This window comes from Gobio gobio, assembly GCF_949357685.1.
Source record: "Gobio gobio genome assembly, chromosome: 19".
Taxonomy (NCBI): domain Eukaryota; kingdom Metazoa; phylum Chordata; class Actinopteri; order Cypriniformes; family Gobionidae; genus Gobio; species Gobio gobio.
In genome coordinates this window covers 42,828,728-42,883,331 of record NC_137112.1, presented here as the reverse complement: position 1 = coordinate 42,883,331, position 54,604 = coordinate 42,828,728, and the positions used below count along the sequence as shown (strand labels likewise).

The 54,604-nt window shown below is 38.5% G+C and overlaps 2 protein-coding genes and 1 long non-coding RNA gene across 6 annotated transcripts; all 3 read right to left on the bottom strand.

Moving 5' to 3' along the window:
* Positions 1–1,570: 1,570 nt before the first annotated feature.
* Positions 1,571–10,288, bottom strand: LOC307142821. The gene is made up of 3 exons (XR_013818516.1): positions 10,191–10,288; positions 6,106–6,130; positions 1,571–1,694 (listed from the first exon to the last, which is right to left on the bottom strand). It is a non-coding gene; the product is annotated as an uncharacterized lncRNA (long non-coding RNA).
* Positions 10,289–17,995: 7,707 nt separating this feature from the next.
* Positions 17,996–27,293, bottom strand: LOC307142898 (uncharacterized protein). Of its 4 annotated transcripts, none has more exons than XM_079844072.1 (13): positions 27,206–27,290; positions 22,394–22,519; positions 21,972–22,268; positions 21,827–21,880; positions 21,720–21,755; positions 21,573–21,641; positions 20,685–20,735; positions 20,513–20,566; positions 20,337–20,420; positions 19,550–19,571; positions 19,428–19,468; positions 19,207–19,253; positions 17,996–19,126 (listed from the first exon to the last, which is right to left on the bottom strand). In XM_079844072.1, the coding sequence occupies exons 1-13, from the start codon at positions 27,258–27,260 to the stop codon at positions 19,025–19,027; spliced, it is 1,038 nt and encodes a 345-aa protein (XP_079700198.1). In that variant the 5' UTR covers positions 27,261–27,290; the 3' UTR covers positions 17,996–19,024. The 4 variants fall into 4 exon arrangements, 2 of the variants coding, with proteins under 2 accessions (XP_079700198.1, XP_079700199.1); XM_079844073.1 differs by having other exon boundaries at positions 21,573–21,629; XR_013818520.1 differs by lacking the exon at positions 19,550–19,571 and having other exon boundaries at positions 21,573–21,629; positions 27,206–27,293.
* An 18,197-nt stretch (positions 27,294–45,490) lies between these two features.
* ldlrad2 (low density lipoprotein receptor class A domain containing 2) lies at positions 45,491–53,142 on the bottom strand (the record flags this gene model as incomplete). Its single annotated transcript, XM_079844263.1, has 5 exons — positions 45,491–45,759; positions 49,897–50,037; positions 50,122–50,268; positions 50,685–51,185; positions 53,055–53,142. 5 exons carry the CDS (start codon positions 53,140–53,142, stop codon positions 45,491–45,493), a joined length of 1,146 nt encoding a protein of 381 aa, XP_079700389.1.
* Positions 53,143–54,604: the final 1,462 nt, after the last annotated feature.

Here is a 54,604-nt window from a genome sequence, read left to right as displayed (position 1 = left end):
GTTTGACCATTAGAGACTATCACACAATAAACAAATAAAAGTAACGTGTAAAGTCATTTGTTTTTGAGAAAATGTATGAAGTTTTACTGTTGTATATGGAAGAGTTAATTCAAGATATGCATTTAAAAGACTCACTTTTGATTGTTATTGTCACTGGATCAGAGTGAGGAGATGGTGTTTGAACTTGTGACTTCATCACAGTGTAGAAGCAGGTTATTCTCACAGATGAACTCTGACCTTCTGACCATTTAATGATCTGAGATCCAGGGAGTGAGAGCTGACATGATGTGCTCTGTTTTGAGTTAGTTTCTCTTCCATATATGTAAAAGAAACACATCTCCATCTTCAGATGTTCAGTATTCTCACAGCTCAGCTGAACTGTGTCTGTTTCCAGAATAACTGAAGCTGATGCTGTTAACTTGGCCTGAGGAAGATCTGATGAAGAAAAAAAGAAAAAGAAAGAGTAATGATCAAAAATAAATGGGACATTTCGATTGCTTGGATTCTGTTTTTAGAAATATCTGGGTAGAGAAACCTCATTGGTCCAAACAGTCTCTATATTCAGGATTCACACATTTTTGACTAATGAATTTCCATGATCTTCCCAGTCACTCATGATTGTTAGATTATTGAATAATTAAAGAAATATTTGGATTTATAAATTACTTTTAACATTTGATCTTGCAAGTACATTTCACTCAACACGAGCTCTCACACAGACGAATATCCAGCTGATTAAATATTTGTTAGAATGTATATTCAATACATACATTTTTAATTATTTGCAAGACTTTTTGCAAGCCTGAATAATGCCATTTAAAAAATAATTTATAAACATATAAAATATAAAAAATGTATTTACAGTTTTGCCACTGATGTTAACCACATGGACATGTTTTAATACAGTAATAATATTACAAATACAGTAATAATGTTAAATAATATTAAATAGTAATAATATTAAAAAATTTTGTTTACTATTTTATTTACTATTATAATATAAATATTGCTCATATAATGTGTGAAGTGTCCTCACCTCTGATGGTGTGTGTGTCACTGCGTGGTGATCTGATCTCAGGTTCAGTGTTGAGTGAATAATCACAGCTCAGCCGTCTGCTGTTCACTGACTGTGTGAAGAGTTCACTATGACTTACATAAAACACACAGTAATGTCCTCTAGACGGAATCCTCTGAAAAAGACCATCCTCAGTGTAGAAACTACAGATGAAATCAGCTCTGACTGAAAGTGGTATTTCACAGGCTATGTTGATCTGGACATCATTGTCACTAACACTGATGATGGGTTTCTGAAGTGAACCTGTTTAAGTCAAATAATTCATAATTAATACAAACTCCAATAACATTTTACAAACCAGAACAGCAGTGAAATATCTCACCTAAAACCGTCACTGTGGCAGCAGGAGATTGAGATGATGGTTTATTAATCCCGTGCTCATGTATTGAGTAGAAGCAGGAAATGTCGACAGATGCAGGTGATTTTACAGCTGCCCATCTGAGCACTTCAGCACCAGTGAGATCCAGCTCACATGATGGAATGACTTTTATATTCTTCTGTTCTCTGTTTATGTAGAAATGACACAGTTTCACTGTAACATCTGCTGGCGTCTCACAGATCATCTTCACTGAGCTGGACTCTCTTAGGACATCTGGAGACACTTTTACAGCAGGAGCTTCTGCAACAACCAAAACAGATCAATCATTACATCTCATTGAAAATGTTTAATAATATTGACAATGTACAATAAGTCATAAATTCATACCATATTTTTGGCTAAAAGCTGCTGATCATTGCTGATGTATACAGTAATAAACTTCATAACTTCATAAACGTATTTCAAATAACAATAAAAACAATACATTTACCAATGGCTAAATGGGAAAGTGACTTGGCTCTTGACTTCTGGAAGGAAATCTGTAGTAACATATTTTCTATGACTAGCAATACAAATCTTCAACTCATGCAGTACAAGATCATTCACAGGACTCACATCACTCAAAAGAAAAGTTCAAAATGGGTCTAAGCGACACAGATATTTTCTCTCCATGCACATTGGGTACTGATGACTATTTGCAGGCCACATGGATCTGCCAACCTGTTTATTATTATTCAATTAAATTAAATTCAAATTTATTTGTATAGCGCTTTTCACGATACATATTGTTTCAAAGCAGCTTCACAGAAAATGCATCTACATTACAATTTGAATTGATGTGTACATGTTATGCATTTCAGAAATGCACATACACAAAGCACACAGATTAGCTAACTATCTATTATTAATCAATATAATAACTAGGGCACAGAAATAAGAAATCAGTGACCGATAAACTTTGAAGTGAACCCATTTCTGACTTGTCTCAAAATACATCAGAAACCTGTCTCCAGACCCGCACACTCTCCCAACAGCACCTTGTAGCAACTCATAATGTAATAACTGCACATAATATGCACATAATGTAATAATTGCACATAATGTAAGAACTGCACATAATATAATAAATGCACATAATGTAATTGTTACATATCTGTGTATCTGTCTGACTTTAGGTTTTGTGTATGGACTTCCTGTTTTCGTTTGTCACATGTTCCTTTGTTCATTTTCCCGCCACTCATCTGTCTCCATGGTCACCCTCGTTAGTTTAGTTCTGTTCAGCTGTGTTTAGTCATCATCTCCTGTATCACCTGTCCTTCATTTATCCAGTCATCTGTGTTTGTATTTAAGTTCCTCTTTGTTCATTCATTCTTTGTCTGGTCATGTTTATGTACGTTTATGTAAGGTGTGTTGTTATGCTATATGTCAGTCTCCTGAGTATCCAGAGTATTAAACGTTGTTTGAGTATTCTACTTACCTTTCTTTGCCTTCCTACCTGAGCACACCGTAACAGATGACCAGACCAAGACAGCAAGGAGGATTTCTCTCGGAAATGGGTATTTTCCTGGTCCCACTCTCTCCAGTGTCCCCAGAGGAAGGCGGTTCAGCGGAGGATCGCCTTTGGGGGATTCGACAGAACGGTCGCCCACTGGAGAGGTATGTAGAGGAATTCTCGGAGCTAGCTTATCTGGTGAACTGGCCAGATGCACCGCTTAATGCGGTTTTTCTGATGGGCCTGGACGAGGACACTATTCGGTTCCTGGAACCTGCCTGTTCCTTTTCCCTAGTCGAGACAATCAACCTGCTATTGTCCCTAAATTGTTCCGAGTTTGAGATAATAGAAGAGGTTCCTATGAATATGTGTCTTCCTCGTCCAGTCCCCTCAGAAAAGCTCGCTGCCTGGTCAGTTCACCCTCAGCCAGTTTCCTCTGCATAACCCTCCAGTGGGTCTGCCGGGAGGGTCCTGCCTGTCCCCAAGCCCAGAAGGAAGAGGAGAGCTGCCGCTAAGCGCCCGTCTCGGGTCGTGATGGCCGCTACCACGGCAGATTCACTGGAGCGGTGGTTGATAGACTTTGGGAGCGATCCTACCGCTCCGTGTTTCCTGGACTCCGCTCCAGCCCTCCTGGACTCCGCTCTGGACTCCGCTCCAGCCCTCCTGGACTCCGCTCCAGCCCTCCTGGACTCCGCTCCAGCCCTCCTGGACTCCGCTCCAGCCCTCCTGGACTCCGCTCCAGCCCTCCTGGACTCCGCTCCAGCCCTCCTGGACTCCGCTCCAGCACTCCTGGACTCCGCTCCAGCACCCCTGGACTTCCTGGACTCCACTCCAGCACTCCTGGACTCCGCTCCAGCACTCCTGGACTTCCTGGACTCCACTCCAGCACCCCTGGACTTCCTGGACTCCGTTCCAGCCTTCGACGAGGCCGCTCCAGCCTTCGACGAGGCCGCTCCAGCCTTCGACGAGGCCGCTCCAGCCTTCGACGAGACCGCTCCAGCCTTCGACGAGGCCGCTCCACCTCGCAGGACTGTTCCAGCCCACAAGCCAGTCCCATTCCACAAGCCCTCCAGTCCAGCCCTGAATTTCCCAAAGAAAGTTTTGGGGGGGGGGGGCTATGTACCTGTGGGTGGGAGACATGTGGGTGGGGCTCTGGTTCAGCCCAGGCGCCCAAAGACTCCTGCTTCGCCCACGGCTCCTGACCCGCCATGGCCACCCACGGCTCCTGACCCGCCATGGCCGCCCACGGCTCCACCCTGGAGGCACCCCAGCCAGTCAGACCCCAGTGCTCCCGTCCTCAGGACTCCAGGGTACCCACCCTCCCTCCCTATTTTTGTCTTCTACGGCGTGAGGACGCGCCTATCGGGAGGGGGGCGTTATGTTACATATCTGTCTGACTTTAGGTTTTGTGTATGGACTTCCTGTTTTCGTTTGTCACATGTTCCTTTGTTCATTTTCCCGCCACTCATCTGTCTCCATGATCACCCTCGTTAGTTTAGTTCTGTTCAGCTGTGTTTAGTCATCTCCTGTATCACCTGTCCTTCATTTATCCAGTCATCTGTGTTTGTATTTAAGTTCCTCTTTGTTCATTCTTTGTCTGGTCACGTTTATGTAAGGTGTGTTATGCTATATGTCAGTCTCCTGAGTATCCCGAGTATTAAACGTTGTTTGAGTATTCTACTTACCTGTCTTTGCCTTCCTGCCTGACCACACCCGTAACAGTAATAACTGCACATAATATAATAACTGCACATAATATAATAATTGCACATAATATAATAACTGCACATAATATAATAATATAATAACTGCACATAATGTAATAACTGCACATAATATAATAATTTTCTCAAAACTTAATACAATAATGAGTAATGTAATAACAATTTTTACATTATGAGAAATGTATTACATTATAAACTCACCAAAAACGTCACATTTTCATTATTGTAATAGCTTTTAGAACTTATTAGCATTCCCTTAGAGTCAATTTTTAAAAGTCAAGCCAGCCTTAACTCGCCTACAAAATCCACCAGATCACAGATACTAGTAGAAGTAGTTTAAAGGTCTAAAAGTTATTTATCTTTCTTTCTTTTCTGTTTTACAAAAAGAAAAAAATCTCAAAACTCAACAGTTTTAGCAGGGGTGTGTTGTGCTGTATTTTTCAACTCACACACACACACACATTGTTGAATATGCGTTTCACGGGGAATCTCTATAGGTGTAATAATTTGAACCGAATCTTCTATCCTCCTACCCGACCCCTAAATCTACCCATCACACACAACTTGTTTGTTGTTTTAAGCCATTTGGTTTACAAGGACACAGGAAGTGTCCTCATAAGACATGTTTATGTTGGAATCATCATACACATTTGTGTCCTCTTAAACCATATCTGCACACACCCTATGGTACACACACACACACACACTCTCTCTCTCTCTCTCTCTCTCTCTCTCTCTCTCTCTCTCTCTCTCTCTCTCTCTCTCACACACACACACACACACACACACACCTCATTGGTATATTGATACTGTGTTTTTTTTACAACATTTTAACACAGTGTTGGTAATTAACACTGTTGGCACGAACAAGGAGTTAGTTCATGTGACGTCACGTGACATGAAAACGTTGGTTTGAAGTAAAAATGCTATTCAAGTAAAATTGTATCTAGGGGGTTTGTTATTTGCTTCAAGGCAAACTGAACAAAACAAGTTTACATCAGAAACCATGATTTTTTTCTTAATCCAATATAAAAATGCCTTTAAATCAACGACACGGTAGTTTAATTGTTTCAGTGTGGGTGAGCGGGGCATATCCACATATTTTTGTTCTTCTTCTTCTCTCCTCAACAACCTCACCTCTTCCCTTTTTTCCTCATAGAAGTGTATGCGTATGTATGTGCACGTGTATGTGTTTGTATGTTTTTTTCTCTCCTTTTCTTCTTATTACATTTCAGATGATTACTATTATATATGTTGTTTATATAATGAATATAAAAGTATGAGTTTTGTCTTATGTACTGCTTTAAAAACCAATGAAATAAATAAATACTCTATAAAAACAAATATATCATGTAGGTTGTAGTTCACATGATTGTATGTTCATATTAAAACTTCACACATATCACACATGCTGAAATATTTTAGCCAATAAAACTTTGTTCGCTATAAATGTGGACATATTTTAAAAAGACATTAAACAGCAGAGATCACTTACTGTAAGATTGAACCACCAGAAGAAGCTGAAACACAATGAAGAAGAACACCTCCATTACAGTGAGAGTGAGAAAAGGGATTGAACGAGTGTCACAATGGGTGAATTAGGAAGTAACACACTAGACCACAGGAAACCATTTAATATACCGAGTAGTTTTATGTAGATGAAAGTGTACAGACTACACTTAAAACCATGTGCAACAGGTGCTGGTCATATAATTAGAATATTATCAAAAAGTTGATTTATTTCACTAATTCCATTTAAAAAGTGAAACTTGTATATTATTTTCATTCATTACACACAGACTGATATATTTCAAATGTTTATTTCTTTTAATTTTGATGATTATAACTGACAACTAAGGAAAATCCCAAATTCCGTTTCTCAGAAAATTAGAATATTACTTAAGACCAATACAAAGAAAGGATTTTTAGAAATCTTGGCCAACTGAAAAGTATGAAGATGAACAGTATGAGCATGTCCAACACTCAATACTTAGTTGGGGCTACTTTTGCCTGAATTACTGCAGCAATGCGGCGTGGCATGATGTCGATCAGTCTGTGGCACTGCTCAGGTGTTATGAGAGCCCAGGTTGCTCTGATAGTGGCCTTCAGCTCTTCTGCGTTGTTGGGTCTGGCATATCGCATCTTCCTCTTCACAATACCCCATAGATTTTCTATGGGGTTAAGGTCAGGTGAGTTTGCTGGCCAATTAAGAACAGCGATACCATGGTCCTTAAACCAGGTGCTGGTTGCTTTGGCACTGTGGAAAATGAAAGTCCTGTTGGAAAATGAAATCTGCATCTCCATAAAGTTGGTCAGCAGCAGGAAGCATGAAGTGCTCTAAAACTTCCTGGTATACGACTGCGTTGACCTTGAACCTCAGAAAACACAGTGGACCAACACCAGCAGATGACATGGCACCCCAAACCATCACTGACTGTGGAAACTTTACACTGGACCTCAAGCAACGTCGATTGTGTGCCTCTCCTCTCTTCCTCCAGACTCGGGGACCCTGATTTCCAAAGGAAATGCAAAATTTACTTTCATCAGAGAGCATAACTTTGGACCACTCAGCAGCAGTCCAGTCCTTTTTTCTTTAGCCCAGGCGAGACGCTTCTGACGCTGTCTGTTGTTCAAGAGTGGCTTGACACATGGAATGTGACCGCTGAAACCCATGTCTTGCATACGTCTGTGCGTAGTGGTTCTTGAAGCACTGACTCCAGCTGCAGTCCACTTTTTGCTCATCTACCCCACATTTTTTAATGGGTTTTGTTTCACAATCCTCTTCAGGGTGCGGTTATCCCTATTGCTTGTACACTTTTTTTCTACCACATCTTTTCCTTCCCTTCGCCTCTCTATTAATGTGCTTGGACAGAGAGCTCTGTGAACAGCCAGCCTCTTTTGCAATGACCTTTTGTGTCTTGCCCTCCTTGTGCAAGGTGTCAATGGTCGTCTTTTGGACAACTGTCAAGTCAGCAGAAAATCTATGGGGTATTGTGAAGAGCTGAAGGCCACTATCAGAGCAACCTGGGCTCTCATAACACATGAGCAGTGCCACAGACTGATCGACTCCAAGCCACGCCGCATTGCTGCAGTAATTCAGGCAAAAGGAACCCCAACTAAGTATTGAGTGTTGGACATGCTCATACTGTTCATCTTCATACTTTTCAGTTGGCCAAGATTTCTAAAAATCCTTTCTTTCTATTGGTCTTAAGTAATATTCTAATTTTCTGAGATACGGAATTTGGGATTTTCCTTAGTTGTCAGTTATAATCATCAAAATTAAAAGAAATAAACATTTGAAATATATCAGTATGTGTGTAATGAATGAATATAATATACAAGTTTCACTTTTTTAATAGAATTAGTGAAATAAATCAACTTTTTGATGATATTCTAATTATATGACCAGCACCTGTAACATGTATCATGCATGCAGAATTTCTCATTATAGTTTTAAGTTTTATAATGTTCATTGAATCTACTGACAATCATATTACCATAAACCATAAACATGGAGTTAAAGGTTTAAGTAGAGCTATAAAGCTATCCATTCTCTGACTAATAAATCCTCTTTTTATTGTATTATAGATATAATAGAATTTAGTAAAACCCTGAATAGAAACATGTTGTGCACAGATCTGCATTTATTGTCATTATTGTAATGTACAGCAGTGATGATCTGTAGGAAACAGAAGTTAAAATGTTTGAGCATCTTATTAATAGACAAACAATATCTGACATCACTTTACATCTTGATGAATTGAATGAGTAAGAAAAAAATATCAAATTAAAAGTGATCAGATCGTCCTGAAATGACGATGAGTTTAAAGGCATAGTTCACTCTAAGATGAATATTAAGTCCTCATTTACTCACACTGGTGTTCTTCTAATGTATACCCTTCTTTCTTTTTCGGACCAGAAAAGGAGAATTTTTACAAAAAGGATGTAAAAGTATCTCAAAATGATCCCATGTGACTCGGCATACGACATTACAACAACACCAGGGTGAGTAAATGATAGCTTAATTTTTATTTTAAGGTGAACTATCCCTTTAAAGGCACAATATGTAAATTTTTTGGATTAAAATATACACACACTAGAACAATGTTAGGTAACACTTTTATTTTACAGTGTCCTACATATTGTGACAAGCAGGGCGGGCGATAGCCGTGAGAGTGGCGTGAGGCCGGTGGCGTGATTGTAGATGAGTGTCACATGCGCGTCACACCAGTCTCGAATCCTCTCACGGCTCTCGCCTGCCCTTCTTGTCACACATATGTTACATTTACTTAGCATAGTAATAACAGTAAATTATGCATGACTAATCAACCAAATCCTACCCTAACCTAGTAACTACATGTAGTTACTCAATATTACTCAGTACTTAAAGGGATAGTTCACCCAAAAATGAAAATTAGCCCATGATTTACTCACCCTTAAGTCATCCTAGGTGTACACTATATGACATTCTTCTTTCAGACTAATAAAATCTTAGTTATATTAAAAAGTTTCTGGCTAATCCAAGCATTATAATGGCAGTAATAGTTGCTCTGTTTTTGAAGTCCATAAAAAAATGCATCTGTCCGTCCAATAACGTGCTCCACGCAGTTGTTAATAAAGGCCTTCTGAAGTGAACCGATGCGTTTGTGTAAGACAAATATCCATATTTAAAACTTTATCAAGTAAAGTTCCAGCCGATCGCCTTCCGTGGAAAAGTGTTGAAAGTGCCTTCTCACAATTCAAGATGCGTACGTGATGTCTGACGAGCGTAACTGGTAACGGAAGCCTTTGATCGGCAGAGGCGCTTTCCATAAATGGAACACGGAAGGCGGTCGGCCGAAACTTTACTTTATAAAGTTTTAAATATGGTTATTTTTCTTACACAAACACATCGATTCACTTCAGAAGGCCTTTATTAACACCTGCGTGAAGCAGTTATTCGACGGACAGATGCATTTTTTATGGACTTCAAAAACAGAGCAACTATTACTGCCATTATAATGCTTGGAAGAGCCAGGACTTCTTTTATATAACTCAGATTTTATTCGTCTGAAAGAAGAAAGTCATATACACCTAGGATGACTTGAGGGTGAGTAAATCATGGGCTAATTTTCATTTTTGGGTGAACTATCCCTTTAAATAGTTAATTACACTGTAACGATGACACCTTAAAATAAAGTGTAACCCAATGTTATATATTTTGTTGACTTGTGTACTTACATTATCCCTAATGTTTCCAATAATGTTTAAATCCAGAGAAATCAGCAAGTGTAACGGCCCGTGTCATTGAGTCACCTGTCAATTATGTTATATCCCCATTACCCTTGATTTCAGGTTTTATTTCTATTTATTATATAGAAAACCGCATTAATTTATTATGTGTGTCACAGTCAACAGCTCACTCACCGCATCTGCACTACACTTCCCATAATCCTCTCTGCTCACCACCTGCACACACTCCACCATCACCTGCACCTGCCAGCAATCACCCTCATCACACCTTGTATTTAAGCAGTCACCTTCCACCTCACTATTGTCTTGTCCTGTCTATGGACCTCACACACTCCTGCTTCTACTCACCTGAGCAACCTACATGCATTCCTGATCCGACTTCAGTCTTCTGCCATCCATCTGTGTCCATCCTATTCCTCGTGTCACCCATCTGTCCTTCAACTCCAGCCATCTATCCAACATCTGATCCTGCATTCAAGAAGGACAGCGTTAAAATCAGATAAGCCTGCAATCCAACTAACATATGCATATCCTCTCACCTGTTTGTCTCTCCACTCTGCCCCCGGTTTTCTCTACAATAAACTATTTACATTGACTTACAGTCACAATTCACCAGTGTGAGTGCCCATGATCACCACCAGAGGGCACTCCAACCTGGACTGTCATTCCATCAAAGACTACATTACCCATAATCCTTTGCCCGGACTCATCATCACTCATTGTTTGCACCTGTCTTATATTACCTCATTACCCCAGCCTATATACTGTAGACCATGGGTGCGTTCCATTCGACCGTAAGTGGACTGCGAAGTGGACTTCAGAGGGTATTCCGCCATCTCAAGTGAGATTCCAGTCCAAAGGGAGCGAACATGTTCAGTTCGAAGGGTACTGCGCACGGCGTAGGGAAGAAGGGAACATCGATAGGCTACATCACTTCACAGGAAGTGGAGAGTGAAAAACACCCAACTGTCATTGCGCGTCGGCGTCGCATCACCTGTCTGAACCTACTGTCTATGGTCTGAACGGAACAGAGCCGTCGAAAGAGTTTTAAACAGCTCTGCGATGGAGGAGTTTATAGCATTTGAATATTCATAGTTATTATACAAACTAGAGTATTTATGAATGGTTATGGCAATTTGCACATTATATTTTATGAATATGTAAACAAATTAAAAGTGTTGGGAAGCAGCTGAGGGCTGTTGTTTTTTTTAATATTTTACTTTATTTACCTCAGGAATGTTTACTGTGTAGCTGCGCTTGGGAAAGAGAGTGCACGAGATGAGACAACTACAAAGACCATTGATTAAGAATAGCCTACATTTATACATAGGCCTAGTTAACCAAATAAAAATTTATTTTCATATTGAATGACAGGTGCAGCTTCAGAATTGTTCATAGTCAATACAACTTATATGTAAACTAATAAAACTAATGTTTTGATTACATGTTTTAGATACATACTGTTTGTTTTGTAAATGTATATAGGCCTACGTATTATATGGTTTTAAATTTGAAAGTAAAGTAAATTACAATATTAATTTATGTTATATCATAATCTGCGCGACCCCGTCTTTGCCTTTCTTTGATGACGTTGCAGGGCTTTCCAAATGAGTGATTATTGTCAGCGAAGTCCACTTCAATTGATATACCGTGCTCAGGGAGTAGGGAGCAGTGAACAGTGCGTAGTAGTGGTGTAACAGTACACAAAACTGACGGTTCGGTACGTACCTCGGTTTTGAAGTCACGGTTCGGTACGGCTTCGGTACAGCAGTTTTAAAAAATTGCTTTTTTTTAATTTATTATTAAACAGGGGTTTACTGAAAAAATTGTGTCTGTCCTTAAATTAAATAAATTATAACTAAACGTTTCTTAAAGATAATGCTGTAAACTATATAGGGAGCCCTTACTTGCACATTATTACTTTAATATTAAAGGTTAACAACAGAGCCCAAACTATGAGCCATTCAGCTGATATTCATGTTTAGTTATAGGATAATCAACACTCAAATAACACATTGTGTGCAAACATGTAAACTTCACATAAGGCAGTTTTTGCATTAACTCCTAAATCTAATTATAAAATTATGTTTTTTCTCCAATTCGTTGTTGAAATATAATCTTAGTGACTGTCATTTTCATGACAGATTTATCTAAACATAGCATTAAATAATCAAGACTCTACTATTCTACTAGCAGGTTAAGTAGAATTAATATATATATATATATATATATATATTAGTGCTGTCAGTTAAACGCGTTATTAACGGCGTTAACGCAAACCTATTTTAACGGCGTCAATTTTTTTATCGCGAGATTAACGTTCTTTTTGGTCTAACAAACTTTGTAGTTTTTTCACATGCTGTTGCAACAACTAGTAACGTTAGAAAAACTACAACACCACTCCGGATGTAGCTAGACCGGAAACAAAACATCAGGCACGCTGCGGCTGCCCGCCCTCGTTTGGGCCATTAAAAGAGTAGACGTGGATGGCAAGCGTGAGACGCCGAAATGAGAAACGTATTAAGCCATGGTTTAACTCAGGGGTCTTCAACTAAAAGTGCTTGTCTTGAGCGCTGCTTTCTGCTCTGATGGTGCGTAGCCTACACACCAGACGCGAATGAAGCGTTTTGCGCGAGTGATTTAAGTCAATGCAAAGACGCAAATATATGGCGTTCCGATGGGTTCTTTAATATGACTTTGCAACATGCACTCGTCTCAACGAACGTCTCACTCAACGTCTTAACTTTTTTTTTTATTCTGCTATTTATTCCATTCAATTTAAGACGCAGACGAGGCGTAGACGTGACGTAGACGTCACGCAGACGTCACGCAAATCACGTGTGGCAGTGAAGTGTCCACTCAGACGTTACACGTCATTCACGTGTAGCAGTGAAGTTATAATTTAATTTTTTCGCTAACACGTAGTATAACACGCTACTCAACACGGCTCAGTGCAGTGTGTCAGCGAATGCACAATTTACTTTCTCTTCACTCATTCCTCTCAATGAACGTGACGTCTGCGTCTGTGATTTTATTTGAGTGTGTAAATGCGTGCGTGAATTATATATTAAATGATATTATATAAATATAATATATATATATATATATATATATATATATATATATATATATATATATATCAGTCATGTTATCAGTCTAAGTTGTATAAACTATAAAGTTGTATTAATATAAAGTTAAGTCCTTTTTTACAGTCATTTTATGGTTTAGGATGTTTCCATAAACACTGATATCACCCTGTGCAGGTCTTAGATGCCTTAAAATAGATTTTTAGTGTAGGTGATTAATAAATAATTGTGCATATTTTTAATGCCTAAAAATGAACGTTTCCATATCTTTTCATTTAATTGTTTATTCATGTATAGTAATGATTTATAAAAAGAAAACTAAAACCAGTGTGAAATAAATGTTAAAAGCAGGAATAAGAAATTAATTTTACAATTGTACTTTTCCTGCAGGTACTAAACATCTGCAATGTTTAGTCTGGTGTCCACAAATAACAACGGACCTTTCGCAAAAACAGTAGTATGAAACAGAGTTTACAATTTATTTTTATTTTTTTTACATTTTAAGAAACCCAATCAATAAATAGACCCACTGTTTTGTGACTTTACTGTGTAGCCTATAGTCTCAGTTCAAGCAGTATACGTGCACTGATCGATCATCTCTTCTAGCACATCAATATGTTGTTTAAGTGTGATAAAAACCAAGGCAGAATTGAAAGAGTATCCCTGGCTCTAAAATGTTAATTCTCTGCTAAATTATATGCTAAATAATAATAATGAACTGCTCTTCATTATTAGTTCTTCATAAGTATCTGTGGATATGTTGACAAGAAACAACAGTAAACAAAACTTTTAGATATGATAATTTGTGTAAATTAAAATTTGGTATTTGGAATAAAAAATCTATAGCTACACAAGCAAGGTAAAAGCACTTAATTGCTAATAAAACATAATTGAAGATCAGTGGGGAAAAAATAATAAAGAATGAATTGTGTGGAATGTACTGGAAACCCCTTTAAGGCAAACGCAGACGTCACGTTCGGCAGACGCAGGCGAAACGCTCGGCAGACGCAGACGTCACGTTCGGCAGACGCAGACGAGACGTTCATTGAGAGGAGTGCATGTTGCAAAGTCATATTAAAGAACCCTTCGGAACGCCATACAAATAGACATTCTGCGGCGCGGATTAAGCGGTGTGCATGTCGCGTCATTCGCGTCCGGTGTGAGCGCACCATCAGTCTCTTCTTCACTGCATGCTTGACCGCGCGTCTGGGTCTGAACGTAGTAACAGTGAGCATTGCAACGTTAACTGTTTCATTATGTCAAAAGGCTTCGCGGTCCGGATGGACGCATCTCGCGGTCCGGATTCGGACCGGAGTCCACTAGTTGGCGACCCCTGGTTTAACTGCACTATAGGCGGAGTCCTAGTTTACCTTGCATGTGCACTTTGTAATTTTATTTTGTATCACCCTGTTTTGATCCCTTAGAAAGGGCTGTTGAAGGGGCTGTTTGTGCAACAAAGTATTTGTTTCACCCTTTTATTGATGGGCAGTGTTACATTGTGTGAGATTATTTGCTCCAAGTGAGAATGTTGGTGTGAAATCGAACACTAAAGTATGCCAATGTTGTTTTCAATAAAACAAACATTTGAACAAAGCAAGCCGATCCACTTTTCTATGTTGATAAGAGCATTAAAATAAGAAAAAATAATGGGACAAAAAGAAATCAAGGGACATTTATAATAAATAAAAATGTGCGATTAATTGTGATTAATTGTGAGTTAAAGCTACACTATGTAACTTTTCCGTCCACTAGAGGTCGCCTGTTCAAAACAAAGGCGTAGTTTGATGACGGCACGTTTGAGCGCAGAATCTCGGGACATGTGGTCTTCACCTCACAGCCGGTGGGAAACAGTCAGGATAGGACTCGGGCAGAAATCATGTTCATGGATGCGATTATTAACATTACTGTAGTGAAGCAGAGCAGGACCGAGTGTTGTGGAGCTGAGCAAGGCCGCAGGAGCGATTGAAGAGCGGGACTGTTATTATGGCATAGTCGCTGGCGGGACTTTTATTATGACACGGTTGCCGGCGGCACTTCCTCTTCTCCAGTCACGAGTTTGAGGTAACGCAACTCTGTTTATCGTATTAGATATATCTGAGTGTGTTGAAAAGGAAGTTATGACGTTCGCTCGGCGGCTGCTATGACACTTGTTCACAATGCAGTGAGAGTAAAGCGTTTCACTGAATAAAACCGGAGACCGAGGGTGACGCAGATATGACGCAATCGACAGGCGACTCCCTCACACGCATAGCTCACACGTCCCGGTTCCTTGGTTAAAATAGCAATTTTCTCACGATTTACAAATAGTTGAAAACATTTGGGATATTCTAAGTACTCAACTGAACAAAATATATAACACTGGCCTGGTGGTTTCTTGATATTTTACTGCAAAAATCCTACATAGTTCACCTTTAACTATGACATTAATGCGATTAATCGCGATTAAATATTTTAATCGTTTGACAGCACTAATATATATATATACATACATACATACATACATACATACATACATACATACATACATATATATATATAATTATATATATGTGTATAGGCTAATATAGTGCATATTTTTAGTGAAATAGTTGATTTCTCTTGTGAATTAACAGCTGTGGACACTGAATGACTTCCGAGGTAAATGATGCTGCGTGACATTGTTTACAAGCTGTTTGACGTCTTTCCGCGGTTGAAACACTGATTGAGCGATTGTTGAGCGAAGTGTTATCCTCAACATACCTTAAGATATTAATTCATGTTTATTCTTCTGGAAGAGATGATCGCGTTCACTCGCACGGGCCGCGGCCGCTTGTATACAGTGATCAGTCGTCACATTAAAGAGTGTCAAAACGGCATTTATCGTTTGAATTTCGTGATAAAATGGACTGAATACTTAATATGTTCGAGTGGGAACTAGGATTGAAGCGTGTTCCACGCTTAAAACAAGCCGACTGTGAAAGATTGCATTCGGAACCGTTCGGTACACACGAGCACCGAACCGAAAGCCCTGTACCGAAATGGTTCGGTATGAATACGTGTACCGTTAGTGCGAAGGGACCCTGTCGAATGGAATGCACCCCATGTTCACTCTGTCATTCACTGCTGTAAGACCGCATGAATTCGCTCCAAGGATCGGTAGCGAACCGCGGTGAAGGCCACACGCGTTCAGTGTTTCAGCTGGAAGAATGGATTTGATTATAATATTCTTTATCTGACTCCATTTATCATAGTTGTCGCATTTAGAAGAGAATCCCAACCGGTTGTTTCATCATCTATATTTGATAGTTAATCATACATTTGATCGTTCCGTTTTAACCCTTTGTTACAATTATACCGTTCCACATTGGAGATAGTTAATAATTACAGATTAATTCAGAAAGGATCAAAATGTAACAATTTATTAACAATCAAGTAAATGTAAAATGTCAATTACATCATAGACATAAATCTCTTCTAAAAGGAAACACAAGTTCTAGTTATGGTTACACTTAAAATAGTTTCAAATAAATGTAAACATAAACCCTTAATTATGCTCAGTAGGCTTCTGCCTAGAATGTTACCTGTGAGAGAGAGAGAGAGAGAGAGAGAGAGAGAGAGAGAGAGAGAGAGAGAGAGAGAGAGAGAGAGAGAGAGAGAGAGAGAGAGAGAGAGAGAGAGAGAGAGAGCAAGCTCTAGAGAAAGCTCTAGAGAAAGCCAGAGAATCCAAAGAGCCCCTCTCAAGAGAAAGCAGAGAATTAAAAGAGAGCAAGCTATAGTTGAAATCCTCTTTTATCCTCATCCCTGATGTCACCAAATTCAAATCTGACTCTTTTAAAACTGACCAATCAGACCAAACCGTAAGACATTTGAAAATAACCAATCAGACCAAACCGTAAGACGTTTGAAAGTAACCAATCAGACAAAACTTCCCCCATTGTATCAAAGGTGCGAAAACCTTTTGGCCAGCCATTCTTTTGTTCTTCTAACTCCAACTGGCCCCTCTGATTGCGTTAAGGGGGAGGGGGTTGAGTCAATTTCAATATCTTGATCACGATGATGGCTGATAACAGCAAAGCAGATGATTTTGTTCTATTTCAAATATCTTTGATTATTTTCCACCTTACACTGCAAAGTCTTGTTTGTTTTAAACTACATTTCTGAGCGTTTTCCTTGGTTTCATGTCTCTTGGTCTTGGATTTCTTGCCTGTTCCGTGGATTACCCGTTTGCCTGTCTCTCCTGTCTTGTTTGCCTGATTGGACTGATTTCCTGTTATGACCTCTTGTCTGTTTGTTGACTACGAGTGTGGATTACCCATTAATAAAGCTGCGTTTGGATCCTCAACCTGTTAAGTCTCTGAGCAGTACGTTACACTTACCTCGTCTGTTCTCGTCTGTCTGACAATGTGTTTTATTAGACAGGGGAGCAACTATTTGAATGCCTTCATCGGGTTAGTCTTATTGTTTGAATCAAGTTTTCTAGATTTACCGTGAGTAAAGGCTCTCGGGCCTGCCCTGCTTCATACCACAATAACATTAACTAGATGAGTAAACTTCATAAACAAACTTTGAAGTTGGCTTGAGAACAATGACAACAACCGTCCCTTTTTAACTTCTGTATGAACATTATAAAACATTAAAATGTCTTGCACTAAATTTAGCAAAAAGATGCAGTACATCATTGTTGTAGGAGATGGTGACTGACCTGGGTTCTGGGAAACGTCTCCTACAGACGCTTTCATAAGACTTAACATAATAAAAATAGAAATTGTATTTCCTGTTTCAAACGATTGAAGCACTTAAATAACACTCACGCCTACAAGTAAACTACAGTCTCACCTCTTCCTCCTTAGTTTCTCAGTAAAATGCAGTGTATTAATGAGTTGGTGTTAACCAGAATGCATGTGGTTCACTAGCCTCAGCACTGTATTAGACATGATGAAATGAAACTCTTCTTCACTACATATGTGGACATAAACTGTTTTCTGATCACTTAGACCTGATGTAAGACTGAACCTTCACAAAAGCAATGAAGAAGAACAGCTCCATTACGAGTGTAAGAAAAGAGACAGAACGAGACTCACACAGCGAGAGGATTAGACCACAGGAAATCATTTAATATATTGTGCAGTCCATTTATGTCACCAGACGAGGCCGCACTTACATGTCATGCACTGACACACAACAGCTATATCTCAGTCAGCATAACAATATCTGCTATAATTGTGGTAGTGTTCAGTTAAATGTTGTTTTTATTTTATTTACAGCCCTTTTGGCACTAACTATTATCTGTGTTCCAAATTATTATGCAAGTGACATATCAGCAGGATTTCAGTACAATAAACATTCAGGGACCCACTTTATATTAGATGGCCTTAACTACAATGTACTAAAATTAATTAATCATTTGATACAATGCAAATGTTTTTACATATGTACTTATATTTTTAAAAATGCCTGCATGTTAATTACTGTAGTTTGAAACTATGCAGTGCCTGAAAATAGGCTAACTTACGTCAACACCAACGTGACAACCTGCTTGCACAGAGAGCGTGCTGGGGATTATTTTCAGGCGCTGTGTAATATCATTGCGCCGCTGCACTCATGGCACGGCACAAAGTTCCTTGATTATTACGCAGGAATGAGAGTATAGTTCCTAGCCATATCGGCCTAGAAAATCACAACTTAGCACACGATGTAACTAAACACATCACAACATGTAAATAGGAAAATGTTGGTGTTATTTTGTCACTTATTGAGCAGTAGGCTAGCTGGAGCCGTTTACCTCCTTTCACAAAATATTAGTTGTTTTCATGCCTTTTACATTGCACCATTTCATTCTTTTCATCTTCAGAAAGATCTTTCTTCCTCCTCATATTGCATGAGAACTGTGACTTGCTTAATAACGTGGAACAACATCTTTAAGTTTTCCATTTACCTAGGAAGACCTGGTAAACGACTAAACAATCCTGTCTGAGATCCTACTGATATGTCACGCGTGTGCGTGTGTGCGTGTGCGTGTGCGTGCGTGTCTGTGTGAGAGAGATTTGGTTGAAAGTAAAACCATCTCTTTAAATGACAATGTTAATTTAATTATAATGATATAATTAAAAAGAGAAATTAAATTAGCAGAGAATGATTTGGTATCTGTGCAAGACTGTATAACACATGAGTGTCTCCAGAAACATCAGGAATAGTGCAGTACACGTGGTGCAGTTTTTCCTAGAGAACAAAGAAAGTAAATTATAAATATATGAAATGATTGTGTTAAAAATAAGAAGAAAAAGATCTCTAGTACTCACCTCATTTTCTTCCGAATGTTTCTCATTGTCTTCAGTGTCATCTTCATCTGCCACATTAGAAATGCAATACCTTCATTTCAACCATTCTGACATTTGCAATGTAAACAACAACTGGTACATAGAGATTCTGTTCTGTATGAACATTATAAAACATACTTTGCACAAAAATATGCTTATAATATTCAGCACATGATCATTTGTGTGGGATAGTTTGTATTTACCTGGGCTCTGGGAAACAGCTGCTACAGGGGTTTTCATAGAACTAAACATAATAAAAGTACACATTCATTTTATTGTTCTAAACAAATAAGCACCTATATAAAGTACACTAGAAAAGTCTTACCTCTTCTTTCTTGGTTTCTGTCCTAGTAAAATACACCATACCAGTGCATTAATGTGCTGTGATGCAAATTGATTATTAAAACCTGTTAACTGCACTAGGTGCACTTTTTTATTTGCCTTTTTTTCCTATTACATATTTTCGTAATCATCATAAATTAGGTGTCATTCGAAAGCCTAAACTGTCAAAATTCATCCTGTAAAAACCGTTTTGAAGTTGGACTTTAGTGTAACTAAATTAAAGGGTCAGCTGGTTTCTCCCCCTAGTGGGCGGTGTCATGTTCCAAATTTACTGCACTATTTTATAAATCCTCTTCTAATCTTGACAAAACACTATTTTTTTCTTTTCTTTTTTGTGAAAGGAAACTCCATTTTTGAGATATCAACTTGGATTGGATTGGAAATTTGGAGCACGACTTTAGTCATATGGCTTTGCTTTTATAGTCATTTTTAGAGTCCTTTTTAAAAAAAAAAACATGTATTGTATATGTATGTAAATAAAACAAATGTATATGTTTAAAAAAAAAAAAAAAACCTGGTTAGGACACTACATTTGCTTCACATTAAATGTAAATTTCTATAACTTTTATACTATTTCATTTTTTGGGTGTTTTCTTTAAAAAGAGACCATTAGGTCTTAGGTCTGTATTCCAAAGCATTAATGAATTACAGCCATTTAAGTTTAGTGCATTTTCACATCTATGCTCAATAAGGAGTGACAGTTAACAGGTTTTAAAACTGTTACAAATAAATGTCAGTTTCCTGTACATCCACATGAGTGGGTAACTTACTGAGGCAGAACAGACAGATGCCCACGAGTCCGGTCAGGAAAATCCCCCCGCTGGTGGCCGCCAGTGCCATGATAAGCCATGTTTCTTTGTGTCACCAAGAAATCAGAACGATTTATCACCATATGCAAAGTTTTCAGTTTTCAGCGATTAATCTATTGTTAATCGATTGTACATACTTGTTTGTGGTCTCCTATGGCCATCAGTTTTACCAGGAGCTGAAGCTTGGACAGCTAAATGGATGAAAAGGAGGAATAGACATTTCTAAACACTCTGACATCCCTTAAAACAGCATCTGCTTCAACAACAACAACTTTTACTGTAGTACAGTAACTCAGAAGTTTAACTCACCCGCTGCAGTGTTCCTTGTGACATTGAGAGGATGTGAAGGATGAGTATTTTCTAAAACATAGCAATTCAGTCCATCAAATAATGATTAAATATTTTCATGTGCTGTGTAATATCATTGCGCCGCTGCACTCATGGTACGGCAACAAAGTTCCTTGATTATTACGCAGGAATAAGAGAATAGATCCTAGCCATATCGGCCTAGAAAATTGCAACTTTTCTTTTTCCATCAGTCTTAGTACACGATGTAACTACAGAAGAGTCAAGTTTTAAATAGGAAAAATATCGAAACTCTTTGGTCAGTTTTTGAACGAGATGCTAACGGTCTAATCAGATTCAATGATCTATGCTAAGCTATGCTAAAAGTGCTACTGCCAGACCCAGAGTTCGGCTAAATGGATTCAAAAACGATAAAACTCAACTGTTTAACTCTAGGGGAGCTGGAAAATGAGCCTGTTTGTTCCTTTAAGTTACTGTATAACTGAGCAGAGTACAAGTTATAATGAACGTTTGCAGTGACATTTGTGTAAAGTATGTAGATTTAAATTTTTAGATTAAAAATAATAACATGGAGTTGAAAAGTAATAACACTAGAATACAGTTTTTTACTTTTTTTTTACTTTTTTAAAAATGCTATATTGAACAATGGTGTCTTTATAATCAGGGTTGTGGTTGAATCTAGCAGATTCTACAAACTGTTCCTCAATATTTATGACAATTACAGAATGAAACTTTAGTGTTTCAGATCCTCATGAACACAGAGGTTGTGCACGGAAAACCTCAGATCAGAACTCCACCACGTGTGTCCTGAAAAACTGTATTTTACCTTCAGTACGGTTTTATTTTATAATTTTCATAAAATTATCTTTTATTAACAAAAAAGGAGCTCACCAGCAGTAGGGTTTATTGTGGTCTCATACCATGTAGTGGATTCTGTAGCAAGAGCTTCTGAAATAAGAACTTAATATTAAAAGTTATTGGTTAAAAAAAAAAAAAGTTTAGTTTAGAGTCACATTTCCTAATTTAGAGTCTACCTACTTGTTGTTTCACTTGTAGAGAATGCTGGTGTTGAATCTGCAGAAAAAATGTTAATCATCAAAATAATCATCACAAAAATTATAATGATATATTTCAGAAGAACTTACATAATATTGATGCTTTTGTTGTGCTTGGTGACTGGATTTGCACCGGAAGAAAAGCTATAGAGACAAAAACATACAATAAGAAACATTTTTTAAATATTTAAATGAATTGTGAATGTGAAGATTGATATTAGATTAAATGACATACCCGTCAGATTGAATTTGTCACTATATGGTGAAAGTTTGGATGACTGAGGTTCTAGAGAATACCTGCAGCTCATCACTTTACTCTTAACTGACTTTAGATGATTTAATAAAAAATGTCCATGGAGTGTAGAAATGCATTGTGTTGTTCCAGATGGTTTTCGAGATTTTAGAATTTGTCGATTTTCATCTCCAACGTAAATAAAACAAGCACCAGCGTTGCCTGATCCTGGTATTTGACAGTATATTCTAAAATCATCAGTTTGAGAGTCATGGGTTACTGTAATGACTGGCCGCTCTTCTGCAAAACAACATATAGCAGAGCATATTAGTGGAGGAACCAAAGGATTATGACAATGCTTAGAAAAGAGCAACATTGTCCATAGAGGATGCTAAACAGTTACTGTACCAAATTAAACATCTTACTCAGATTTAAAACTGTGATATAGTGAGATTGATCAGCCCTGTGTGCATCTGTCGGTCTGTGTGCTGTGCTTGTGTCTTTCTGCACTGACGGGGGAGACGCGGTCAGCCAAACCTGATCAGAGAGTCCTGTAGGAGAAATACAGCGAGACACCAAATATACATCACAGCGGCTGAACACAAGGATTCCATCACCTCTTGCAAGAAAGTTAGCTATTTACTGGCCAAAATAAAATGGTAAAATATGTAGAAGTGGTTCTCAACCAGGGTCCCACTGGGGGCTTCAGCAAACTTTACATGAGATGACTTGAAATATATATATAAATCTTAAAGAGCACCTATCATGGAATTTTGAAATTTACCTTTCATGTAGTGTGTAACATAGATCTAAGTGAACAAAAACATCCTGCAAAGTTTGAAATATGACAGTGCACCGTATATATAGTTATTTTCTTTCAAAAGTAAGAGTCGACTCTGAGTCATTTTTAAGAATCGTTAGAAGACCGAAGCTTTTTCTCTGACTAGATGACGTCAACTTGTCAAGTTATTTGAATACGATACGCCCACTTATTGCGCTCCAAGACGCCAGTGAAAACTAGAAAACATCATGGCGACGAGACGCTGTGTTCTGAAGTGTGACTCAAAAGCAAACTTTTTTAATCTGCCCAAGGATGAGCATTTGAAGACTAACGCCGCATTCACACGGGGCTTCGGCGTCAACGCTTGACGGAGGGCGTGGCTGAAGCTTGGTGCTGACGAGACCGTCAGCTAATCACATTACTTGCCGCTTGGACCACAACACAACACTTTAAGCGCCTTTTTTGACAGCTAGTCTGTGAGACTATTTTGTGTATGAAAACTGATCACTTTAATATTTGATTCCTCATTTCGCTGGGGGATAGCGCCTATTTGAACCACACATGATATGATATGATATGCTGCCTGTCATTCAATAAACAGAGTACACGGACGGAATACAAGCATGATACATTCCAGATTCTCCAACCGTCTCTGCCACCTCCTTCCAGGCCTGGTCTCTCCAGTTTGTGTCCCGGTATGTAAATAATGATTGGTAGTAAAGGACCGGGTGATTACCCACCGCAATTATTAGCTTTTCCTCCATTTTAGATCGTTCTTCACTCTTCATTCACTCTTCATTCATCTGTGTTTTAAACAACGCGAGTGAAGCGCCGCGACGGAACCCACAATTCAGTCCGGCAACGCATGACGTCACCCATTCAAAGTAAACGAGAAGCGTTGACGCCGACGCCCCGTGTGAATGCGCCGCCGCATTCACACGGGGCGTCGGCGTCAACGCTTCTCGTTTACTTTGAATGGGTGACGTCATGCGTTGCCGAACTGAATTGTGGGTTCCGTCGCGGCGCTTCACTCGCGTTGCAAGCGGCAAAAGTTGAAGATTTCTCAACTTTTCAAGCGCCAACGCAGGCGTCATCCAATCAGATCACCCTATGCAAATATCCTAGAGCAGACGCTAGCCAATCGCGTTCGTTTAAAACACCGGTGAATGAAGAGTGAATGAAGAGTAAAGAACGATCTAAAATGGAGGAAAAGCTAATTGCGGTGGATAATCACCCGGTCCTTTACTACCAATCATTATTTACATACCGGGACACAAACTGGAGAGACCAGGCCTGGAAGGAGGTGGCAGAGACGGTTGGAGAATCTGGAATGTATCATGCTTGTATTCCGTCCGTGTACTCTGTTTATCATTGAATGACAGCAGCATATCATATCATGTGTGGTTCAAATAGGCGCTATCCCCCAGCCAAATGAGGAATCAAATATTAAAGTGATCAGTTTTCATACACAAAATAGTCTCACAGACTAGCTGTCAAAAAAGGCGCTTTTTTTGTGTTGTGTTGTGGTCCAAGCGGCAAGTAATGTGATTAGCTGTTGTCACTATGACGGTCGCGTCAGCACCAAGCTTCAGCCACGCCCTCCGTCAAGCGTTGACGCCGAAGCCCCGTGTGAATGCGGCGTAAGTGGCTTGAAGACAAACCATACATCGTCGCGATTGTGTGTTTAGTAGTCTTCAAATGTCTCTATTTGCATGTTTCACGATCTCAGGAAGATTTTATGATGGACTTCTATTATGGCACATGGTATCTTCTTCGTCTGTCTGTACTACCATATATGGACTACATGTGCACAGAGCGCCCTCCGGCTGCCAGTATGAATTGAAAACAACACATAAGAGACTCAATCGCTCATGATTAGGCTACATCTCCGCATTTTGAGGAAGTATTGAATAAAAAATACTCCTGTTTAGAAATTTGACACAGACATATGAGAATCTATCAATATTTCTTCTCATTTGCACACTTTTGAACTAAAAGCCCTGAGGGATGTTGATTTGTCGCGAGTCTTCCTGAGGTGAATAGAGGAGTTTTTTTATGAATGAGATCAGCTGAGGCTCATATTACAATCAAACGGTACCGACGCGGTTTTCCATATTCATAACTCCTGACACATATTAACAAATTACTATCACTATAAGACTTTGAGAACAAAACAGAGGTAAAAAATGGAAGCTTGACTCTTAGATCTTTTAAATGATATATTGATTGGCATGGTAATTACTAACATCTGACAGTCATTTGAGCTATTTTAAACAAATAAAGCTTGAGGACGAATGTCAATCCAATCCAGTTAAGAGGTTAAACCGAAAACCATTTATGGTGATGTGTGTTCCGTTTCCGAAAATATCTGCACAGACTATACCAATCCCAACTGACTGGGTCATCGGACCAATCACTGCAGATTAGCGTCACGTAAAGGCGGGGTTTTGAAAAGTGAATCACTAAAGGAATCATTTGAGAATCGCTGTCAAAACAGGTACAAATAAATGCATATTATAAGAAAACTAAAGTCTTTTTTGTCATTGCATGCATGCAAAACTGTTGTTGGGGACTTCTAAAACAATATTTGGAACATTTTAAATGCCATAATAGGTGCTCTTTAATTCAAATTAGCCTGGCCCTGCCCTCCTACGTACTTCCGCTCAATTTTCATTTTCCTTCAGTACTCAGTCTGGGACTGCCGTATAGTCTGTCACGTGACATGCGCTTTTATGACACGTCACAATTCCATCATGGCGCATGTAGTACGTCCGGACTCCATTCATACTATATAGAACGTACTTTTTTAACGGTCGTGAAGTACGTTCTAATTCAAATGTAGTACATACTCACATAGTACGCGATTTCGGACGCAGCCCTAGATTTTCTCTGAACAAATTTTTACCAGTCCAATCAGCAAACAGAGGGAGCTGAGAACGAAGACGTTGATGTTGTGCGCTAGTTTGAGTTGTAGTTCAGTAATGGCGGCGAAGAATAGATGCGAGCGAAGCCATTCATTCCATTGTGGCACCGCTGCCGAATATCCAGAAGTTAAAGCCGGAGCAAGAACAATCTTTGCTGAGTTTTGTTGGTGGCCATGATGTTGTGTCCCGGGAAAAGTTTGATTTTCCAGCTCGCTCCGTTAGTGGTGAAGGAGTTGGCTGAAGCTCCGGTAATTGTGTCTCTTGGGGTCGAAAGGTATTGTCATAATTTACAGTGGTGATTTTATTGCCGTCCGTCTCCCACTACCCGTGTAAAAATCCCCGGCCAAATTACCTACTGTTTTAGACAAACACCAAGGTCGTGTGGTCATTTAATTCCTGTCCGAATCCACATCACTGAGTTTTCAAGAATATATCCCTTCAAAATTCACTGTTTATATCCTTTTTGACCACTACAGAGCACCGTACAGTTGCTCTTTGCTGTAATTTGGATGCATTTCTAGACTTGTATTTCTTTAAATGCTGGCAAGTATTTTCAAGGGCAATATATTTCATCATCGCTAAAAAAAGAAGAAAAGCATGTAAACATTTGAATTGGGCCGTTATTTACGGCAGCATTTATTCTTATCATACCAAGCATATGATATTTTATTTACAGTATACAATCATGTTATGGACCACGTGAGCAGCGCGTTCCCGATCACAAAACCCTCCCTTCCACCGTATATAAATCACAATCCGAATGTGCAAGGTTTTATCACTGAGGTGGCTGCACATTAATTTTACGGACTTCCATAAATAAAGGCGAACAGCGCATGACACGTCACAACCAAACGTTAGCGATTGGTTATGGCAGATCCAGAGTGACTCTGGGCAGATCCAATAGTTTTAATCTTCAACAGAGTTCCTGTCTTCAAGGAAGTAAACGCTTGTCAATGGAGAGTGGCCAGACTCTCTGTACAACTGAAATGTACGAGAGTCTGGTAGGACCAGGCTAAATTCAAATACTAAAAACACAAATAAATCAAGATGTATTTATTGAAAAACACTCAGTAGCTCATGATGATGATGATGATATAAGCAATAACTTATATTTATAATAGCACTTTTTGCTTTTGCTCACAACATAAGCACAAAGAACTAAGAACAACTGGGGGACATGCACGATTAGACATAACAGTATTTATACATACACTAATACACAAGAATATGCAATTTACAATAATATAAATAACACAATGCAGGAGCACTGAAACATAAATTTTCCCTCCCATCTTATTATTATTATTATTATTTTTTCATCATCACGTCCCCTTATCCACAAATTGCTTGATATTTAGAGCTCTATATTGTGTAATTGTTATTTTGCCTGTAAATGTTTATTGTATTTTTCAACAAAATGTTGATCATCATACCTAAAATCAGCAAAGACAAAAATGTTTAAACTATAATAAATCAGAGGAGAACAGACAATGACATGATACAACTTGATGAAAAAAAAGAAACTCACTTACTTTGAGGTTGAACCTCCAGAAAGAGTGTAAAAATGAAGAGGATGAGCAGAACCATGTCAGCGTCACATGAAAGGTCAACTGACACAAAGACATCAAATGCAAATGAGGAAGAAGGAAGTAAGAAAAACTATGTTGACCATATGACACGATATGTCTCTATAACATTAACATTTGACAGTGAGTATACTGATCAACTACTTCAATCAACCAAATAAATAAGAACACACACACACACAAAAATTCTGTCGCTAAAGGGAAAGTAAGAATATGATGCATCTAAAAGTCTCAATATATTTTCTCACAATAGGTTGTGTTTATCTGAAGCGATGAGGTCTTTCAAAACCACAGGACAGCAGTGTGGTTGCAGAATTAAAATGTAAAGCGTTGAGCAGAGATCAACTAGCAGATATCTGTGTCAGGGTTCAGTCACTCGGGTTGGTCTTTATCTTAGTTTGGTGCACTCTCTCATCTGCTTGTGTAACGGGTATGGAAAGTATTCTAGATGTTTAATATGTAGAATTACACAAAAATGTTCAAATGTGTGGTCCTGACCATGTATATGCGTGCATCTTCCACTTTCATTTTCTGACTTCAGCATGTTAATATTAATTCCTGTCTTTGCACCTCCTCTTCCCTTTCTGCATTGTGTCTGCACAGAATAGGCAAGTTTCTAATTAGCTCCGATTAATCGAATTTCATCTTTGCCTTAAAAATCACTTTTATACTTACATTCTTCTTCTAAATCATATTTATAACATTAATTTCCATGTATGTTTTATTATTTTCATGTTTTTACTTTAAGATTATAGTTTTCTGTGTCATCTGTGAACTGAGCACATGCTAATTGCATTGCATATAACATTTACTTTACAGAAACATATAAGGGCGAAGTCATAATGTATAAAAGACTGTTGTATTCTTTAATTAGGTACACCATTAAAATAAAACCAGTAAAATATATATATTAAAAATATATAACCCTTATATATTTAATTGAATAATTGGTACAGTACTGGTCAAGCTGGTGGACTAGCATAGTCATGCTGTTCTCAGGTAAATCAGAGCTGGTTTGCTGGTCCTCCAGCTCTCCCACTTCCCATGCTGGTCCCAGCATGCAAAACATACCTTATGCTGGTGACCAGCAATGCTGGATTTTTTAGGATGCTGGATGTGCCCAGATCCTGTGTGTCCTGCCGACTGTGTTTCCCCTTCAGGGTTTTGTTTTGCAAACTCTGTGTTCGAGTCCTCGCCTCCTCCCTTCAATCCCAAATATATGCTATACTTAATAGCTCTAACTATTAGAACAGCTCTGTTTTCAGTCATTGATTTAAAAACTTAAAACAAATTAGAATAAATGAAAGTACAATTTTAAGTAAAAGTTAATATGTAGCCCATTGTTATTGTGAGCCCAGTCAAAGCAACTTTAAGAAAACTACTTACTTGCACTGCTTTTAATCCTATTTTAAAGTCAGGTTTTAGGACCAGTTCTATAACTCAATGTACCATGCATAAAGTAGTGGTAAAATCTTTTGTTCAATGAAAAGACGGCCATCATGTCATGTACATCTCTGTAAGTTCTGTGTTGGGTAGCGGAGGGCACTCTCATCTGACTCAAATCCACAGTGATCACTGATCATATGCCTGTCTCACAGTCTTGTATGTCGTCTGTAATGCCAAGTTCTCTCATGAAACTCTGGCTGGTTAGCCTTCACTATAGCAGTTCACAGCGTACTTTGAGAGTTCCTCTGAAACCCTCCACCTTCCCCAGCTCCACCTGTATAGATCTGTTATGGGTAATTTATATACACCAATCAGGCATAACATTATGACACCAAAGCACCTGTTAGTGGGTGGGATATATTAGGCAGCAAGTGAACATTGTGTCCTCAAAGTTGATGTGTTAGAAGCAGGAAAAATGGGCAAGCGTAAGGATTTGAGCTAGTTTGACAAGTGCCAAATTGGGATGGCTAGACGACTGGGTCAGAGCATCTCCAAAACTGCAGCTCTTGTGGGGTGTTCCCGGTCTGCAGTGGTCAGTGTCTATCAAAAGTGCTCCAAGGAAGGAACAGTGGTGAACCGGTGACAGGGTCAAGGGCGGCCAAGGCTCATTGATGCATATGGGGAGGGAAGGCTGGCCCGTGTGGTCCGATCAAACAGACGAGCTACTGTAGCTCAAATTGCTCAAGAAGTTAATGCTGGTTCTGATAGAAAGGTGTCAGAATACACAGTGCATCTCAGTTTGTTGTGTATGGGGCTGTATAGCCGCAGACCAGTCAGGGTGCCCATGCTGACCCCTGTCCACCGCTGAAAAGCACCAACAGTGGGCACGTGAGCTTCAGAACTGGACCACGGAGCAATGGAAGAAGGTGGCCTGGTCTGAAGAATTACGTTTTCTTTTACATCACATTGATGGCCGGGTGTGTGTGCTTTGATTACCTGGGGAACCTTGGGTCCTGCCATCCATGTGGCTGTTACTTTGACACGTAGGGGAGAGCGGGGCACAACCTAACGCTTTTTGACTTTCTCAGTTTGTGTAAATCCGCTTGGGGTTCAGAGTATTTATTTTTTCCCACATTAATTTCACACGTTTAGTACAATTATGTGGTGTTGTTTCATTAATACAGTGTTTACTTTTTTCTTGATTTGCCCCGAAAGAATGGAAGTGAAATGTGACAACATGCCCCATAGGTAGGGTACATTGTAACATGGGGTGGGGCACAATGTAACATGACAAAATGACAGCTTAAAATGTTACCTGATATAATCAAAAAAATATCCAAGACAAACTAAAATATTTTGTCTACAAAATACTATTCACTTTTTAAAATAAAATAATGGCATTTTTTAATCAATAAAAATATACTGATTTTTGAGTTTGACAACAAACACATCGCTAAATACAGCTAAACAGCATAGTTCAAAACATAATAATGATAAATAATTTCTGAACATTGACTCTGTCATTATTCACCCTTTTCTCATGGTTTCTCAAAAGAATTCATTAAAGTATAGAATATAATGGCCTATTTCTAATAGGGGCTCATTGTAACGCAGTGTTACAACACATCTGAGCAACACATCTGAGCAACTGGGATTTAAACCCCGGCCCGTGTCTTCTGCTGGTTAGATCAGCATTAAAGAACGATCTCAACTGTTAAATAACAGATATAAGATTAAAATAATATCGGATTTGTCTTATTTTAAACTAAACTTAAGTAAGAAATTTACTTTTGCTATGGTTAAATACATTCATTAATATCTTCCAGAGATTTTTTAATTTTGCTGCAATTTTTTCTCTAAATAATGTTGATATGGCAACTTGTAAATACACTAAGTTTCGTCATTCTGGCATGTGTGGAAAGGGTTAAAACATGCGTGTTACAACTAACCCAGCGTTAGGTTGTGCCCCGCGCTCCCCCCTACCACCTACCTAAGCATTGTTACAGACCATGTACACCCTTTCATGGAAATGTCACAGGTTGGAGCGGACCGCGTGAGTCCCGCTCCTCCCTTAGTTTCCACCTCGGGGAGGTTCCCAGGGATACCCCAGACGACCAGACACAACGAGGACACTGGAGTAAGGTTTAAAATTACAAGTCTTTATTAATTTACTTAAAATTGGGGGAAGGGGATATGAAGGGGCTAAAATCCAGGAGGACTGGAGAGTGAGGACACCGCCTCAGAGCTCGCCGGCTCTTGCCGCAGGAGAACCTCAGATAAGTCGTCTCGTCCTTTTTCTCAATGTCTGGCTTCCATGTCCTGCTATTTGCTCACTTGACTCTTTCTTTCTCTTTCCCAGGTCGGACCTTTCGGGGGATTTACGCCATGGCTTGCTCCTTCTCCTGAACACAGGGATATAACGGGTAAGTGCTGGGGAACGGGGGCGACAGGGGTACCTCTCTCCTCGGGCGTGTTCCGACGGCTTCCTTTAGGAATGGATCAAGGGGCCGGCGTCATAGAAGTCGGTACCTCCGGGGCATCCGCTGGATCTGGGTCAATACTGGGACTTTTGTTTGGCATACAGGTAAGTATAACTTCGCTCAAAGGATATCACTCGCAGACTCCGCAAACACAGTTCATCAGTTTCTCTCTCCTTGTTCCAGGCTCCGTGATAGCGGTGGCTCAGGGGGCTTGACCATGGCGGTGGTGCTGGATCGGGCGCTTCTCTAGATGGCTTCACATAGGTAAGTGCAGGTAAATATGACTTTGCTCCGGGCGTGTGTAGCGTTCCCCTCTCCTCCCCTCGGGCCCTGCACACGCACACACAATTTCCTCCGACACTAGCACGTATCAATGGCTATTCAAGAGAGTGCTTACTTGGCTCCGGTCGTGCTACCACTGTAGAGACAGAGAGTAGGGTGAGGTTCACAGCGTGAATGTTAGGGCTAGTTACTCCGCCAGCTTCAGGATCGTACCTTCCCCAGAGAGTGGGTCAGCCTGGAAAATGGTCTTTGGGACGACACGCACACACACAGCACAACACAGCAGATTCCAAGTGTACACTCTCAAAGTCAAGATACTGACTCACCCACGGCACTCCACACACTAACCAGGTGTACTTAAGGTCCAGAGGCCACTTTTCCCGCGTCGTTTATCTCGGGGGGGGGGGGGGGGGGGATCGCTGAAGCGCTGGTATAGCGAAGAACCAACGAGAAGGACGTTGCTGCTACACCACCCCGGCGGCTTTCACTGTCCGCTGTCTCTGGCTCTCCCACGCTCACTCTCCGCGGTGGGGCCACTCGTTTTCCTAGTTTCAACGTCACAAGGCTCACAGATGATAAACTTCCGATGAATTTGTTACTGTATACGTTTCTCAGGGTACTCACACATTGATCAACCCGTGTGCTCGTCTTGTTCTCTCCTCCAGTGTCTGGCTCGCGTCCTGGCCGCTGTGCTCTCTCTCCCGAAGGGATTTGTTCATCAGCACTTCCGGCAACTGTCCTGCATGTAACTTCTCAGAATCGGACACACACTTGACACTTGAATCACAATGCAAAACTCGGTCTGTATTATACTCAGCAACGTCTCTTTTCTTCTCTTTGTAGTTCTCCAGATCTTTGATCGCTCAGTCCACAATATCCACCTCGTGTTATCCCTTGTTTGCCCAGATCCTCTCGCCGCAACGGCTGGAAGCGGTTACCACCACGCTCAGCTTGAGCCCGACCCGGAACTAACAGCTGCGGCTGTGTATGACCGCTGCAACGACTGACTCCAACTGAATTCTGGAAGCCCTCTTTGTACTCCTCCTCCCTCCCCTGCACCCAATCCGGAGATCGCGCTGTTCATTGGAGCACCTGCCGCCGATTCTCTCTGATTTTGGCGCTGGGACGGGAACCCGGAAGTAGTGGTGTTTGATCCGGGCGGAACAAATCTCTGCCACTATGGTTCCGCCCCAGGAAAAGTCACACCGTGACAGAAACAGTATTCCCTGGTGGCTGTGGCTCTTTCAGCAGGATAATGCGTCCTGCCACAAAGCAAAAATGGTTCAGGAATGGTTTGAGGAGCACAACAACGAGTTTGAGGTGTTGACTTGGCCTCCAAATTCCCCAGATCTCAATCCAATCGAGCATCTGTGGGATGTGCTGAACAAACAAGTCCGATCCATGGAGGCCCCACCTCACGACTTAAAGGACTTAAATTATCTGCTGCTAACATCTTGGTGCCAGATACCACAGCACATCTTCAGGGGTCTAGTGGAGTCCATGCCCCGATGGGTCAGGGCTGTTTTGGCCGCAAAAGGGGGACCAACACAATATTAGGAAGTAATGTCAGGCATAATATTAGGCATAATGTCTTGCATACTCATAGCAGCGTATGTATTGGGAGTAGCAAGTTCCTGTACTTGCTTTGCAGCAGCAATTAAGCAGCAACAGTGGTGCAGATCCATTCTGCCAAGACCAAGTACATTAAGATTGTCATATCCATTACCATGCTAAAAATCTTCAGTGAGTTGTCATGTTATAACTGCAGTTCTGTTACTTCTGTTGCTGCAGATTTCTCTCTTAAGGTTAGACTTCAAGTTATCCCTGTTGTGTTTGGATACGTCTTAATGTACACTATATCATTCAGAAGTTTGGGGTTGGTCATATTTAATAAAATATTTATTATCATTTAAAATAACTGTTTTCTATCTAAATACATTTTCAAATGTAATTTATTACTGTATTGCAAAGCTGAATTTTCAACATCTTCACATGATCCTTCAGAAATCATTCTAATATGCTGATTTGCTGCTCTTGAAACATTTCTTTTGATCAATGTTGAATATTTTATTATTAAATATTATTATTTTGGTAACACTTTACAATAGGTTGTATTTGTTAACATTAGTCAATACATTAGTTAATATGAACTAATAATGAACTGCACTTATAAAGCATTTATTTATCTTTGTTAATGTTAATTTCAACCTTTACTAATGCATTATTAAAATCTTGTTAACATTAGTAAATGCACTGTGAAATAATATGAACAAATCATGAACAGCTGGATTTTTATGAACTAACGTTAACAAAGATTAACTAATGCTGAACAGAGGTGTTGTTCATGGTTAGTTCATGTTAACTAATGCATTAAATAATGTTAACTAATACAAAAGTTAGTATTGTGTAAAGTGTTGCCATTATTTTTGTTAACTGTTGCAAATAAAAACTGTAGTAGATAATATTTGAAAGTGTGACAAGCATCCATTCCTATTTTTGTGGAAATCATGGTGCTTTTTTTCAGGATTCTTTGGTGAAAAGAATTAGATATAGATATTGCAGAATAAGTCATAATTTCTTTCAATGTATGTACTTGGCTCATCATATAAAACTGGAAACAGCCAGTGAAAGTCTTTGAATTGTTCATGTGAACATTTCCTTCCTTTCATTTGACCTTTGGTGTAATCACAAAAACATAAATATCTCCTTTCAAATTAGATGCATGAGCTATTATTTAATCCAACAGCAAACAAAACAAGATAGGCCATTTTGTACAAATGTGTACCGTTTGTTTTGTATTTTAATTCCCATGAGGTCCCATGACTAGAAAACATGATTATATGATTATAAAGCTATTAAAACTAATTAATCTGACAAATAATGCTTGTGAGACAATTTGAACAAAACAGAGGTGGATATTTTAGATATAAGAACAGAAAAAAAAGGGACCAAAAAAAATCTAAAATCTCTCATTCTTAAAACAATGGTTCAAAGGTTATATAGAACCGCAGGCTTCTTTATTCTATTTTATAGAACTCTCTATAGCAAAAAGGTTCTGTATATGATTGCATACTACTTGCATGTTTAGCGGATTGTTTAATTCATTCATTTAAAGTTAAATAACAATTGGGAAGCCCTATATGAAGCGCCTGACAGAACTTTTTAAAGGTTCTATATACAGAACCTTTTCTTCTAAGAAAGGAAAAATTAGGTGCTTAAATTATGAACATCAGGTGAAAATATTCACAAGAGTCAAGCAAAAGAACAAAATATGAGTGTCTTTGGCAAGTAACAATGACCCTTGTGCTCACCAATACAATTGCCATTCACAATAACACAGTATAATAATTATGCAATTATTATTGCATATTCATGCTGTGCCTTTTGATGTGGCTACATGTGTGAAAATGCAAGTTAACTAATAGAAGTTTGTGACCTATAATGACAGTTTTGAAAGGCTAAGAGGTTTAACATGCATGGAGTATGGAGTATTAAATCCTGTTTAAAATTAATTCTGATCAATTCTGGCTTGAATTAAAATAGTAGCGGCGGAGTTGGATTCTCTCAGTGGGCCGTCACCAGACTGTAAATATCCTTGGAGTCACTGGAGACGGGCGGTTCAGTGAGGATGGTGCAATACAAAGGATTCAACTCAACCTGGAGGAAAAGTGAGTCTTAGAATGAGGATAAATAATTGCATACACATGTGCATCTGATTTACTCACCTTTGTTTGCTTTGATTCTTCACTGTTTCCTGCATAAGACACATCAGATATGAAATTATGACTATGATGGTATATAATTAGAATAACAATAAGAAAATTATTATTTGGTAACTCTTTATTTCGATGGTCCACTTTATACATTCTACTACACTCTAAAAAATGCCGGGTTAAAAATAACCCAAGTTGGGTTGAAAATGGACTAACCCAGTAATTGGGTTGTTTTAATTGCTGGGTTAGTCCATTTTCAACCCAACTTGGGTTATTTTTAACCCAGCATTTTTTAGATTGTATAAGTAACTACATGTCAACTAACTCTCATTAGACTATTAGTAGACGTATTCTACTAACCCCAACCCTAACACACCTAACCCTAACCTAACAGTCTACTAATACTCTAATAAGAGTTAGTTCTCATAGTTGCAAAGTTACTTATAGTTAGTAGAATGTCTAAAGTGGACCATCAAAATAAAGTGTAACCTATTATTTTTGTAAAACTGTTGCAAAAAAATATGGAAGCTTAAAGGTGCACTATGTAAAAATGTTTGAGTAAAATATCCCAAAATCACTAGGCCAGTGTTATATATTTTGTTCAGTTGAGTACTTACAATATCCCAAATGTTTCCAACTATTTGTAAATCGTGAGAAATTGCTATTTTACCCAAGGAACCGGGACGTGTGAGGGAGTCGCCTGTTGTTTGCGTCATATCTGCGTTCCCCTCGGTTTCCGGTTTTATTTTGCAGAAACACTTTACTCTCACTGCAGTGTGCGACAAGTGTCATAGCAGCCGTCGAGCGAACGCACAGAGTAACTTCATAACATCATTTTCAACACACTCAAATGTATCTAATATTATCAACAGAGCTGCGTTACCTGACCGGAAAACCGGGAGTGGCACTGACAACAGTGTCATAATAAAAGTCCCGCCGCTCTTCTCATTAACAATCGCTCCAGCAGCCTTGCCCAGCTTGGTCCTGCTCTGCTTCATACTACAGTAACCTTAATAATCGTCCTATCCCGATTCTTTTCCACCGGCTGTGAGGTGAAGACCACATGTCCCAAGATTCTGCACTCAAACGTGCCGCCATTGTTTTGAACAGGCGACCTCTAGCGGACGGAAAAGTTACATAGTGCACCTTTAACAAGCATCCATGCTGAACACATTTATATCAGAACAAGGGCAGATCAGAAGATGTTTACAATAAAGTAAGCAGCATGAATATTATCCAATTTGAAATACTTTGTATTTTTCACGATTCTGATTGGAGCTTATTTATTAAGCAAATAATATGAAATCATCTCAGAGTCAGCTAAAGCAAAGGCTTGTAAATCCGGTTTGCTATGTTTCATATAGCCTATAATAATTCATAATGCTATTTACATAAAAAAATACACAAAATACAATATAGTACATGCTATGGAGGGGATCAGTTTTGCTCTTTACCTGGTGGTTGAGAGGTGGATTGTACAGGGTTGATGGTTGAGTAAAATGCTGCATCTTCCTCACCAGACTAAATAACAGATCGATCTATTAAATAGTGTCAAATATTAAAATGATCCCATAAATGGTTAATAATGTTAGTAATACTTACTGAGTCTGAACCGGCAATTGGTAAAGAAACTCCTACAATACAGACCAAGATTTCAGCAAACCTTGACATTAACCTGTATTTGACTTTTGAGTAAGATATGGCTTACGCTTTGAGGTGAAAAGTAACTTACCCTGTTTTTTACTCTTTTTATCAATCCAAATCCTAGTAAATTTCACAAATATATTTTCATATATATATCATCTCTTTATCCCTTATTGTCTTATAATTTCACCAATAAGCATGCGAAAAAAACATCTTTACCTCTCGTCCTTTGGCCTTCCTGCGATGAATAAAACATCAAATCAATGTGTCAACTTAATGTTAAATCTATTTGCCATATGGAAGACATGCCACTTTTTTTACACTTACGTGTACATCCGTATAAACAGATGCCCATGAGTCCAGTCAGCACAATTCCTCCACCAGTTGCAACCACAACAATAGAGTAAAACATTTCTGGCAGGCAAAGATATAAAAGATTAGCAAGTAATACACGTTTGCATTACTGTATTAAGTGTAAAAAAAATGATGATGCCATAGGGTTTCTAGTGAATTGCTTCTTCATGGAATAACTTATGCCTCTGAGAAAAGTTACTTACTTTTCGAGTACTTTTTGCCTTCAATCATCGAGAGGAAATTTAAGGAGAAAATGACCATTAGCATGTGTATTGTATTCAACATGTTTAAATAACATATTCAACTCTCTCTATATAAGAAATGTACATTTCCCATCTAACAAGGAACGTTCTTATATAACTTTGACTATAATGTTCTGGAAAGGTTCTCTCAAAGTTATGATCAAACGTTCTTCCAGTAACATTAATAGAATGTTTGTTCAGTTATCTGGTTTTAAATAATGTTCTCAAAACATTAGCACAAAAAGGTAACTTATACATCATTTTTGGAGCATTTTTTTTCTGAAATGTTTTAGTTGGACGTTAGTCTAATGTTTTTTAAACAACACCAGTTGGTTCAGAATGTTCAGAGAACATTTCAAAAGTAACATTTCCATAATGTTTGAAGAATGTTAAAACAGTTATTCGCATAACCAAGATGTTTAAAAAACACTGGACGTTTTGAAATAGGGAAAAAAATTTAAACAAGTTTTCATAACATAATGAGAACGTTAGCAAAAACTTCTTAGAAAAGGTTTTTGTTAGTTTGGTTACCTGATGCATGTTCTGTAGTTTCAGTAAGTGTAGTCGATTCCAGGGATGCTGAATATTTGTATATAAATCAATCAAATGTGTTTTGGCTACAGTAATATTATTATATTAGAAGACCTGAGGACTTACCATTTGCAGGACTTGTTAAACTATGGCTGTCTTGGGTTAGACTGGACATATCTGTAGTAACAAAAATGTTTTAGATGAGTAGATTTAAAGCCAACCAATCAAAACCCTTGATAAATAATTATGAGAAGGAAAGAAGCACTTACTGGTTATTGGATTTGTTGTGATTTCAGTACTGGATGTTACAGCCAAAGCTATTGAAACCACAGAACAAAACTTACACTACAAGTTAAACATTATTAATGGACAAATAGTTTTTAATAGCCTTTTAAAATGCAAGTAAAACAATAATATGTATGCTTACAAGACGTAATGAGTTATGTTTAGAGGATTGTACAATCAAGGCAACTCACATGTTGTGTCCATTGTTGACGCAGTTGACACATTTGCTGAAATTAATATTTATATATGAAATTGCAATTATCAGTTTAGGAAGTGTTAGAATAAGAGACACAAATTGGCTTTAAAAAGCCATTAAAAGCATTTACTGGATTATTGTAGCAATTACTCGCAATTACTCTATATGTCATTGTACACCTAAAATGTCACATACTGTAAATAATTATCTTTTAACGGATACAATATATACATTAAATGTTACAGTCTTTCTCTTCCTTCTTTACTGGGTGTATACAAATTTTGGTGACACTTTATTTTAGTGTCATTGTTACATACACTATATTGCCAAACATTTTGGGACATCAGCCTTTACATGGACATGAACTTTAATGACATCCCGTTCTTAATCTGTAGGGTTTAATATGGAGTTGGCCCACCCTTTGCAGCTATAACAGCTTCAACTCTTCTGGGAAGGCTTTCCACAAGGTTTAGGAGTGTGTTTATGAGAATTTATGACCATTCTTCTAGAAGCGCATTTGTGAGGTAAGGCACTGATGTTGGACAAGAAGGCCTGGCTCGCAGTCTCTGCTCTAATTCATCCCAAAGGTGTTCTATTGGGTTGAGGTGCAGGCCAGTCAAGTTCCTCCACACCAAACTCACCAAAATGTCTTTATGGGCCTTGCTTTGTGCACTGGTGTGCAGTCATGTTGGAACGGGAAGGGGCCACCCCCAAACTGTTTCCACAAATTTGGGAGCATGAAATTGTCCAAAATGTCTTGGTATGCTGAAGCATTAAGAGTTCCTTTCACTGGAACTAAGCGCCAAGCCCAACCCCTGAAAAACAACCACACACTATAATCCCCCTTCCACCAAACTTTACACTTGGCACAATGCAGTCAGGCAAGTCCCGTTCTCCTGGCAACTGCCTGGCAAGACTCGTCCATCAGATTGCCAGACAGAGAAGCGTGATTGGTCACTCCAGAGAACACGTCTCCACTGCTCGAGAGTCCAGTGGTGGCGTGCTTTACCCCACTGCATCTAACGCTTTGTATTGCACTTGAGGTAAGGTTTGGATGAGCTGCTCGGCCATGGAAACCCATTTCATGAAGCTCTCTACACACTGTTCTTGAGCTAAGGCCACACAAAGTTTAAAGGTCTGTAGCTATTGACTCTGCAGAAAGTTGGTGACTTCTGCGCACTGTGTGATTTTACGTTGGCTACCACTTCATGGCTGAATTGCTGTTGTTCCCAATTGCTTCCACTTTGTTATAATACCGCTAACAGTTGACCGTGGAATATTTAGTAGTGAGGAAATTTCACAAATGGGCTTATTGCACAGTACCAGGCTTGAGTTCACTGAGCTCCTGAGAGCGACCCATTCTTTCACAAATGTTTGTAGAAGCGTCTGCATGCCTAGTGCTTGATTTTAAACCCCTGTGGCCATGGACATGATTAGAACACCTGAATTCAATGATTTGGAGGGGTGGTCCAATATGTTTGGCAATATAATGTATGTTACATGTAGTTACTATAGTAGTAACTATAAATTATGCATAATTACATGCAACTAACCCTAAGCCAAACCAAACCCTAATCCTAACCCTATAAGTTCACGTTGTTACTTAGTACTTACAGTATAATTACAGTGTAACAAAGACACCAAATAAAGTGTAATTCAAATTTGGTCCAATGCAAATACAAGGTTTATGACTGTGACTTAAACTAAAGCCTATTGGCTGTTTGGGAAAAAGGGGAGGCGACAACTTTCTCCATGCCCCACCCCAACTTCCTGTTTCAATTGGAAATACATCAACACAGGAATCAAAATCTTTTAAAAGGTTTTTTCAACTGGATTAAAGCAACTGAAATGCTCCTTAGCATTCTCTTATGTGACATGAATACACATTAATACAAGTTAAATCATAAAAGCTGGAAAATCAATTAAATATTCCACCTTCAGAGGTTCCATTGGGGGTCAGTGCAGTTGGGCTGTCCTCTGTGATCGGTGACAAAGATGACATGCCAGCCAAACCTTGAGATACAAAAACATCTGCTCAGAAAAGATATATATTAAAAAATAAACCACATTATCTATCAATTAGTTTGTTAATAAACAGCTTACCTTTGACCCTTACTGAGACTTTGTCGGAATGAGGTGACGTTGCATTTTCTCCTAAGCCATACACAGTATAGTAGCAGGATATGTTGATATGTGAACTATCTAGATCTTGTGACCACGCGATCAGTTCGCGGCTGGTAAGGGTGAAGTTACACAATACACTTGGTTTTTCAAAGTTCTCCTGTCCTGCAAGGAACATGCATTCAGATACATTCTGATTCTCATAACCTCCACAGACCATCCACACCTTTTCTTCATTGGTGGCAAATGTAGGAAATATCGTCAGGTTAGCCTGAGGCAAACCTATTAAAAAAAAAAAGATACATAAATTCACCTTTGCAATAAAATATCATAATTAATTATTAATTTATTATCAAATTAATTATATTACATAAAAACTGTTTGTGTATAAATGTCATTAATTTAATATACAAGTCCAAGACAATTGGACAAGATAGTTTTTTAACTACTGACTCTCGAATATGATTAAGACAAGTAAAGGTTTATATAAAAAGTGTAGAGTTCTAAAATGTATATGCACTCTTAAAAATAAAGGTTCCAAAGGGGAACCAAAGAACCAAAAAGGGGTTTTCACGGCGATGCCATAGAAGAACCATTATCAGTTCCCTGAAGAACCGTTTTGTGAAAGGTTCTTTAAAGAACCATTTTTTCTATCCGTTTTATAGTCTAAAGAACCTTTCTTCACTACAAAGAACCTTTGTGCAATAGAAAGGTTCTTTGGATATTAAAGGTTCTTCATGGAACCATACACCCCGCCAAAGAACCTTTATTTTTATAATAAAAATTATGCAAGGGGGAAAATTAATGGAAATCTTTTTAATGTATGTATTATAGGGGAAAATGTAGCTGTTCTGGCAAGGTCCTCAAAGTTATGAACAAACGTTCTTCCAGTAACATTAATAAAGTTTTAGTTAAATTTTAGTTTAGTTTAATGTTTTTCATTTTGTAAATGTTGCTGTGTTATGCTGTTACTTGTTTCAGAGCGAACAGAGAACATTCAGAAGGAACATTCACATAATATTTGCGAAATGATAAAATGTAGTTGCATCACTGTAAAAAGTGATCAGTTGACTTAACTTGAAAAAAATTGAGGAAAGCCATTGCCTTAAAATTATTAAGTAAATAAACCATGCATAATTGAAAAAATTAAGTTGTGTGGAATTGTCAAGTTCACATAACTTTTTTTCAATTACGCATGAAGTTTATTATAATTTTAAGGCAACGGGTTGCCTACCTTTTTTGAGTCAACTGATCACTTTTTTTCACAAAAAAATGTCTTGAAAGCATAAACACACTTTATAACATTTAGAAATAACATTTTCATAACTTAATGCAAACATAAGCAAAACGTTCTTATAACATATTTTTGTTAGCTGGGTTAATACCATAGTAAAGCATGAGAAATCACTTACCCTGTGATTGAACCTGCAGTAAAAGCTGAAAGGTTATGAAGATGAACAGGGCCATTTCACTATCTGAAGACACTGTGAACAAACTTTCCATTAGAAGTGAACAATAGACACTACTCAGAAAGTGTCAGAGAGAAGTAGGAAATGAGACTTACCTCAAAATGGGTGAAATGCCTGTTCAACCTGACATTTCTGTAGAAGAATTTTGTGCTTTAAAAAAACTTTAACCAATTACCATGTATCAGTCTCAGAATTCAAAAGGCATCAAAAGGACCAAACAAGTAAGAAAAGTTATAATCAAACGTTAGAAACAGGTAATTCAGAAGGGTGATGATGAAGACATTTAAAAAGGAAGCTCACAGAGTCACTTTCACTTTATGTATCAACTTTTGTTATCACCATTGTTCTACAGAAGTGGAAAATGAGAAGTACAATTGTCCTTAAAGTCAGATTATGAATCATGTTAAGATTTAATGTTACCTTTCACAATGTCTGAATGGCTCATTTTAATGTCTAGCAGAATGTTGAATCATCATGCCTATTAGTCTGAACTGTAACTTACTATTAACTGAACTATATCTTATTTCAAGTTAGTTTTGCATATAGAAATTTGATGCATTCAAAGTCTGATAATATGAAATCCTGAGGGGAAAAAATGTATTCATCAAATAAAACCAGCAGGCATCAGTCAGAGAAAAATACTGGACATTCCAAAATTATTTTTATATTTCAGAAACACTTTTTGTTGTTGTTGCGAATGAGAAAGATAGCACTCAGGAAGACTTTAGTGAGCATGTGCTATAGGGGAAAGTTACTTTTCAAAGTAATGCTTTACAATATTGTGCTACTCCCTAAAAAAGTAACCCCTTTTTATGAAAAGTTTAACTCAAATATGAATGTGTAGCCTACATTATGTGTAACTTAAAGGTGCACTATGTAACATTTCTGTCTGCTAGAGGTCGCCTATTCAAAACAAAGGCCTAGCTTGATGACGCTAAGTTTGAGCGCAGAATCTTGGGACACATCTGGTGGAAAAGAATCGGGATAGGACTCGGGCAGAAATCATGTTCATGGATGTGATTATTAACGTTACTGTAGTGTGAAGCAGAGCAGGGCCGAGTGTTGTGGAGCTGAGCAAGGCCGCTGGAGCAATTGTTTGAGCAGCTCTGTTTATCATATTAGATACATTTGAGTGTGTTGAAAATGATGTTATGATGTTACTCAGTGCGTTCCCTTGACGGCAGCTATGAGATTTGTTCACACTGCAGTGAGAGTAAAGCGTTTCTGCAAAATAAAACCGAGGGGAACGCAGATATGACGCAATTGACAGGCGACTCCCTCACACGTCCCGTTTCCTTGGTTAAAATAGCAATATCCTCACGATTTACAAATAGTTGGAAACATTTGGGATTTTGTAAGTACTCAAACGAACAAAATATATAACACTGGCCTAGTGGTTTTTGGATATTTTACTAAAAAAATATTACATAGTGCACCTTTAACTCGTTACATCAAAAGTAATCTGACTATGCAATGCAATCATGTTATCCCAACATTGGTGCCATTGTCAAGCTTAATTGTCAAGCCTCCAGACTCCCCTATAAAAAAACCTACAGAACTGTGCAGATAAAAAAATAAATAAATGCTTAAGCCTCACATCGGCTCAAAATGTCTTCTCCGTTGTCAGCAAGGGATGCTTTTGTCATCAATAAAACCCAGCAAATATTGGCCAACAGCATTGTTTAGCAGATGGGAAATCTATATTTTTGGCCTTTATAGCATTCTGTTTTAGGTGATATTTACACATCCTATCATTCATTTTATTGGCACGTTGAAGACCAAACAATTTAGGCGTGTTGTGCGAGTGGGTCATTGATGACGTTTGCGCCCGCTTGTGTCAGAGAGATACCGCAGGAACAATGCAGGGCCGTTAATTTAATGCGTTTACGGACGATCTTAATGGGGTCAGTGTAACAACAACCCACACCCATCGCTGTGGCCTTCAAGGCCTGAAAAGAATCTACTGCCTGGGTTCAGAGAAAAAAATCGAGGTCACCTTAATGTCAGATATTAAACGTCTAGGGCCTGTTTGAACAGGGGGTTTGGTGATTATATAAATCGGTCAAACAGAGAAAAGGAAATTCTTCTTTGAGCAAAGAGGATCTGCTCTGAAAGGTTGCTAGGAGTGACAAAAGTAACAGACGCAGTTTGAAATGGAAGCGCTTGCCAAACTTTCCCTCTCTTTGGTAAACAGTCACAAGGAGAATCTGAAACACTTGGTCGCATTAAAATAGTTTTTTAATGACTGAAATTGTCTATTTACAGTTTTACTAGCATCTAAACTCTCTATCAGCCTTTAATCCTGAAGACAGGAATACGAGACTTAACATACAGACCACATTCGTCAATATAAGTGATGTACATTGAACTGAAATATCTGAATGCGGCAATTGAATATGCATAAAATAATCCAGTTTCTAATTTATAAAATGTTTGGCAGTAAATTTTAAAATATTTCGATATTCAGGGTGGATGATGACCACCATGGATGATGACCTTTGACCCTTTCTCATAATTCCATATGACTCACCTTGTTTATGTCATTGTATTTTATATTTATATCAACACAAATGAAAAAAAAATGCCTAACATAAGATATGATATATGTCCTACTATCTTCTATAGCAGTGGACAAATGCATATTGGGAAAAATGTTGTGGGTTTGGGAGAGGGTGGGGTATTAAGATTTTTTCCTTTGGATTAAATTATTTGTGCATCAGATTGTTACAAAATGGCCACTTTGTATTTCCTCTAATAATTTTTACTAGTCGTGTTTGACTTTTGTCAAATTTACTAGTTTTGGCTAAAAATGTTTTTTTTTTGTTTTTTTTTATGTACTTTACAGCAGTTAACTTGCACATCGCATTCATAAACACCTTTTGTGTCAGTGAAAATGCAAGATTTGGTCTTAAAAAAATTTCAGAAAAGGCTTTTTTGGCATAATCTTGAATTTACAGTCTCCATGTGACCAATAGTTTTAGTCAATACTGCACTAATGTTCAGAAAAACAGTTTGGTCCAAAAAAAAGTAACTTATTTCTGCAGGAGACAACAGTGACCAATAACTCCTGGAAAAATGCAGCTATAATAATGCTCTCTGCTAGCTTATTAAGCCTTTTATTGGAAATTTTTAATAATAGATTTCCAGTCCTTTGAAGCTGGATTGTCCTAGTGTTAGCTGTATCCCACTGAGGTAATAGAGAGTGGAATTAGTTCCTTTTTCACTTTGCGAAACCAACTAGAAACTAGAAATCTCAGCTTATGTTGTTTCCACAGATCCAGTATGAAATACATATTACAAATAGCAGATTTTGTTGCATTATGTTCTATCATTTTTTTGAGAATAAAAAATATCAGTGGGGGAAAAAAAAAATTTAGCACCCGGCAATTCTTCATTTAAAAAAAAAAAAAAAAAAAAAAGGTACAAAATTAAAAAGCATCACTTCTACTGTTAAACCACTTCCTAATATACTGTCCTCTGTATCTCCATTATGAGTCTTTAATGGAGCTAGGCTACATCTGTGTGTATTTACACAGCCACAGTGGTGGTGGAAGACACGGGTGTTGCTGCTCCTTCCGGCGTAACCTTAGCCAATCGGTGGTCCTTGTTTTGCGAGCAGCTCCGCCCGCATAGCTGGCAGGACGCACAGCAGGAGTTGCAGCAGGGCAGGAATCGAAACACACTCAAACGCCACAGGAACCAGCCGGGGGCCCAACAACACCAGCACACGAGAACCCCTCCTGCCGTCACACCCAGAACCACATACAGCGCCAGCAGAGAAATGGAAGCCTGGGAATCTGGAGAAGAAAGGATTTCGTTAATTGACTATAAGCTACAATACCCTGTGAGATTTAAAAGAATTCAACACAAACACTCACATTCACTCCATATTCTTGAAACTGTCATCTGTGGCATAAGTTTAAAACAGATCAAAATCCGGTAATCATGCGTCTTTTAAAATAAATCAATAAACCATGATAAGATCTTTATTATAGTGACTAGCACTATAATTTAGTCAGCAGAAATAGCAACTAGATTAATCTAGATTAAAAGATTAATTAGATTAATCAAACCCAAAAGAAACTAATTATTTATTAAATATTTGTGTATCATTTTGCTTGCCTATCAGCACTCAACAGTGCTATTTTATAAATTATATACAGTACTTATTAACATTATATATAATATTTATTTTATATATATTTTTAAATGTTTACAAGCAACATTTCTAATTGTACATTTTTTTTGTTTGTTTTTTTCATCAACTTTTTATTCACTATATTGCCAAAACTTTTGGGACGCCTGCCTTTACATACACATGATTTTACACAGCTATAACAGCTTCAACTCTTCAGAGAAGGCTTTCCACAAGGTTTAGGAGTGTGTTTATGGGAATTTTTGACCATTCTTCGAGAAGCGCATTTGTGAGGTCAGGTACTGATGTTGGACGAGAAGGCCTGGCTCTGGGTGTTATTGGGTTATTGGGTTGTCTATTAGGTGTTCTATCGGGTTGAGGTCAGGACTCTGTGCAGGTCAATCAAGTTCCTCCACACCAAACTCGCTCATCCATGTCTTTATGGACCGACGCTTTGTGCACTGGTGTGCAGTCATGTTGGAACAAGAACGGGCCATCCCCAAACTGTCCCCACAAAGTTGGGAGCATGAAATTGTTCAAAATGTCTGCTGAAGCATTACGAGTTCCTTTCACTGGAACTAAGGGACAAAGCCCAACCCCTGAAAAACAACCCCACACTATAACCCCCCCTCCACCAAACTTTACACTTGGCACAATGCAGTCAGGCAAGTACCGTTCTCCTGGTAACCACCAAACCCAGACTCGTCCATCGGATTGCCAGACAGAGAAGCGTGATTGGTCACTCCAGAGAACACGTCACGGCGTGCTTTATCCCACTGCATCTGACACTTTGCATTGCACTTGAGGTAAGGTTTGGATGAGCTGCTCGGCCATGGAAACCCATTTCATGAAGCTCTCCACAGACTGTTCTTGAGCTGATCTGAAGGCCACACAAAGTATAAAGATCTGCAGCTATTGACTCTGCAGTAAGTTGGCAACTTCTGCGCACTGTGCACCTCAGCATGTGCTGACCCCGCTCTGTGATTTTTACGTGGCCTTTTGCTGTTGCTGTTGTTCCCAATTGCTTCCGCTTTGTTATAATACCACTAACAGTTGACCGTGGAATACTTAGTAGTGAGGGAATTTCACGAATGGACCACGCTTGAATTCACTGAGCTCCTGAGAGCGACCCATTCTTTCACAAATGTTTGTAGAAGCGTCTGCATGCCTAGTGCTTGATTTTATACACCTGTGGCCATAGAAGTGATTAGAACACCTGATGTCAATGATTTGGAGGGGTGGCCCAATAATTTCGTCAATATAATGTAATTTATTTCAGCTTTATTTAAATTAATGAAAACTTTTTTTTTTTGCTTATTGTTTAATTTGGTGACTGTGTTATTCATTACATCATTTTGTACAGTAAAATAAGATACGATAGTCCTTATAATGCTACTTTCTTTTGGTTAACTAAAGCTCTCTTTGTGAAATCTGTCCCTTAAACTAGTGTGCCATTGTTTGAACACCTGTGGATTCTTAAAAGCAATTTAGATCAGATATGGAGGTAAAATATATTTCTTCAAATGCACAAATGTGAGTAGTGGCTACTTATAGCGGACTAATGCTCTTGAGAAGTTACAACGAGCAGCTGATTTACAGCTCACTGTTTGCAATGAACATTTATGTGCTCCTCAATTAGGTTTGTGTCCTTAGCCTTTCAGAGTTCACCATTATACAGCAATAAAACAAAATTTATGGACACTCAAAAAGAGCCAGCATTCTGAGGAGTAGTCATTATATTTGGGTTCTTGTGCATTGAACCATCTTCTTCACTCACAGGTTTTCATCTATCTTTCTAAACTCATTTTTAAGGTCTTAATATGCACTAAAAACAGGATAGTGGATATTGTACATTAAACCCAAAACCATGTAAAACCGATTTACTGAACATTGCTGCAGCGTAAACAGACAGTAACATGTACTTGGTTTTGTTAGTTTGGCCTTCTACAATTAACCATACAGCATTCTGGGAAGCCTTTAAAAAACGTTTGTAGTCTTGTAGAGTTTAATTATAAACAATTTTACAAGACGGACAAGAAACAACTGACTTATCTTAAAGCTGCAGTCCGTAACTTTTTGCGTTCTAGCGGTTCATAAACAGAACTGCATGCGTCTTGCGGAAGAACATTGCAGCCGGAGCTACTTCTCTCTGTTTATGTCTATGGCGAGTCACGCAGGGACTGTGCTCCTCCGCAGTGGTTCCTACCAGACCGGCTTGAAATAGTCCCAATATAAACACTTATTATAAGTGTACCATAATGATTCAGGGTAAGACAAAAACACGGTTTGGAAAATGGATTCATGTTGTACATTCTCACTATATAATTTTTGTAAATCTTGAACACAAAAAAAGTTACGGACAGCAGCTTTAAAGAGATTATTTAGAAATAAAAATGTGGTCATTTATGCACATTTATGCATAATTTCATTCTATAACTACTTTCTTTATAACATAGAAGATGTTTTGCTAGAGTGCACTTCTACATGCTAGGCTAGGGTGACCAAAGTCCTGTCCTGGCCCTAATATAACAATTTTCTATCCATACAGAGGGGGCATACTTTAAATGTATTGAAATTAATAAGGCATCTTTGAGTAAACATTGAGTATCATTTGAGTATCTCATTGCCGGGCTGAGTGTCCTGGTTTTCAAAATATGGTCACCCTACTGCATGCAATAGGAAAGTAAGGTGTTATTTGCTGATATAATTGCGTGATTTGCAATTTTTATCACACAAAGCTATCATATGAATTCAGAGGACTTACGAAGAATATAGTCGTATGAATTAGTGTTTTGGTGCTTTTTGTCACTTTTTGAGCTTGATGGAAAAGAACTTTGTAGGGATGTCACAAGTACCGGTACTTCGGAACCAAGTCAGTACTGAAATTATAAAAATGTGACGATACCAGCATTTCTGTAGTACCGGTAGTACCGACTTCCGTGTTTATCTAAGCGCATGACTCCAGAATGTAGCCGAATATATACTGTGTGTGTGACACTCCCTCGCTGTCTTTGTAGACTCTGCTGTGTGTGACTATATGAGGACAGAACGCATAAACCGTCACTTCATGAGAATTTGCCCTTTCATTTGAGAAAACTGTCATATCATGAACACAGACACTCAAAGGTCTTCACAGCAACCTGTCAAAATAAAAGTTCTGTTTAAAAAAATTTAATTTGGCAATATATTGGGCTACTGTTGTAGCCTACAGTAGATTGAGCTACGTCTCTATGTAATAATAATACGTCTCTACTAATAATAATAATTATGCCTAGATGGTTGATTATTTTTCACTTGATCTTTTTCTATAAACAATATTTACTTTTAAACAGCATACAGCCTTTAAATGTTTATGTATTATTTACTTAATAATAAACTTAATACATTTAATTCTTTTTTTTAATAGTTAAATAAATTTTGATGGTATTGGTACAGACTACTGGAATTTTGGTACCGTGACATCCCTAGAGCCTTGGCATTATATCGTATTTGTGTTCCACAAAAGAAAAGAAAGTCATACAAATTTGAAACAACATGAGAGTGAGTAGCCTATATGATGACATTTTTATTTTTTGGATCAGCTATTCCTTTAATTTTCTATTGCAAAGTCAACATGCATGAAGAAATATATAAATACAAAAATGCCTGCATTCAACTATCAAGACAAAGTACAACGAGAAATATTATTCCTTTAAGTGTGCGTTGTCTTCTTAGTAACCACCATAATGTGTGAGAATTTTTGATCTGTTTCTGTTTGGCTGCATGTTTTTTATTGCTTTTCAGAACTACTAGGGCTTACCAGTCACAGAATCTGGATCAGGAATTGCATTTGGAGTGGCACAGTTCTTTAAAGTGGACACTGTCAGAGTAGGAACGATGTTCAGCATCCGTGCTGGTTGGGTAACATGGTTCTGCGGGGGCTTGGGTGTAGATAGAGGACCTGAAACAAACGAAAACAAGAGCAAGACCTATCAGGAACAAATCCCAGATGGAACAGCCTTCTTAAAATAAACTCTTTACTGACCATTGCAAGCAGGATAATCGATTAAGTCACTGCCATCGCCACAGTTGTCAATGCCTTTATCGTCTGCACAAACCAGACTCATGGGAATACACTTCCCATTCCGACAGTTGAAGTAAGGCTGTCCGCTGCACTCTGATTGGTTAAAACCTGGAGAGAAAAACAATATGAGCAGTTCTAGCATGCTTAGACTTCAAGAAAAAAGTTCAAAAGACTGAGAAGTAGTGATGGGCGCTTTCGAAACATTACTTGTGAAACTTTTGTTTTGAACCAGAGATTCGGACCGAATATCAATCTGGCAAAGTCACGTGATTTTTAGTAAACAAGGCTTTGTTAGGTCATATTTTTACACTTTTCTGCATTTAATAGATTACACTTAGGTTTGTAAAAGGAGTTTTTATGCATGCTTGGGCTGAGTTTTCGTTGCATTTACACTGTTCAGACCAGCAGGCGTTACCAGTGTGTGGCTTTGGAACAGCAAATCAAATTGGATCAAATGATTCAAAATTTTGAAAAGCTTTGTTTCTCCCATCACTACTGTGAAGTGCATGTTAGCACATTCTAACCCAGCCTGAATGAAGTGAAGTCTCCAACAAAGTCCACCCTTGGCTGAGTTCCTCGCGTCACAAGACGTAGAGTTAGAAATGGTCCTGTTGACAACACTGGTCGAGGAGGGCTCTTCCCACAGAGTGGTGGGCCAATTGGGGGTGCGGACTTATCCTTCCCATCGTAGAACTGGATGTAAGAGCCAGCATGGCAGGGGTCTTCTGGTCCCTCCCTGGTGGTTGGCTCCAAGCTCAGGTCAGGCCGAGTCGGGCCAGATGAAGAGGAGCCCCTGGGTGATTCCGGGAAGAGGGGCGGGGGGCTGTGCGGTGACACTCTTAGCAGGCTGTAGACCAGGAAGAAGCGGAAGTAGAACTGCACCTTGTCCCGCGGGGTGGCGGACTGCATGGTGAGGTGGCAATCCGTTCCCATGGAGACAAAGTAGTACCTCCGGGACTCCTGGTGGGACTTTACGATCATGCCGTCACCCTGTATCGTCTGTCCACAGAAGTCCACCACATTCACTGTTGGGAATATTGAGATTCAGGGTCATTTTCTTTGAGAAATTGAAATGTGGGGCTCCAAACTAACTTTGTTTCAGTTATGCTCTAAAAAAAGACAACAGTGTCATTATTTAATTCAGTTTAATAACTGTGTAAAGTTCATCAATTATGAAACGGGTTCAATTTCGCTATAAGCAGCTCTACGGAAGGCAACAGTGTCATTTCATCAGCCTGAGTCAGTTTGCACCTCCTGAATTTGCTGAGTTAGACGCGTTCCCGAATCAACATTTTTTATTGATCCTGGAACAACATTCCTGTCCGAAAATATCCCTACCCCTAAACCTAGCCCTACCCATAAGTTATCCCTAAAATCAGAGGGAAATGATAGGTGAATAACACTGATGTAGAAAAACCTAACCCTTGTTGTAAGCCTAAACTTATTGTTGTAATCTTATCCCTCAAATCTGATTGGTTGATTAGAATGTTGTTCCAGCCAGGGTCAACAAAGATGGAGAAATCAGGTTCTGCAGTCAGTTCAGTGTTAATCTTGTATATTGCCTATCCGATAGTGTCTGTGCTGTCAAATCAACAATGTTCCTGAATATTATGTGCCTTTTAATCCCTAACTAAGCAAGCCAAAGGAGACAGTGGCAAGGAACCCAAACTCCATGTTGTGTAGAATGAAATAAAGAACACAGGGATGGAAAGAAAACAGAAAAAATCCAGTTCTAATCTAGAAAAACCACAAGCATGAACTGGCTTTGCATCCCCCCATCTGGGGTAAGAACCAAATAATAGGAAGATTTACAACCTCTTGGTTTATTAGCTTTGTTACTAAGGGCAACTGGTGGATCCGTGATGTCTCACTGCCAGGAATGTCCAGAGAAACCTTCTATTGGTGGAAAAGGACCAATACCTCAAAATATTCCGTAACCATGTATCCGAAACTGAGTTTCCACAAAAATGAGCAGCAGCAGAATAGTAAGTTCCCTATAAATGTTTTAATTGGCCAGACCAAAGCGCTCTGAGCTCCAATCACACCCGGGTTCCCACTGTAATGTCCAACTCTAGAAAAACAGCAAAGAGCGTGCCAACTCTGTGGGTAATGACACAGATGCCACAGGCTTTTTACAGGAACAGATGAGGAGGTGTATGCTAGCTAGATGTATTGTCTTATAATGAAAGGCAATAAATTATTTTTTAAATTCTCTCTCTCTCTCTCTCTCTCTCTCTCTCTCTCTCTCTCTCTCTCTCTCTATATATATATATATATATATATATATATATATATATATATATATATATATATATATATATATATATATATATATATATATTAAAGTTCAATTACAAAACATTGTGGTATAAATGATTGTTTTAAGCTTTTTACAAATATGTTTTATTATTGTGAAAGAGACACTCCAAATTAATTATACTGTAATGGAAGTAAAAAGGTTTTAGGGAGGTAAACACTTATGGCAAAATAATATGGGCCAACTGTATTTTATTTTAAATATATAGTAGACTATTTTTTCTCTTTTTATCTTCTGTATATTAGGGTAAATGCATGTCATGGCATTTTGGTTTTAAAAGTTAAAAGGTAATTTAATTTTAAAAGTTGTAACTGCAAAAACGAATTGTATGAAAACAGCGAGGTAAAAGACTAAAAGTAATTTTAAATCTACTTTCATTGAACTTCATTAGATTGCACTTGTGGTAAGACAAATTGAGCTACATAGGACAAGCCAAATGTCTGTGAAAGCCACTGCAACTCCAGCTAGTTCTAATGCCAATACACACAAATGAATTAAGAATACGAGAAGAAACCCGATTGCAACGAGGTAGCTAATAACGGGATAAATCTTGAGAAGTGAACACCCATCACCCTACCTGTCTCAATGGAGTGACTCTGGCGTGTCATTAAGCTGAACAGAACAAACCATCCTGACAGGTGCTGAATGCATCGCACTTTGTCCATATCGAGTGTCCAAGGCACTGGCTCCTCCAATGTTAAACGCAATTGTTCTGTCGCATATGAATCGCGCAAAGCCTACTCTTGCGAAAACCAAACATTCCCCTAATTTATAAAGACGACATATAGCCCGTGAAACACCCCCAGAAGTGTCTTTTAATGCGTTTGAAGCGGGAATATTTGTCTATGGCGTCTCAGATGCGTCGAGCTTAATCCTTGTTCATCATCCCGGCTTTTGTGTCTTTGAAGCCTCTTTGTCAAATTTATGCGTCTGAACTATTTCCATGACAACTGGTCCAAAGTCACGGATCTAAAGGAGGAGCCGTGCAGGACCCCCTCAAAGTTGCCCCCCACACAAGCACCATCTAGAGCTGAAGACAGGGGTGAACATCTGTCACACTGATTACATTTGGACATGCTCACAGTTGCAAAGTGTTTGTAGAGCACTAAAAGGGAACTGTTGGGAGTTTTATAAATACATGTATACTAAGTATACTAGTCAAAGGTTTGGACACAAATAGACCTATTCACTCTGCACTATTATAATAATTCACAATTGTAATTACAACTATTGACACAAATGGAAGTAATTTGTAGGCGTCTTCAAAGTTGCCAACTCTCAACTAAGTCAATGAGAAGCAACATGAGATGCTTTTTATAAAAGTATTAGGCCTACAGGACTTCACATGCACACTAGACTTTTGTTGCTGCTTTCCCTTTACTATTTGGTCCACATTCATAGTTTTGTAATGAAAATAATGCACACACACATACGTTGGGTTTTCATGTTTTATGGGGATTTTCCATAGACATAATGGTTTTTATACAGTATAAACTGTATATTTTATCCCCATACACTACTCCTAAACCTACCCATCACAGGAAACATTCTTAGTCACAAACTGCAAAAAATGCTTTTCTTACTTAAAAAAAAAAAAAAAAAAAAAAAAAAAAATGCTTTTCTTACTTAGTATTTTTGTCTTGTTTTCAGTCCAAATATCTAAAAAATCTTACATTAAGAAGCATTTACTAGACAAGCAAAAGTTTTTGTCTTGTTTTGGGAGAAAATAACTCAAAATTAAGGGAGTTTTTGCTTAAAATAAGCAAAATAATCTGCCAATGGGGTAAACAAAATAATCTTGTTTTCTGTTTGAATTAAGATTATTATGATTGGCAGATTATTTTGCTTATTTTAATTTTGAGTTATTTTCCCCCAAAACAAGACAAAAACTTTTGCTTGTCTAGTAAATGCTTCTTAATGTAAGATTTTTTAGATATTTGGACTGAAAACAAGACAAAAATACTAAGTAAGAAAAGCATTTTTTGCATTTCCTCATGGGGACCAAAAAATGTCTGCATAAGGACAAGGATTTTGGATATTGCCATTTTTGTGGGGACATTTTGTCCCCATAACGTAGGCTTTACCAGGCCACACACACACACACACACACACACACACACACACACA

Excerpts from the sequence above, each read along its gene's own strand:
- LOC307142898 (XM_079844072.1), bottom strand. The coding sequence starts at position 27,260 with ATGGTTCTGCTCATCCTCTTCATTTTTACACTCTTTCTGGAGGTTCAA. Across the intron at positions 22,520-27,205 it reads TCTGGAGGTTCAACCTCAAA|GACTCTCTGATCAGGTTTGG; the intron begins GTAAGTGAGTTT and ends TTTCTCCTACAG. Across the intron at positions 19,254-19,427 it reads AGCTGTTTCCCAGAGCCCAG|ATGAAGATGACACTGAAGAC; the intron begins GTAAATACAAAC and ends CTAATGTGGCAG.